This window comes from Lissotriton vulgaris, unplaced genomic scaffold (genome assembly GCF_964263255.1).
Source record: "Lissotriton vulgaris unplaced genomic scaffold, aLisVul1.2 SCAFFOLD_235, whole genome shotgun sequence".
NCBI lineage: Eukaryota > Metazoa > Chordata > Amphibia > Caudata > Salamandridae > Lissotriton > Lissotriton vulgaris.
In genome coordinates, this window is record NW_028253230.1 from 970848 (window position 1) to 1042936 (window position 72089).

At 43.2% G+C, this 72089-nt stretch overlaps 1 protein-coding gene across 1 annotated transcript; it reads right to left on the reverse strand.

Moving 5' to 3' along the window:
• Positions 1-44021: 44021 nt before the first annotated feature.
• Positions 44022-50604, reverse strand: LOC147661101 (olfactory receptor 51G2-like). The gene is made up of 2 exons (XM_086951335.1): positions 50320-50604; positions 44022-44672 (listed from the first exon to the last, which is right to left on the reverse strand). Exons 1-2 carry the CDS (start codon positions 50602-50604, stop codon positions 44022-44024), a joined length of 936 nt encoding a protein of 311 aa, XP_086807461.1.
• Between the last annotated feature and the right edge of the window lie 21485 nt (positions 50605-72089).

Below are 72089 nucleotides of genomic sequence, written 5' to 3' on the forward strand. Positions count from 1 at the left end.
GGAAACCGATGGGGATTTCACCCTTCCAGATGAATTGTGGGGAGAGACAATGGGCTTACAATGTGAGGAGATATGGTTAAGATCTTTTGCGCTCCTCTATAAAGTGGTGAAGCCATCATGGCTGAGGCGCAACCATCTGTTCACAGCACACCGGGCTTATATAACACCGCTGAGACTTTCCAAATTTCTCCCAGACAAGAAGTGTAATAAATGTAATTTACCAGGAGCTTCAGATATTCACATGTTCTTGGAATGACCCAACATCGGTCAGTTCTGGGAGGAAGTGCTGTCTACCTTAAATTCCATTATGAACACATCATTAGTAATTTCATTGCCACTAATCATCTTTGGAATGGAGGACAGTATTTCTGGCGAAGCAAGATCTTTTCTGTTTTATGCTATTCTGTTGGCTAGGAGGCAGATTTGCATACGGTGGGTGGAAAAATCTGCTCCAATATATTCGGACTGGCTCACGTCTTTATATGAAACATCAAAGGTGGACATGGCTAGAGCTTGCAATAACCGTAATCTGGCCTTTTGGGATCTGTTGATACAGTGGAGGTAGTGTTCCGGCTTTTTTTTTTTTTTTTCCCCGGGTCCTATGATTATGCCAACAACACTCCTTGGACCGGGTCTGGCCCCGATACGGTTTTTTGGTCCTTCAGGTTGAGACATACCTAGATGGAGTCAGCATAAGAATTTAAATTCCCCTTCTTCTTGGGACTTCTCTGCCACCAGTAAAATATCTCGGAGTCCAGTTCCAGAGATGGGTATCATTTTCTTGGTTCCCTCTCTTGGTTGGGGACACGCAAGGTGGTTGGCATTTCCTAAGCAGGGGGTAAGGCAAATGAGGACAAAAAAAAAAAAAAAAAAAAAAAAGATGCAGCACTGGGTTCTCTCCTGATAACAGGTGAGTAAATCAGAATTCGTTGTTCGGATGATTTTAGATGAATATTTTTAAGTTCCAAAACTCCACACTTAGAAGAATTTCCAAGTGAAACCAGTCAATGTTACCCTATAGAAGGAAATCCAAGTTACTGGTAAGTATTGTTAGAATTACTTTTCATGATTAGTACTGGGCTCAAAGATGAAGCACTAAGGTCTTTCCTGATAACAGGTGAGTAAATCGGAATTCGTCGTTCTGCTGATTTTATAGAAATATTTTAAAATTCCAAAACTCCAAGTGAAACCAGTCAATGTTACCCTATAGAAGGAAATTTACTTAGCATGTAAGTAGTGTTATTGTTAGCTTTTCTTACTCAGTGGTGGATCCTGGATCCAGCACTGCTGCATCTCCTGTAAACAATTGAAAGAGTGTGTTTAAGTCATACAGGCAATTTTTAAAGAATATTTTTAGTTTTTGAAAATAGACACTTTCGAAACTTTTCTGTTGAAAACCAGACAATGGATTCCTATGGAAGGAAATACAAGTTACCGGTGAGTATGGTTAGAACTACTTTTCATGGTCAGTGCTGGGCTAAAAGATGCAGCACAGGGTTCTCTCCTGATAACAGGTGAGTAAATGCTCACTTTGCCACTGGATTCAAGCAAGCCTGGCTGAAGACGGCTGTAATGCCAGAAACCGGTCCTAGGCAGCTTGAATCCGGTCCAGGGAAGGCATGGCTAGGCAGTTCGGGCTGGACTGTTCCCATGAGGTACAGGGTCATACTGAAATGCATATGGCCATGTCTGAACTGGGGTGGCAGAGTGGGCTAAAGAACGGTGATGGATTAAACCCCAATCTGTTGACTGGGTGTGAGTGTTTGATTGGTTCAGATGCTCCGTCCATCACCACCCCCTTTTATACCACTTTATAAAAGATGCAGCACTGGGTTCTCTCCTGATAACAGGTAAGTACATCGGAATTCGTAGTTTGGCTGATTTTAGAGGAATATTTGTACAATGGTGAAGGAATGGGGCAGGGCCTGGGGTGACATGTGTGCAAACACGCTGTGTGGCGCTTTTAAACTTGGGAAATTAATTCCTCTTCAATCCTGCGGTCCCCTGGGGGACAACTAGCCCACCAGGTACTTCCTGAATGCACCAGGGAGCTGCGTTGCAGAGAGGTGTTCAGAGTCCATGCCCCTTTTTACAACAATCTGCAAAAGAGCTCTGTGGCACTTCCTGGAGGTGCCTGGTGGGCTAGTTTGCCCCTGGGGGACCTCTGGATGGAAGAGGAATTAATTCTCCAACTTAAAACGCGCCACAGGGCGTGTTTGCACACATATCGCCTCAGGCCCGCCTCCTACCTTTACCACTGTGGAAACACGCCTGGGGCGTGTTTTTAGTTGGGGCATTAAGTCCCCTTGAATCCTGAGGTCCCTTGGTGGCCAACCAGGTACCTCCAGTATGCGCCAGGGAGCTGCATCGCAGAGAGGTGTTCAGAGGCTATGCCCCTTTTTACAACACTCTGCAACACAGCTTCGTGGCGCTTAGTGGAGGTACCTGGTGAGCTAATTGGCCCCCAGGGGACCTCTGGATTGAAGAGGAATTAATTCCCCAACTTACAACGCGCCACAGGGCTTGTATGCACCAATGTTCCCTCTAGTTTTTTTCCTCTGTGTGCAGCACTGCAACCATGGCTATGTGCACCAAGAACCAAACCGCATGTGTCTACAGCGCCAAATGGCACTCAAAATGTTTACTTTAAAAAGTGAAAAGATGGTGCATTTTCACACATACAGAGCCACAATAAAGGTTTTAAGGGCAGTTTGCAAATTGTTTGTATTGCCTGTATTTTCATTGTTGTGTCTCTGACTGCTGTTGTCTGTCTTCCCCGCTGCCTGTACGTGGTCCGTGCCCCTTTTTCTTCCCTCTGTTCCTCTCGCTGTCCCAGTGCTCTCTGCCCAGTCTTTCTTTCTGTACCCCTCGCTGCCCGTGTCTCTGCCCAGTTTTCCCTTCTGTTCCCCTCATTGCCCCGTGCCTCTCTGCCTATTCTGCCTTCTGTTCTTAGCTGCCCCTATATTTCTGTATTCTGTATTTTGCCTCTGTGCCATTAGTTTTTTGTGCCCGTCTGCCCTCTGTGCCACTCGTTTTTGTGCCCCTTTTGCCTTCTGTTCCACTTGTTTTTCCCTAATTTTTTTGTGCCTTTCTGCCCTCTGTTCCACTCGTTTTTGTGCCTTTCTGCCCTCTGTTCCACTTCGTTTTCTCCTCGTTTTTTTGTGCCCTTCTACTCTCTGTTCCACTCGTTTTTTGTGCCTTTCTGCCTTCTGTTCCACTTCATTTTCCCCTTGTTTTTTTCTGCCCTTCTGCTCTCTGCTTCACTCGTTTTTTGTGCTTTTCTGCCTTCTTTTCCACTCGTTTTTTGTGCCTTTCTGCCCTCTGTTACACTTCGTTTTCCCCTCGTTTTTGGTGCCCTCTGTTCCACTCGTATTTTGTGCCTTTCTGCCCTCTGTTCCACTTTGTTTTCGCCTAATTTTTTGTGACCTTCTGCCCTCTGTTCCACTCGTATTTTGTGCCTTTCTGCCCTCTGTTCCACTTTGTTTCCCCCTCGTTTTTTGTGCCCTTCTGCCCTCTGTTCCACTCGTTATTTATGCCTTTCTGCCCTTGGTTCCACTCATTTTTTGTGCCTTTCTGCCCTCTGTTCCATTCATTTTCCCCTCGTTTTTTGTGCCCTTCTGCCCTCTGTTCCACTCGTTTTTTGTGACTTTCTGCCCTCTGTTCTTTTTTCCTCTCATTTTTTGTGCCTTTCTGCCCTTTGTTCCTCTTTGTTTCCCTCTCATTTTTTGTGCCCTTCTGCCCTCTGTTCCACTCATTTTGTGTGCCTTTCTGCCCTCTGTTCCACTAGTTTTTTGTGCCTTTCTGACCTCTGTTCCAATTCGTTTTCCCCTCGTTTTTTGTGCCCTTCTGCCTTCTGTTCCACTAGGTTTTTGTGCCTTTCTGCCCTCTGTTCGACTTTGTTTTTCCCTCGTTTTTGGTGCCCTTCTGCCCTGTTTCACTCGTATTTTGTGCCTTTCTGCCCTCTGTTCCACTTTATTTTCCCCCAATTCTTTGTGCCCTTCTGCCCTCTGTTCCACTTGTAGTTTGTGCCTGTCTGCCCTCTGTTCCACTTCGTTTTCTCCTCGTTTTTTGTGCCCTTCTGCCCTCTGTTGCACTCGTTTTTTGTGCCTTTCTGCCCTCGGTTCCACTCGTTTTTTGTGCCTTTCTGCCCTCTGTTCCACTCATTTGTCCCTCGTTTTTTGTGCCCTTCTGCCCTCTGTTCCACTCGTTTTTTGTGCCTTTCTGCTGTCTGTTCCACTAGTTTTTTGTGCATTTCTGCCCTCTGTGTCACTCGTTTTTTAACTTGTTTTTGTGCCCCTTTTGCCTTCTGTTCCGCCTGTTTTCCCAACCGCTGTGGCCTTTTGTTTAAGTAATGCTATTAATCAGAGTCCCTTCACGGGCTCTGATTAACAGTAATCCTTAAACAAAAGGCCACAGTCTGCCCCACGCTTTACTAACAAAAGCGTAGTCAGTTTCCAAACACAGCGTGTGCTAAAGTACGCGCTGTGTATGGAAACTAAGTACGCTTTTTGTTAGTCTACTAGCCCCAGGAGTATTGATCCTACGTTCACTTGGGGCCACTTGTTGATTTACGGACGGCTTGTTCACGAGGTAAGTTCAAGTACTAGGCTAGGCACTGCCTCCTCTCTGTCTTGTAATAATAGCCATTAGTTTTCTTCCTCCTATTAGATTATTAAACTGACCTGCCTGACTAGGATGATATCACTTGGAGCACTTCTTGTGTCTTCATGCATTTTCCTATATTTGTCCACAGCTATCTGGACCGAAAGGGAATTTGGATTATTTGTTCCAGTGTTGTCACGCTTATTAAGATCTTAGTCTTTTCTTTAGGCTGAAGTAAGTTGTGAATGTTTTTTGACTCCTCTGTTCCGCCTGGTATTTGTACGTAGTTAGTATAATAAGTGGATCAAGACACCTGGTGGAGGCTATATTAGGGTGATGTCTGGCTCTATTTCTCTTGAGGTTTGGCTTTCTATCTTGGACACGTTGTTCTTATTTCCCTCTGAGCACAGTACTACTCATTATCTGGGGATCTGATATTCTATACTTATTCTCTGTTTCTTATATTAATGCCCACAGCCATATTTGGTTTAATTAATTTGTATTCTTGATGTGTAATTTTGATATCATTGTCCCCCACAGATTGCGTCTCAGAATATTTATCTGAGTACCCAGTGTAACCCCCCTAAAAACTATTTACCTGGATTGAAGTCTATATAATCTGAAAACAAGATAAAGACTGCTTAACTGGATTACACCTATTGTTTGCGCCCTGACGAAGGAATTCAGGACCAGGCATCCTGTCCGAAACGCGCATCAGCGTTTTTTGTGTGTTATATAAAAAAGAAATTTAAATAATTTTCGTTTTTTCTGTATATATTTTCTGTATGTGGTTATAGTGTGTTGAGTATACTTTTTGTTTAGTGTATGCTGTTGAGTTGGTTCTAATTGGTGAGACGGTGGTATTTGAATGGTGTGAGTGAGTGGTTTGCATGGATATGCTTGGTGGATGTAGATATTGGCCTGTTGGGTTACACTATGTTTTGATTTATACACGATGATAACTTATTTGTGATTTACCTAAGAATTGATGTATAATAATTAAAGAACTGATATATTTTTCTAAAATATTTGTCTTGTGTGGGGCAATAAATTTATTTCAATGATGTTTGGATAAACTACCAATGTTTAAAGCAATTATCTGAGAGGTTCTGTTCTCGTTTTGACGCTTTTGTTAGTAAAGCGCGGGGCAGACTGTGGCCTTTTGTTTAAGTATTGCTGTTAATCAGATCCCCTTCACAGGCTCCGATTAACAGCAATACTTAAACAAAAGGCCACACATAAGCATTCAATAGAGGAAAGAGTTACATTGGAGATCCTCAAAGTGCTGTTGTAGGAAGGGGACAGTGCCAACCTGTAAGGTCCTGAGGTTTATGAAAGATGTAGTAAGGCAAGACCCATAATGTCCACCACCCTTGTATTTTCCTGGCTAGAATGATGAGGGCCACACTTATCCCTCTTGAAGCCCATTGTACAGCACGCTCCTTGTCGAGAACTAAGGTGGTCTTAAAGCAATGTGTCTGTGAGCACCAGAAGCTGATGGAATTAACATATAACACACTAAACCTAGAGCTGCTTATGGACCCAGTCAGAAGAAGTGTCAAGCAAAGTTTTTGGGTTAAACATTACAATAATTTAATGACATTTAGGGCTGAGGTGAGGTGCAATAACATTGTTGCTAGGTTATACAAATGTGATAATATATATGAGTTAAGGTTATTACTTCCAGAGTTTTAATAAAAACACAAGCACAGCTCTTGGAACATCAGTGAAAGGGGCAAATGTAAAAGAAATGCAAACAACAGTGAAATATTAGCACTGCATTGAGTTTTGCCACCTAAGGTTTGATTAAGCTGCATTGGTTACCAGCTGATATGCATTATTTAGTTAAATTTCGAGATTGATCCCTGTGGGGAGACTAAAACCACCTAATTCATTTGTGTTGCAGTCCTGTCTATTTTTACCACTGTCTCAAGCTTAATGTGTTTTTAATTGTAGACTTAGCTCTGAATATTCACAAAAATTCATTGTGGAATATCCTTATCCATTTGGTAAAGTTGTTTTTATTAGTAAATTAAGGGTCCCCCTACTGGGAGGGGAACGCTCGAGAGCACAACCAAAAGGACCGTGGTCTTATTCCATCAATAAGTTCATCAAAAAAGTTTTTTGTGTGATTTCACATTTTAATCTTTCAACTTGAATATTTTCTTATATCCATATTCCTTTTGTTCTTAGTGTATCACATCAAAGTAGTGTTATGGCACACTCAATACATCCAAAATAATAATTCTCAACAAAGATCCCGATGCATTTCGGGCCTGAGCCCTTTCTCAAGGGAATACTCTAAAAATGAAAAACGGAATGAAGCCAGAATCAGTAATATGCTCACACTAAACATGTAATCATAAGCAAAATGTCTAACACGTATTAATACCAATGGAGACCGTGGTCATTCAAAGAGTGTGAAGAAACTGAAAAAAGTGGTGAAGTTTACAGAGTGAAAAAACGGAACTCAAGAATGTTACCGAGATCTAACACGACACCGAGTGCTTTCAGCATCCAGAATGGATAGAAAACCCGAAATGTGTTCAAAGACGTCCAAGCGTTCGTGTATACAGATTACTATCCCAAGAGACTCGAAAGGTACAAACATATGTGCACGGTTAGAAGAGCGGGAGGGAACCCCCTCGTGAGTTACTTACTCGGTGAATCAGATCAAAGTGCCTCGCGGGAAACCAGCGGGACGGCAGTGTAGTTAGTCAGCGTGCGCGTCAGGGTAAAATATCAAAATAATAAACAGCGAAGATGGTGAGTGGTGCGTGAGTATCAAGTGGCAATCAAAGAAGGACCAGAGTGTGATGAAAAAGAGTGAAGGGAATGGTCGCCATGTTGAACAGGGAAATAATCATGCAACATAACATGAACATGTAAACTGCTGAAATATTCAAACAATGAGTTGATGCAATGAATTACAAATAACATAAAAATTTGATGCGATCATTCAACCCGTTAGGAGCCATCGTGGCGAGAAATCGGATCCAGAAGTTTTCACGTTTCAATAAATTAGTCTTGTTATTCGGACTGAATTGGACTTGTTCCATAATCTGAAATTTAAGTTGGGACACTGTATGTCTGAATTCAGTAAAATGAGCAGCAACACTAGATTTTAAATTGTTGGTCCGGATGTTGCTTTTGTGTTCTAAAATCCTCGTACGGATTTTTCTCTCTGTGTGGCCCACATAGCATTTGCCGCAAGGACATTTAAGCAGGTAAATGACATTATTGGAATTACACGTGGCATTCACTTTAAGTCTGATAGAATATCCTTTCATAGGATGGCATATGGTATTTCCAGTGATGCAGTTGTTACAATTTGAACAATTGAAACATGGTCTCAGTCCCTTATATATCGTTACTTTATCTTCCTGATTAGGGTTACATAGGAGTTCCTTCAGGTTCCTCCCTCTGGTGTAGGCGAAAATGGGTGGTTGTTTGAAAAGACCCTTGAAGTCTGGTTCTAGTGTTAGGATTGACCAGTGTTTTCGGATGATGGATTGAAATCTGTTAGAAATGTTGGAATATTTGGATACCACGACCAACCGGTCTGATTGATCTTTAGTTTTGGGCTGTAGCAAAGCAGGCCTACTTGTTTTCTCGCATCTTGACAAGGCTAAGTCCAGTATCGGTGGAGGGTATCCTCTGTTTTTTAGTCGTTCAAGGGTATGTTTCATCTGTGTTTTGCACTGATTAGGATCAGAAACAATGCGTTTGATGCGCAATAATTGCGCGTAGGGTAAGTTGTTCTTCAAGCTAGGGCGGTGAAAACTCTTGTAGTGGAGGAAGGAGTTACGATCTGTGGGTTTCTGATATACTGTGGTGGACCATTCTCCTATGTTCCTATGAATTTCTACATCCAGGTAGTGTACTTGTTTTTCACTGTACTCCCAAGTGAATTGTATCCTCTGGTTAAATTGATTCCATGTGCCAAGGAAGGTGTTCAAAGACTCCGTGGTGCCCTCCCATAGGAGAAAAATGTCATCGATAAAGCGCAGATATAATCTGCCATGATCTTTCCAGCTTTTTTGCGTTAAAATGTGAGACTCCTCAAATTGCTTCATGTAGAGATTGGCATAGCAAGGAGCTGCCGAATTTCCCATGGCAGTGCCGTTGAGTTGTAAAATCCATTTATTTTTGACTGTGAAATAACTGTGGTAGAGTGTGAATATGGTTAGCTGCATGAGGAAAATTTTCAGGTCTGCATCGAGCTCTGATGCCGATAGGATGTTCTCTATAGCTTCAATACCTCCCTCATGGGGGATGGAGGTATACAGGGCACATACGTCCACCGTGCACATGATGAGCTGAGTATGTTTGAGATCGTTCAAGATAGGTTCAATTTTAAGAAGAAAATCTGTAGTGTCTTTGACGTGTGATCCTGTGGCCTGAACAAATGGTTGTAAATATCTGTCCAAGAATTTGCCTGCATTCTCATGCAGGGTGCCTCTGGTCGATACTATAGGTCGAAATGGAGGTTGTGTAGGATGCTTGTGCATCTTGGGAAGCATGTACAGAGTGGGTGGTTTGGGATTGGATGGAGTCAAAAATCTCTGAGTTTTGTCGTTGATGGTACCTTGATCAAAGGCGTTTTTGATGATAAGTGTCAAATCTTGTGTGTATTCTTTGGTGGGGTCTCCAGGTAGGAGATCATAAGTATCTTTGTCATTGATATGTAGATCCAATTGTTGGTCATAGAAGGAGGTGTCCATGATGACCAGGGCACCTCCCTTATCAGCATTTTGGAATGTGATGGATTTGTTGTTGGCCAATTTTTTTAGGATGTTTCTCTCTTTTCGGGTTAGGTTTCCTCGTTTTATATTAGATTGAAAAGGCAGCTTCAAGATGTCTTGTTTGATCAAATTCTCAAACGTATCTATAATTTTGTGACTTTGAGGTGCCAGAAATACACTGTGTGGTCTTAATCCTCTGAGCATGTCGTCATCGTCAATAGGTGTCGGTATGATGTTCGTGAAGTAATGTCTTAAACGGATATTGCGAACAAGTTTAAATGCACTTACTTCCATCTCAAGTGTATTAATGGCAGTGGTAGGGACAAAGGATTGACCCTTTTGTAGGGTATTGATTTCTTCATTAGTTAAGGTTGTAGAAGAGATATTGATAACAAGATTGTCCTGATGATTTAACGTCTGCCTTTGGGTTTCTTCTTCGTTTGAGGAGGTGTTTTTTCTGTGTCCTCTGCGGGTTTTTCCCCCCCGGGATCTTTTTGTTGGTCCAAACCTAATTCTAAAAAATGAACTGAGGGGTCGGTGGAGGTACTCGGAGTTTGTGGATCTGTACTTGTGGTTGTGCGTGTGGGTCAAGATCTGGTGTCGTCTTCAGAAGAGGATGTTTCTGTAGCTGATGTGGCATTGTAAGGTTTGTTGGAGCGTCGGCGGGCGTACACCTCTGCCCAGGTGTACACCTCGCCGAGCTTATAATCTATAGTATCCCTCTTGAACTTGCGCAATTTTCTCTCCTGCGTTTCACGGGTATGTTTATCCAGTTGGATATTGATATCTTCCAACATTTTGTTAAGATCTTCGGCAGTCATGGTGTCGGTCAGTTCCTTTTTAATATTTGATATCTCTCGTGTTAATTCCTCCAGAGATTTGGACAGTTCCTCTACGATCAATAAAATAAGATCGAGGGAACACTTATTCAGTATTGAATACCAACGTTCTACAAATTGTATATTGTTCTTGCAGAGAAGTGGTTTAAGTGGGACCCTCAGGCCCCGAGGGATCCGTTGTACCCGATGGTACCTTATCAGGGTGCTCGCATGTAGTTTCTGGTTTGACTCCTTTTTCAAAAGATAGAGTAGTTGTTTGAGGTTGCTTTCCGCGCTACGGGTGTTACCAGGCGCGGTGACTTCCTCTTGGATTAAATTATAAATTTTACTAGCATCTTCCGTAGTGTATGCAAATGTGGTTGCTTTTTGATCAGTCATTCCTGACACCGTATCAAAATTCATCTTCAGTCGCGTGCTGAGGTCCAGGGACAGATAATGTAGAAATTAAACGTGGAGAGGGAGCTCGCACAGCGTATTTATTCAAAATGGTAATACCAAAGTAATGGGTTGTAGGGTGCTTCAAGAGTGAAACGCTGTCTGGCCTAGCAGCGTAGAGTTAACAGTAAATTAAGGGTCCCGCTACTGGGAGGGGAACGCTCGAGAGCACAACCAAAAGGACCGTGGTCTTATTCCATCAATAAGTTCATCAAAAAAGTTTTTTGTGTGATTTCACATTTTAATCTTTCAACTTGAATATTTTCTTATATCCATATTCCTTTTGTTCTTAGTGTATCACATCAAAGTAGTGTTATGGCACACTCAATACATCCAAAATAATAATTCTCAACAAAGATCCCGATGCATTTCGGGCCTGAGCCCTTTCTCAAGGGAATACTCTAAAAATGAAAAACGGAATGAAGCCAGAATCAGTAATATGCTCACACTAAACATGTAATCATAAGCAAAATGTCTAACACGTATTAATACCAATGGAGACCGTGGTCATTCAAAGAGTGTGAAGAAACTGAAAAAAGTGGTGAAGTTTACAGAGTGAAAAAACGGAACTCAAGAATGTTACCGAGATCTAACACGACACCGAGTGCTTTCAGCATCCAGAATGGATAGAAAACCCGAAATGTGTTCAAAGACGTCCAAGCGTTCGTGTATACAGATTACTATCCCAAGAGACTCGAAAGGTACAAACATATGTGCACGGTTAGAAGAGCGGGAGGGAACCCCCTCGTGAGTTACTTACTCGGTGAATCAGATCAAAGTGCCTCGCGGGAAACCAGCGGGACGGCAGTGTAGTTAGTCAGCGTGCGCGTCAGGGTAAAATATCAAAATAATAAACAGCGAAGATGGTGAGTGGTGCGTGAGTATCAAGTGGCAATCAAAGAAGGACCAGAGTGTGATGAAAAAGAGTGAAGGGAATGGTCGCCATGTTGAACAGGGAAATAATCATGCAACATAACATGAACATGTAAACTGCTGAAATATTCAAACAATGAGTTGATGCAATGAATTACAAATAACATAAAAATTCGATGCGATCATTCAACCCGTTAGGAGCCATCGTGGCGAGAAATCGGATCCAGAAGTTTTCACGTTTCAATAAATTAGTCTTGTTATTCGAACTGAATTGGACTTGTTCCAAAATCTGAAATTTAAGTTGGGACACTGTATGTCTGAATTCAGTAAAATGAGCAGCAACACTAGATTTTAAATTGTTGGTCCGGATGTTGCTTTTGTGTTCTAAAATCCTCGTACGGATTTTTCTCTCTGTGTGGCCCACATAGCATTTGCCGCAAGGACATTTAAGCAGGTAAATGACATTATTGGAATTACACGTGGCATTCACTTTAAGTCTGATAGAATGTCCTTTCATAGGATGGCATATGGTATTTCCAGTGATGCAGTTGTTACAATTTGAACAATTGAAACATGGTCTCAGTCCCTTATATATCGTTACTTTATCTTCCTGATTAGGGTTACATAGGAGTTCCTTCAGGTTCCTCCCTCTGGTGTAGGCGAAAATGGGTGGTTGTTTGAAAAGACCCTTGAAGTCTGGTTCTAGTGTTAGGATTGACCAGTGTTTTCGGATGATGGATTGAAATCTGTTAGAAATGTTGGAATATTTGGATACCACGACCAACCGGTCTGATTGATCTTTAGTTTTGGGCTGTAGCAAAGCAGGCCTACTTGTTTTCTCGCATCTTGACAAGGCTAAGTCCAGTATCGGTGGAGGGTATCCTCTGTTTTTTAGTCGTTCAAGGGTATGTTTCATCTGTGTTTTGCACTGATTAGGATCAGAAACAATGCGTTTGATGCGCAATAATTGCGCGTAGGGTAAGTTGTTCTTCAAGCTAGGGCGGTGAAAACTCTTGTAGTGGAGGAAGGAGTTACGATCTGTGGGTTTCTGATATACTGTGGTGGACCATTCTCCTATGTTCCTATGAATTTCTACATCCAGGTAGTGTACTTGTTTTTCACTGTACTCCCAAGTGAATTGTATCCTCTGGTTAAATTGATTCCATGTGCCAAGGAAGGTGTTCAAAGACTCCGTGGTGCCCTCCCATAGGAGAAAAATGTCATCGATAAAGCGCAGATATAATCTGCCATGATCTTTCCAGCTTTTTTGCGTTAAAATGTGAGACTCCTCAAATTGCTTCATGTAGAGATTGGCATAGCAAGGAGCTGCCGAATTTCCCATGGCAGTGCCGTTGAGTTGTAAAATCCATTTATTTTTGACTGTGAAATAACTGTGGTAGAGTGTGAATATGGTTAGCTGCATGAGGAAAATTTTCAGGTCTGCATCGAGCTCTGATGCCGATAGGATGTTCTCTATAGCTTCAATACCTCCCTCATGGGGGATGGAGGTATACAGGGCACATACGTCCACTGTGCACATGATGAGCTGAGTATGTTTGAGATCGTTCAAGATAGGTTCAATTTTAAGAAGAAAATCTGTAGTGTCTTTGACGTGTGATCCTGTGGCCTGAACAAATGGTTGTAAATATCTGTCCAAGAATTTGCCTGCATTCTCATGCAGGCTGCCTCTGGTCGATACTATAGGTCGAAATGGAGGTTGTGTAGGATGCTTGTGCATCTTGGGAAGCATGTACAGAGTGGGTGGTTTGGGATTGGATGGAGTCAAAAATCTCTGAGTTTTGTCGTTGATGGTACCTTGATCAAAGGCGTTTTTGATGATAAGTGTCAAATCTTGTGTGTATTCTTTGGTGGGGTCTCCAGGTAGGAGATCATAAGTATCTTTGTCATTGATATGTAGATCCAATTGTTGGTCATAGAAGGAGGTGTCCATGATGACCAGGGCACCTCCCTTATCAGCATTTTGGAATGTGATGGATTTGTTGTTGGCCAATTTTTTTAGGATGTTTCTCTCTTTTCGGGTTAGGTTTCCTCGTTTTATATTAGATTGAAAAGGCAGCTTCAAGATGTCTTGTTTGATCAAATTCTCAAACGTATCTATAATTTTGTGACTTTGAGGTGCCAGAAATACACTGTGTGGTCTTAATCCTCTGAGCATGTCGTCATCGTCAATAGGTGTCGGTATGATGTTCGTGAAGTAATGTCTTAAACGGATATTGCGAACAAGTTTAAATGCACTTACTTCCATCTCAAGTGTATTAATGGCAGTGGTAGGGACAAAGGATTGACCCTTTTGTAGGGTATTGATTTCTTCATTAGTTAAGGTTGTAGAAGAGATATTGATAACAAGATTGTCCTGATGATTTAACGTCTGCCTTTGGGTTTCTTCTTCGTTTGAGGAGGTGTTTTTTCTGTGTCCTCTGCGGGTTTTTCCCCCCCGGGATCTTTTTGTTGGTCCAAACCTAATTCTAAAAAATGAACTGAGGGGTCGGTGGAGGTACTCGGAGTTTGTGGATCTGTACTTGTGGTTGTGCGTGTGGGTCGAGATCTGGTGTCGTCTTCAGAAGAGGATGTTTCTGTAGCTGATGTGGCATTGTAAGGTTTGTTGGAGCGTCGGCGGGCGTACACCTCTGCCCAGGTGTACACCTCGCCGAGCTTATAATCTATAGTATCCCTCTTGAACTTGCGCAATTTTCTCTCCTGCGTTTCACGGGTATGTTTATCCAGTTGGATATTGATATCTTCCAACATTTTGTTAAGATCTTCGGCAGTCATGGTGTCGGTCAGTTCCTTTTTAATATTTGATATCTCTCGTGTTAATTCCTCCAGAGATTTGGACAGTTCCTCTACGATCAATAAAATAAGATCGAGGGAACACTTATTCAGTATTGAATACCAACGTTCTACAAATTGTATATTGTTCTTGCAGAGAAGTGGTTTAAGTGGGACCCTCAGGCCCCGAGGGATCCGTTGTACCCGATGGTACCTTATCAGGGTGCTCGCATGTAGTTTCTGGTTTGACTCCGTAGTGTATGCAAATGTGGTTGCTTTTTGATCAGTCATTCCTGACACCGCTGCTAGGCCAGACAGCGTTTCACTCTTGAAGCACCCTACAACCCATTACTTTGGTATTACCATTTTGAATAAATACGCTGTGCGAGCTCCCTCTCCACGTTTAATTTCTACATTATCTGTCCCTGGACCTCAGCACGCGACTGAAGATGAATTTTGATACGGTGTCAGGAATGACTGATCAAAAAGCAACCACATTTGCATACACTACGGAAGATGCTAGTAAAATTTATAATTTAATCCAAGAGGAAGTCACCGCGCCTGGTAACACCCGTAGCGCGGAAAGCAACCTCAAACAACTACTCTATCTTTTGAAAAAGGAGTCAAACCAGAAACTACATGCGAGCACCCTGATAAGGTACCATCGGGTACAACGGATCCCTCGGGGCCTGAGGGTCCCACTTAAACCACTTCTCTGCAAGAACAATATACAATTTGTAGAACGTTGGTATTCAATACTGAATAAGTGTTCCCTCGATCTTATTTTATTGATCGTAGAGGAACTGTCCAAATCTCTGGAGGAATTAACACGAGAGATATCAAATATTAAAAAGGAACTGACCGACACCATGACTGCCGAAGATCTTAACAAAATGTTGGAAGATATCAATATCCAACTGGATAAACATACCCGTGAAACGCAGGAGAGAAAATTGCGCAAGTTCAAGAGGGATACTATAGATTATAAGCTCGGCGAGGTGTACACCTGGGCAGAGGTGTACGCCCGCCGACGCTCCAACAAACCTTACAATGCCACATCAGCTACAGAAACATCCTCTTCTGAAGACGACACCAGATCTCGACCCACACGCACAACCACAAGTACAGATCCACAAACTCCGAGTACCTCCACCGACCCCTCAGTTCATTTTTTAGAATTAGGTTTGGACCAACAAAAAGATCCCGGGGGGGAAAAACCCGCAGAGGACACAGAAAAAACACCTCCTCAAACGAAGAAGAAACCCAAAGGCAGACGTTAAATCATCAGGACAATCTTGTTATCAATATCTCTTCTACAACCTTAACTAATGAAGAAATCAATACCCTACAAAAGGGTCAATCCTTTGTCCCTACCACTGCCATTAATACACTTGAGATGGAAGTAAGTGCATTTAAACTTGTTCGCAATATCCGTTTAAGACATTACTTCACGAACATCATACCGACACCTATTGACGATGACGACATGCTCAGAGGATTAAGACCACACAGTGTATTTCTGGCACCTCAAAGTCACAAAATTATAGATACGTTTGAGAATTTGATCAAACAAGACATCTTGAAGCTGCCTTTTCAATCTAATATAAAACGAGGAAACCTAACCCGAAAAGAGAGAAACATCCTAAAAAAATTGGCCAACAACAAATCCATCACATTCCAAAATGCTGATAAGGGAGGTGCCCTGGTCATCATGGACACCTCCTTCTATGACCAACAATTGGATCTACATATCAATGACAAAGATACTTATGATCTCCTACCTGGAGACCCCACCAAAGAATACACACAAGATTTGACACTTATCATCAAAAACGCCTTTGATCAAGGTACCATCAACGACAAAACTCAGAGATTTTTGACTCCATCCAATCCCAAACCACCCACTCTGTACATGCTTCCCAAGATGCACAAGCATCCTACACAACCTCCATTTCGACCTATAGTATCGACCAGAGGCAGCCTGCATGAGAATGCAGGCAAATTCTTGGACAGATATTTACAACCATTTGTTCAGGCCACAGGATCACACGTCAAAGACACTACAGATTTTCTTCTTAAAATTGAACCTATCTTGAACGATCTCAAACATACTCAGCTCATCATGTGCACGGTGGACGTATGTGCCCTGTATACCTCCATCCCCCATGAGGGAGGTATTGAAGCTATAGAGAACATCCTATCGGCATCAGAGCTCGATGCAGACCTGAAAATTTTCCTCATGCAGCTAACCATATTCACACTCTACCACAGTTATTTCACAGTCAAAAATAAATGGATTTTACAACTCAACGGCACTGCCATGGGAAATTCGGCAGCTCCTTGCTATGCCAATCTCTACATGAAGCAATTTGAGGAGTCTCACATTTTAACGCAAAAAAGCTGGAAAGATCATGGCAGATTATATCTGCGCTTTATCGATGACATTTTTCCCCTATGGGAGGGCACCACGGAGTCTTTGAACACCTTCCTTGGCACATGGAATCAATTTAACCAGAGGATACAATTCACTTGGGAGTACAGTGAAAAACAAGTACACTACCTGGATGTAGAAATTCATAGGAACATAGGAGAATGGTCCACCACAGTATATCAGAAACCCACAGATCGTAACTCCTTCCTCCACTACAAGAGTTTTCACCGCCCTAGCTTGAAGAACAACTTACCCTACGCGCAATTATTGCGCATCAAACGCATTGTTTCTGATCCTAATCAGTGCAAAACACAGATGAAACATACCCTTGAACGACTAAAAAACAGAGGATACCCTCCACCGATACTGGACTTAGCCTTGTCAAGATGCGAGAAAACAAGTAGGCCTGCTTTGCTACAGCCCAAAACTAAAGATCAATCAGACCGGTTGGTCGTGGTATCCAAATATTCCAACATTTCTAACAGATTTCAATCCATCATCCGAAAACACTGGTCAATCCTAACACTAGAACCAGACTTCAAGGGTCTTTTCAAACAACCACCCATTTTCGCCTACACCAGAGGGAGGAACCTGAAGGAACTCCTATGTAACCCTAATCAGGAAGATAAAGTAACGATATATAAGGGACTGAGACCATGTTTCAATTGTTCAAATTGTAACAACTGCATCACTGGAAATACCATATGCCATCCTATGAAAGGACATTCTATCAGACTTAAAGTGAATGCCACGTGTAATTCCAATAATGTCATTTACCTGCTTAAATGTCCTTGCGGCAAATGCTATGTGGGCCACACAGAGAGAAAAATCCGTACGAGGATTTTAGAACACAAAAGCAACATCCGGACCAACAATTTAAAATCTAGTGTTGCTGCTCATTTTACTGAATTCAGACATACAGTGTCCCAACTTAAATTTCAGATTTTGGAACAAGTCCAATTCAGTCCGAATAACAAGACTAATTTATTGAAACGTGAAAACTTCTGGATCCGATTTCTCGCCACGATGGCTCCTAACGGGTTGAATGATCGCATCGAATTTTTATGTTATTTGTAATTCATTGCATCAACTCATTGTTTGAATATTTCAGCAGTTTACATGTTCATGTTATGTTGCATGATTATTTCCCTGTTCAACATGGCGACCATTCCCTTCACTCTTTTTCATCACACTCTGGTCCTTCTTTGATTGCCACTTGATACTCACGCACCACTCACCATCTTCGCTGTTTATTATTTTGATATTTTACCCTGACGCGCACGCTGACTAACTACACTGCCGTCCCGCTGGTTTCCCGCGAGGCACTTTGATCTGATTCACCGAGTAAGTAACTCACGAGGGGGTTCCCTCCCGCTCTTCTAACCGTGCACATATGTTTGTACCTTTCGAGTCTCTTGGGATAGTAATCTGTATACACGAACGCTTGGACGTCTTTGAACACATTTCGGGTTTTCTATCCATTCTGGATGCTGAAAGCACTCGCTGTCGTGTTAGATCTCGGTAACATTCTTGAGTTCCGTTTTTTCACTCTGTAAACTTCACCACTTTTTTCAGTTTCTTCACACTCTTTGAATGACCACGGTCTCCATTGGTATTAATACGTGTTAGACATTTTGCTTATGATTACATGTTTAGTGTGAGCATATTACTGATTCTGGCTTCATTCCGTTTTTCATTTTTAGAGTATTCCCTTGAGAAAGGGCTCAGGCCCGAAATGCATCGGGATCTTTGTTGAGAATTATTATTTTGGATGTATTGAGTGTGCCATAACACTACTTTGATGTGATACACTAAGAACAAAAGGAATATGGATATAAGAAAATATTCAAGTTGAAAGATTAAAATGTGAAATCACACAAAAAACTTTTTTGATGAACTTATTGATGGAATAAGACCACGGTCCTTTTGGTTGTGCTCTCGAGCGTTCCCCTCCCAGTAGGGGGACCCTTAATTTACTGTTAACTCTACGCTGCTAGGCCAGACAGCGTTTCACTCTTGAAGCACCCTACAACCCATTACTTTGGTATTACCATTTTGAATAAATACGCTGTGCGAGCTCCCTCTCCACGTTTAATTTCTACATTATCTGTCCCTGGACCTCAGCACGCGACTGAAGATGAATTTTGATACGGTGTCAGGAATGACTGATCAAAAAGCAACCACATTTGCATACACTACGGAAGATGCTAGTAAAATTTATAATTTAATCCAAGAGGAAGTCACCGCGCCTGGTAACACCCGTAGCGCGGAAAGCAACCTCAAACAACTACTCTATCTTTTGAAAAAGGAGTCAAACCAGAAACTACATGCGAGCACCCTGATAAGGTACCATCGGGTACAACGGATCCCTCGGGGCCTGAGGGTCCCACTTAAACCACTTCTCTGCAAGAACAATATACAATTTGTAGAACGTTGGTATTCAATACTGAATAAGTGTTCCCTCGATCTTATTTTATTGATCGTAGAGGAACTGTCCAAATCTCTGGAGGAATTAACACGAGAGATATCAAATATTAAAAAGGAACTGACCGACACCATGACTGCCGAAGATCTTAACAAAATGTTGGAAGATATCAATATCCAACTGGATAAACATACCCGTGAAACGCAGGAGAGAAAATTGCGCAAGTTCAAGAGGGATACTATAGATTATAAGCTCGGCGAGGTGTACACCTGGGCAGAGGTGTACGCCCGCCGACGCTCCAACAAACCTTACAATGCCACATCAGCTACAGAAACATCCTCTTCTGAAGACGACACCAGATCTCGACCCACACGCACAACCACAAGTACAGATCCACAAACTCCGAGTACCTCCACCGACCCCTCAGTTCATTTTTTAGAATTAGGTTTGGACCAACAAAAAGATCCCGGGGGGGAAAAACCCGCAGAGGACACAGAAAAAACACCTCCTCAAACGAAGAAGAAACCCAAAGGCAGACGTTAAATCATCAGGACAATCTTGTTATCAATATCTCTTCTACAACCTTAACTAATGAAGAAATCAATACCCTACAAAAGGGTCAATCCTTTGTCCCTACCACTGCCATTAATACACTTGAGATGGAAGTAAGTGCATTTAAACTTGTTCGCAATATCCGTTTAAGACATTACTTCACGAACATCATACCGACACCTATTGACGATGACGACATGCTCAGAGGATTAAGACCACACAGTGTATTTCTGGCACCTCAAAGTCACAAAATTATAGATACGTTTGAGAATTTGATCAAACAAGACATCTTGAAGCTGCCTTTTCAATCTAATATAAAACGAGGAAACCTAACCCGAAAAGAGAGAAACATCCTAAAAAAATTGGCCAACAACAAATCCATCACATTCCAAAATGCTGATAAGGGAGGTGCCCTGGTCATCATGGACACCTCCTTCTATGACCAACAATTGGATCTACATATCAATGACAAAGATACTTATGATCTCCTACCTGGAGACCCCACCAAAGAATACACACAAGATTTGACACTTATCATCAAAAACGCCTTTGATCAAGGTACCATCAACGACAAAACTCAGAGATTTTTGACTCCATCCAATCCCAAACCACCCACTCTGTACATGCTTCCCAAGATGCACAAGCATCCTACACAACCTCCATTTCGACCTATAGTATCGACCAGAGGCAGCCTGCATGAGAATGCAGGCAAATTCTTGGACAGATATTTACAACCATTTGTTCAGGCCACAGGATCACACGTCAAAGACACTACAGATTTTCTTCTTAAAATTGAACCTATCTTGAACGATCTCAAACATACTCAGCTCATCATGTGCACGGTGGACGTATGTGCCCTGTATACCTCCATCCCCCATGAGGGAGGTATTGAAGCTATAGAGAACATCCTATCGGCATCAGAGCTCGATGCAGACCTGAAAATTTTCCTCATGCAGCTAACCATATTCACACTCTACCACAGTTATTTCACAGTCAAAAATAAATGGATTTTACAACTCAACGGCACTGCCATGGGAAATTCGGCAGCTCCTTGCTATGCCAATCTCTACATGAAGCAATTTGAGGAGTCTCACATTTTAACGCAAAAAAGCTGGAAAGATCATGGCAGATTATATCTGCGCTTTATCGATGACATTTTTCTCCTATGGGAGGGCACCACGGAGTCTTTGAACACCTTCCTTGGCACATGGAATCAATTTAACCAGAGGATACAATTCACTTGGGAGTACAGTGAAAAACAAGTACACTACCTGGATGTAGAAATTCATAGGAACATAGGAGAATGGTCCACCACAGTATATCAGAAACCCACAGATCGTAACTCCTTCCTCCACTACAAGAGTTTTCACCGCCCTAGCTTGAAGAACAACTTACCCTACGCGCAATTATTGCGCATCAAACGCATTGTTTCTGATCCTAATCAGTGCAAAACACAGATGAAACATACCCTTGAACGACTAAAAAACAGAGGATACCCTCCACCGATACTGGACTTAGCCTTGTCAAGATGCGAGAAAACAAGTAGGCCTGCTTTGCTACAGCCCAAAACTAAAGATCAATCAGACCGGTTGGTCGTGGTATCCAAATATTCCAACATTTCTAACAGATTTCAATCCATCATCCGAAAACACTGGTCAATCCTAACACTAGAACCAGACTTCAAGGGTCTTTTCAAACAACCACCCATTTTCGCCTACACCAGAGGGAGGAACCTGAAGGAACTCCTATGTAACCCTAATCAGGAAGATAAAGTAACGATATATAAGGGACTGAGACCATGTTTCAATTGTTCAAATTGTAACAACTGCATCACTGGAAATACCATATGCCATCCTATGAAAGGACATTCTATCAGACTTAAAGTGAATGCCACGTGTAATTCCAATAATGTCATTTACCTGCTTAAATGTCCTTGCGGCAAATGCTATGTGGGCCACACAGAGAGAAAAATCCGTACGAGGATTTTAGAACACAAAAGCAACATCCGGACCAACAATTTAAAATCTAGTGTTGCTGCTCATTTTACTGAATTCAGACATACAGTGTCCCAACTTAAATTTCAGATTTTGGAACAAGTCCAATTCAGTCCGAATAACAAGACTAATTTATTGAAACGTGAAAACTTCTGGATCCGATTTCTCGCCACGATGGCTCCTAACGGGTTGAATGATCGCATCGAATTTTTATGTTATTTGTAATTCATTGCATCAACTCATTGTTTGAATATTTCAGCAGTTTACATGTTCATGTTATGTTGCATGATTATTTCCCTGTTCAACATGGCGACCATTCCCTTCACTCTTTTTCATCACACTCTGGTCCTTCTTTGATTGCCACTTGATACTCACGCACCACTCACCATCTTCGCTGTTTATTATTTTGATATTTTACCCTGACGCGCACGCTGACTAACTACACTGCCGTCCCGCTGGTTTCCCGCGAGGCACTTTGATCTGATTCACCGAGTAAGTAACTCACGAGGGGGTTCCCTCCCGCTCTTCTAACCGTGCACATATGTTTGTACCTTTCGAGTCTCTTGGGATAGTAATCTGTATACACGAACGCTTGGACGTCTTTGAACACATTTCGGGTTTTCTATCCATTCTGGATGCTGAAAGCACTCGCTGTCGTGTTAGATCTCGGTAACATTCTTGAGTTCCGTTTTTTCACTCTGTAAACTTCACCACTTTTTTCAGTTTCTTCACACTCTTTGAATGACCACGGTCTCCATTGGTATTAATACGTGTTAGACATTTTGCTTATGATTACATGTTTAGTGTGAGCATATTACTGATTCTGGCTTCATTCCGTTTTTCATTTTTAGAGTATTCCCTTGAGAAAGGGCTCAGGCCCGAAATGCATCGGGATCTTTGTTGAGAATTATTATTTTGGATGTATTGAGTGTGCCATAACACTACTTTGATGTGATACACTAAGAACAAAAGGAATATGGATATAAGAAAATATTCAAGTTGAAAGATTAAAATGTGAAATCACACAAAAAACTTTTTTGATGAACTTATTGATGGAATAAGACCACGGTCCTTTTGGTTGTGCTCTCGAGCGTTCCCCTCCCAGTAGGGGGACCCTTAATTTACTGTTAACTCTACGCTGCTAGGCCAGACAGCGTTTCACTCTTGAAGCACCCTACAACCCATTACTTTGGTATTACCATTTTGAATAAATACGCTGTGCGAGCTCCCTCTCCACGTTTAATTTCTACATTATCTGTCCCTGGACCTCAGCACGCGACTGAAGATGAATTTTGATACGGTGTCAGGAATGACTGATCAAAAAGCAACCACATTTGCATACACTACGGAAGATGCTAGTAAAATTTATAATTTAATCCAAGAGGAAGTCACCGCGCCTGGTAACACCCGTAGCGCGGAAAGCAACCTCAAACAACTACTCTATCTTTTGAAAAAGGAGTCAAACCAGAAACTACATGCGAGCACCCTGATAAGGTACCATTGGGTACAACGGATCCCTCGGGGCCTGAGGGTCCCACTTAAACCACTTCTCTGCAAGAACAATATACAATTTGTAGAACGTTGGTATTCAATACTGAATAAGTGTTCCCTCGATCTTATTTTATTGATCGTAGAGGAACTGTCCAAATCTCTGGAGGAATTAACACGAGAGATATCAAATATTAAAAAGGAACTGACCGACACCATGACTGCCGAAGATCTTAACAAAATGTTGGAAGATATCAATATCCAACTGGATAAACATACCCGTGAAACGCAGGAGAGAAAATTGCGCAAGTTCAAGAGGGATACTATAGATTATAAGCTCGGCGAGGTGTACACCTGGGCAGAGGTGTACGCCCGCCGACGCTCCAACAAACCTTACAATGCCACATCAGCTACAGAAACATCCTCTTCTGAAGACGACACCAGATCTCGACCCACACGCACAACCACAAGTACAGATCCACAAACTCCGAGTACCTCCACCGACCCCTCAGTTCATTTTTTAGAATTAGGTTTGGACCAACAAAAAGATCCCGGGGGGGAAAAACCCGCAGAGGACACAGAAAAAACACCTCCTCAAACGAAGAAGAAACCCAAAGGCAGACGTTAAATCATCAGGACAATCTTGTTATCAATATCTCTTCTACAACCTTAACTAATGAAGAAATCAATACCCTACAAAAGGGTCAATCCTTTGTCCCTACCACTGCCATTAATACACTTGAGATGGAAGTAAGTGCATTTAAACTTGTTCGCAATATCCGTTTAAGACATTACTTCACGAACATCATACCGACACCTATTGACGATGACGACATGCTCAGAGGATTAAGACCACACAGTGTATTTCTGGCACCTCAAAGTCACAAAATTATAGATACGTTTGAGAATTTGATCAAACAAGACATCTTGAAGCTGCCTTTTCAATCTAATATAAAACGAGGAAACCTAACCCGAAAAGAGAGAAACATCCTAAAAAAATTGGCCAACAACAAATCCATCACATTCCAAAATGCTGATAAGGGAGGTGCCCTGGTCATCATGGACACCTCCTTCTATGACCAACAATTGGATCTACATATCAATGACAAAGATACTTATGATCTCCTACCTGGAGACCCCACCAAAGAATACACACAAGATTTGACACTTATCATCAAAAACGCCTTTGATCAAGGTACCATCAACGACAAAACTCAGAGATTTTTGACTCCATCCAATCCCAAACCACCCACTCTGTACATGCTTCCCAAGATGCACAAGCATCCTACACAACCTCCATTTCGACCTATAGTATCGACCAGAGGCAGCCTGCATGAGAATGCAGGCAAATTCTTGGACAGATATTTACAACCATTTGTTCAGGCCACAGGATCACACGTCAAAGACACTACAGATTTTCTTCTTAAAATTGAACCTATCTTGAACGATCTCAAACATACTCAGCTCATCATGTGCACGGTGGACGTATGTGCCCTGTATACCTCCATCCCCCATGAGGGAGGTATTGAAGCTATAGAGAACATCCTATCGGCATCAGAGCTCGATGCAGACCTGAAAATTTTCCTCATGCAGCTAACCATATTCACACTCTACCACAGTTATTTCACAGTCAAAAATAAATGGATTTTACAACTCAACGGCACTGCCATGGGAAATTCGGCAGCTCCTTGCTATGCCAATCTCTACATGAAGCAATTTGAGGAGTCTCACATTTTAACGCAAAAAAGCTGGAAAGATCATGGCAGATTATATCTGCGCTTTATCGATGACATTTTTCTCCTATGGGAGGGCACCACGGAGTCTTTGAACACCTTCCTTGGCACATGGAATCAATTTAACCAGAGGATACAATTCACTTGGGAGTACAGTGAAAAACAAGTACACTACCTGGATGTAGAAATTCATAGGAACATAGGAGAATGGTCCACCACAGTATATCAGAAACCCACAGATCGTAACTCCTTCCTCCACTACAAGAGTTTTCACCGCCCTAGCTTGAAGAACAACTTACCCTACGCGCAATTATTGCGCATCAAACGCATTGTTTCTGATCCTAATCAGTGCAAAACACAGATGAAACATACCCTTGAACGACTAAAAAACAGAGGATACCCTCCACCGATACTGGACTTAGCCTTGTCAAGATGCGAGAAAACAAGTAGGCCTGCTTTGCTACAGCCCAAAACTAAAGATCAATCAGACCGGTTGGTCGTGGTATCCAAATATTCCAACATTTCTAACAGATTTCAATCCATCATCCGAAAACACTGGTCAATCCTAACACTAGAACCAGACTTCAAGGGTCTTTTCAAACAACCACCCATTTTCGCCTACACCAGAGGGAGGAACCTGAAGGAACTCCTATGTAACCCTAATCAGGAAGATAAAGTAACGATATATAAGGGACTGAGACCATGTTTCAATTGTTCAAATTGTAACAACTGCATCACTGGAAATACCATATGCCATCCTATGAAAGGACATTCTATCAGACTTAAAGTGAATGCCACGTGTAATTCCAATAATGTCATTTACCTGCTTAAATGTCCTTGCGGCAAATGCTATGTGGGCCACACAGAGAGAAAAATCCGTACGAGGATTTTAGAACACAAAAGCAACATCCGGACCAACAATTTAAAATCTAGTGTTGCTGCTCATTTTACTGAATTCAGACATACAGTGTCCCAACTTAAATTTCAGATTTTGGAACAAGTCCAATTCAGTCCGAATAACAAGACTAATTTATTGAAACGTGAAAACTTCTGGATCCGATTTCTCGCCACGATGGCTCCTAACGGGTTGAATGATCGCATCGAATTTTTATGTTATTTGTAATTCATTGCATCAACTCATTGTTTGAATATTTCAGCAGTTTACATGTTCATGTTATGTTGCATGATTATTTCCCTGTTCAACATGGCGACCATTCCCTTCACTCTTTTTCATCACACTCTGGTCCTTCTTTGATTGCCACTTGATACTCACGCACCACTCACCATCTTCGCTGTTTATTATTTTGATATTTTACCCTGACGCGCACGCTGACTAACTACACTGCCGTCCCGCTGGTTTCCCGCGAGGCACTTTGATCTGATTCACCGAGTAAGTAACTCACGAGGGGGTTCCCTCCCGCTCTTCTAACCGTGCACATATGTTTGTACCTTTCGAGTCTCTTGGGATAGTAATCTGTATACACGAACGCTTGGACGTCTTTGAACACATTTCGGGTTTTCTATCCATTCTGGATGCTGAAAGCACTCGCTGTCGTGTTAGATCTCGGTAACATTCTTGAGTTCCGTTTTTTCACTCTGTAAACTTCACCACTTTTTTCAGTTTCTTCACACTCTTTGAATGACCACGGTCTCCATTGGTATTAATACGTGTTAGACATTTTGCTTATGATTACATGTTTAGTGTGAGCATATTACTGATTCTGGCTTCATTCCGTTTTTCATTTTTAGAGTATTCCCTTGAGAAAGGGCTCAGGCCCGAAATGCATCGGGATCTTTGTTGAGAATTATTATTTTGGATGTATTGAGTGTGCCATAACACTACTTTGATGTGATACACTAAGAACAAAAGGAATATGGATATAAGAAAATATTCAAGTTGAAAGATTAAAATGTGAAATCACACAAAAAACTTTTTTGATGAACTTATTGATGGAATAAGACCACGGTCCTTTTGGTTGTGCTCTCGAGCGTTCCCCTCCCAGTAGGGGGACCCTTAATTTACTGTTAACTCTACGCTGCTAGGCCAGACAGCGTTTCACTCTTGAAGCACCCTACAACCCATTACTTTGGTATTACCATTTTGAATAAATACGCTGTGCGAGCTCCCTCTCCACGTTTAATTTCTACATTATCTGTCCCTGGACCTCAGCACGCGACTGAAGATGAATTTTGATACGGTGTCAGGAATGACTGATCAAAAAGCAACCACATTTGCATACACTACGGAAGATGCTAGTAAAATTTATAATTTAATCCAAGAGGAAGTCACCGCGCCTGGTAACACCCGTAGCGCGGAAAGCAACCTCAAACAACTACTCTATCTTTTGAAAAAGGAGTCAAACCAGAAACTACATGCGAGCACCCTGATAAGGTACCATCGGGTACAACGGATCCCTCGGGGCCTGAGGGTCCCACTTAAACCACTTCTCTGCAAGAACAATATACAATTTGTAGAACGTTGGTATTCAATACTGAATAAGTGTTCCCTCGATCTTATTTTATTGATCGTAGAGGAACTGTCCAAATCTCTGGAGGAATTAACACGAGAGATATCAAATATTAAAAAGGAACTGACCGACACCATGACTGCCGAAGATCTTAACAAAATGTTGGAAGATATCAATATCCAACTGGATAAACATACCCGTGAAACGCAGGAGAGAAAATTGCGCAAGTTCAAGAGGGATACTATAGATTATAAGCTCGGCGAGGTGTACACCTGGGCAGAGGTGTACGCCCGCCGACGCTCCAACAAACCTTACAATGCCACATCAGCTACAGAAACATCCTCTTCTGAAGACGACACCAGATCTCGACCCACACGCACAACCACAAGTACAGATCCACAAACTCCGAGTACCTCCACCGACCCCTCAGTTCATTTTTTAGAATTAGGTTTGGACCAACAAAAAGATCCCGGGGGGGAAAAACCCGCAGAGGACACAGAAAAAACACCTCCTCAAACGAAGAAGAAACCCAAAGGCAGACGTTAAATCATCAGGACAATCTTGTTATCAATATCTCTTCTACAACCTTAACTAATGAAGAAATCAATACCCTACAAAAGGGTCAATCCTTTGTCCCTACCACTGCCATTAATACACTTGAGATGGAAGTAAGTGCATTTAAACTTGTTCGCAATATCCGTTTAAGACATTACTTCACGAACATCATACCGACACCTATTGACGATGACGACATGCTCAGAGGATTAAGACCACACAGTGTATTTCTGGCACCTCAAAGTCACAAAATTATAGATACGTTTGAGAATTTGATCAAACAAGACATCTTGAAGCTGCCTTTTCAATCTAATATAAAACGAGGAAACCTAACCCGAAAAGAGAGAAACATCCTAAAAAAATTGGCCAACAACAAATCCATCACATTCCAAAATGCTGATAAGGGAGGTGCCCTGGTCATCATGGACACCTCCTTCTATGACCAACAATTGGATCTACATATCAATGACAAAGATACTTATGATCTCCTACCTGGAGACCCCACCAAAGAATACACACAAGATTTGACACTTATCATCAAAAACGCCTTTGATCAAGGTACCATCAACGACAAAACTCAGAGATTTTTGACTCCATCCAATCCCAAACCACCCACTCTGTACATGCTTCCCAAGATGCACAAGCATCCTACACAACCTCCATTTCGACCTATAGTATCGACCAGAGGCAGCCTGCATGAGAATGCAGGCAAATTCTTGGACAGATATTTACAACCATTTGTTCAGGCCACAGGATCACACGTCAAAGACACTACAGATTTTCTTCTTAAAATTGAACCTATCTTGAACGATCTCAAACATACTCAGCTCATCATGTGCACGGTGGACGTATGTGCCCTGTATACCTCCATCCCCCATGAGGGAGGTATTGAAGCTATAGAGAACATCCTATCGGCATCAGAGCTCGATGCAGACCTGAAAATTTTCCTCATGCAGCTAACCATATTCACACTCTACCACAGTTATTTCACAGTCAAAAATAAATGGATTTTACAACTCAACGGCACTGCCATGGGAAATTCGGCAGCTCCTTGCTATGCCAATCTCTACATGAAGCAATTTGAGGAGTCTCACATTTTAACGCAAAAAAGCTGGAAAGATCATGGCAGATTATATCTGCGCTTTATCGATGACATTTTTCTCCTATGGGAGGGCACCACGGAGTCTTTGAACACCTTCCTTGGCACATGGAATCAATTTAACCAGAGGATACAATTCACTTGGGAGTACAGTGAAAAACAAGTACACTACCTGGATGTAGAAATTCATAGGAACATAGGAGAATGGTCCACCACAGTATATCAGAAACCCACAGATCGTAACTCCTTCCTCCACTACAAGAGTTTTCACCGCCCTAGCTTGAAGAACAACTTACCCTACGCGCAATTATTGCGCATCAAACGCATTGTTTCTGATCCTAATCAGTGCAAAACACAGATGAAACATACCCTTGAACGACTAAAAAACAGAGGATACCCTCCACCGATACTGGACTTAGCCTTGTCAAGATGCGAGAAAACAAGTAGGCCTGCTTTGCTACAGCCCAAAACTAAAGATCAATCAGACCGGTTGGTCGTGGTATCCAAATATTCCAACATTTCTAACAGATTTCAATCCATCATCCGAAAACACTGGTCAATCCTAACACTAGAACCAGACTTCAAGGGTCTTTTCAAACAACCACCCATTTTCGCCTACACCAGAGGGAGGAACCTGAAGGAACTCCTATGTAACCCTAATCAGGAAGATAAAGTAACGATATATAAGGGACTGAGACCATGTTTCAATTGTTCAAATTGTAACAACTGCATCACTGGAAATACCATATGCCATCCTATGAAAGGACATTCTATCAGACTTAAAGTGAATGCCACGTGTAATTCCAATAATGTCATTTACCTGCTTAAATGTCCTTGCGGCAAATGCTATGTGGGCCACACAGAGAGAAAAATCCGTACGAGGATTTTAGAACACAAAAGCAACATCCGGACCAACAATTTAAAATCTAGTGTTGCTGCTCATTTTACTGAATTCAGACATACAGTGTCCCAACTTAAATTTCAGATTTTGGAACAAGTCCAATTCAGTCCGAATAACAAGACTAATTTATTGAAACGTGAAAACTTCTGGATCCGATTTCTCGCCACGATGGCTCCTAACGGGTTGAATGATCGCATCGAATTTTTATGTTATTTGTAATTCATTGCATCAACTCATTGTTTGAATATTTCAGCAGTTTACATGTTCATGTTATGTTGCATGATTATTTCCCTGTTCAACATGGCGACCATTCCCTTCACTCTTTTTCATCACACTCTGGTCCTTCTTTGATTGCCACTTGATACTCACGCACCACTCACCATCTTCGCTGTTTATTATTTTGATATTTTACCCTGACGCGCACGCTGACTAACTACACTGCCGTCCCGCTGGTTTCCCGCGAGGCACTTTGATCTGATTCACCGAGTAAGTAACTCACGAGGGGGTTCCCTCCCGCTCTTCTAACCGTGCACATATGTTTGTACCTTTCGAGTCTCTTGGGATAGTAATCTGTATACACGAACGCTTGGACGTCTTTGAACACATTTCGGGTTTTCTATCCATTCTGGATGCTGAAAGCACTCGCTGTCGTGTTAGATCTCGGTAACATTCTTGAGTTCCGTTTTTTCACTCTGTAAACTTCACCACTTTTTTCAGTTTCTTCACACTCTTTGAATGACCACGGTCTCCATTGGTATTAATACGTGTTAGACATTTTGCTTATGATTACATGTTTAGTGTGAGCATATTACTGATTCTGGCTTCATTCCGTTTTTCATTTTTAGAGTATTCCCTTCAGAAAGGGCTCAGGCCCGAAATGCATCGGGATCTTTGTTGAGAATTATTATTTTGGATGTATTGAGTGTGCCATAACACTACTTTGATGTGATACACTAAGAACAAAAGGAATATGGATATAAGAAAATATTCAAGTTGAAAGATTAAAATGTGAAATCACACAAAAAACTTTTTTGATGAACTTATTGATGGAATAAGACCACGGTCCTTTTGGTTGTGCTCTCGAGCGTTCCCCTCCCAGTAGGGGGACCCTTAATTTACTGTTAACTCTACGCTGCTAGGCCAGACAGCGTTTCACTCTTGAAGCACCCTACAACCCATTACTTTGGTATTACCATTTTGAATAAATACGCTGTGCGAGCTCCCTCTCCACGTTTAATTTCTACATTATCTGTCCCTGGACCTCAGCACGCGACTGAAGATGAATTTTGATACGGTGTCAGGAATGACTGATCAAAAAGCAACCACATTTGCATACACTACGGAAGATGCTAGTAAAATTTATAATTTAATCCAAGAGGAAGTCACCGCGCCTGGTAACACCCGTAGCGCGGAAAGCAACCTCAAACAACTACTCTATCTTTTGAAAAAGGAGTCAAACCAGAAACTACATGCGAGCACCCTGATAAGGTACCATCGGGTACAACGGATCCCTCGGGGCCTGAGGGTCCCACTTAAACCACTTCTCTGCAAGAACAATATACAATTTGTAGAACGTTGGTATTCAATACTGAATAAGTGTTCCCTCGATCTTATTTTATTGATCGTAGAGGAACTGTCCAAATCTCTGGAGGAATTAACACGAGAGATATCAAATATTAAAAAGGAACTGACCGACACCATGACTGCCGAAGATCTTAACAAAATGTTGGAAGATATCAATATCCAACTGGATAAACATACCCGTGAAACGCAGGAGAGAAAATTGCGCAAGTTCAAGAGGGATACTATAGATTATAAGCTCGGCGAGGTGTACACCTGGGCAGAGGTGTACGCCCGCCGACGCTCCAACAAACCTTACAATGCCACATCAGCTACAGAAACATCCTCTTCTGAAGACGACACCAGATCTCGACCCACACGCACAACCACAAGTACAGATCCACAAACTCCGAGTACCTCCACCGACCCCTCAGTTCATTTTTTAGAATTAGGTTTGGACCAACAAAAAGATCCCGGGGGGGAAAAACCCGCAGAGGACACAGAAAAAACACCTCCTCAAACGAAGAAGAAACCCAAAGGCAGACGTTAAATCATCAGGACAATCTTGTTATCAATATCTCTTCTACAACCTTAACTAATGAAGAAATCAATACCCTACAAAAGGGTCAATCCTTTGTCCCTACCACTGCCATTAATACACTTGAGATGGAAGTAAGTGCATTTAAACTTGTTCGCAATATCCGTTTAAGACATTACTTCACGAACATCATACCGACACCTATTGACGATGACGACATGCTCAGAGGATTAAGACCACACAGTGTATTTCTGGCACCTCAAAGTCACAAAATTATAGATACGTTTGAGAATTTGATCAAACAAGACATCTTGAAGCTGCCTTTTCAATCTAATATAAAACGAGGAAACCTAACCCGAAAAGAGAGAAACATCCTAAAAAAATTGGCCAACAACAAATCCATCACATTCCAAAATGCTGATAAGGGAGGTGCCCTGGTCATCATGGACACCTCCTTCTATGACCAACAATTGGATCTACATATCAATGACAAAGATACTTATGATCTCCTACCTGGAGACCCCACCAAAGAATACACACAAGATTTGACACTTATCATCAAAAACGCCTTTGATCAAGGTACCATCAACGACAAAACTCAGAGATTTTTGACTCCATCCAATCCCAAACCACCCACTCTGTACATGCTTCCCAAGATGCACAAGCATCCTACACAACCTCCATTTCGACCTATAGTATCGACCAGAGGCAGCCTGCATGAGAATGCAGGCAAATTCTTGGACAGATATTTACAACCATTTGTTCAGGCCACAGGATCACACGTCAAAGACACTACAGATTTTCTTCTTAAAATTGAACCTATCTTGAACGATCTCAAACATACTCAGCTCATCATGTGCACGGTGGACGTATGTGCCCTGTATACCTCCATCCCCCATGAGGGAGGTATTGAAGCTATAGAGAACATCCTATCGGCATCAGAGCTCGATGCAGACCTGAAAATTTTCCTCATGCAGCTAACCATATTCACACTCTACCACAGTTATTTCACAGTCAAAAATAAATGGATTTTACAACTCAACGGCACTGCCATGGGAAATTCGGCAGCTCCTTGCTATGCCAATCTCTACATGAAGCAATTTGAGGAGTCTCACATTTTAACGCAAAAAAGCTGGAAAGATCATGGCAGATTATATCTGCGCTTTATCGATGACATTTTTCTCCTATGGGAGGGCACCACGGAGTCTTTGAACACCTTCCTTGGCACATGGAATCAATTTAACCAGAGGATACAATTCACTTGGGAGTACAGTGAAAAACAAGTACACTACCTGGATGTAGAAATTCATAGGAACATAGGAGAATGGTCCACCACAGTATATCAGAAACCCACAGATCGTAACTCCTTCCTCCACTACAAGAGTTTTCACCGCCCTAGCTTGAAGAACAACTTACCCTACGCGCAATTATTGCGCATCAAACGCATTGTTTCTGATCCTAATCAGTGCAAAACACAGATGAAACATACCCTTGAACGACTAAAAAACAGAGGATACCCTCCACCGATACTGGACTTAGCCTTGTCAAGATGCGAGAAAACAAGTAGGCCTGCTTTGCTACAGCCCAAAACTAAAGATCAATCAGACCGGTTGGTCGTGGTATCCAAATATTCCAACATTTCTAACAGATTTCAATCCATCATCCGAAAACACTGGTCAATCCTAACACTAGAACCAGACTTCAAGGGTCTTTTCAAACAACCACCCATTTTCGCCTACACCAGAGGGAGGAACCTGAAGGAACTCCTATGTAACCCTAATCAGGAAGATAAAGTAACGATATATAAGGGACTGAGACCATGTTTCAATTGTTCAAATTGTAACAACTGCATCACTGGAAATACCATATGCCATCCTATGAAAGGACATTCTATCAGACTTAAAGTGAATGCCACGTGTAATTCCAATAATGTCATTTACCTGCTTAAATGTCCTTGCGGCAAATGCTATGTGGGCCACACAGAGAGAAAAATCCGTACGAGGATTTTAGAACACAAAAGCAACATCCGGACCAACAATTTAAAATCTAGTGTTGCTGCTCATTTTACTGAATTCAGACATACAGTGTCCCAACTTAAATTTCAGATTTTGGAACAAGTCCAATTCAGTCCGAATAACAAGACTAATTTATTGAAACGTGAAAACTTCTGGATCCGATTTCTCACCACGATGGCTCCTAACGGGTTGAATGATCGCATCGAATTTTTATGTTATTTGTAATTCATTGCATCAACTCATTGTTTGAATATTTCAGCAGTTTACATGTTCATGTTATGTTGCATGATTATTTCCCTGTTCAACATGGCGACCATTCCCTTCACTCTTTTTCATCACACTCTGGTCCTTCTTTGATTGCCACTTGATACTCACGCACCACTCACCATCTTCGCTGTTTATTATTTTGATATTTTACCCTGACGCGCACGCTGACTAACTACACTGCCGTCCCGCTGGTTTCCCGCGAGGCACTTTGATCTGATTCACCGAGTAAGTAACTCACGAGGGGGTTCCCTCCCGCTCTTCTAACCGTGCACATATGTTTGTACCTTTCGAGTCTCTTGGGATAGTAATCTGTATACACGAACGCTTGGACGTCTTTGAACACATTTCGGGTTTTCTATCCATTCTGGATGCTGAAAGCACTCGCTGTCGTGTTAGATCTCGGTAACATTCTTGAGTTCCGTTTTTTCACTCTGTAAACTTCACCACTTTTTTCAGTTTCTTCACACTCTTTGAATGACCACGGTCTCCATTGGTATTAATACGTGTTAGACATTTTGCTTATGATTACATGTTTAGTGTGAGCATATTACTGATTCTGGCTTCATTCCGTTTTTCATTTTTAGAGTATTCCCTTCAGAAAGGGCTCAGGCCCGAAATGCATCGGGATCTTTGTTGAGAATTATTATTTTGGATGTATTGAGTGTGCCATAACACTACTTTGATGTGATACACTAAGAACAAAAGGAATATGGATATAAGAAAATATTCAAGTTGAAAGATTAAAATGTGAAATCACACAAAAAACTTTTTTGATGAACTTATTGATGGAATAAGACCACGGTCCTTTTGGTTGTGCTCTCGAGCGTTCCCCTCCCAGTAGGGGGACCCTTAATTTACTGTTAACTCTACGCTGCTAGGCCAGACAGCGTTTCACTCTTGAAGCACCCTACAACCCATTACTTTGGTATTACCATTTTGAATAAATACGCTGTGCGAGCTCCCTCTCCACGTTTAAAGTTGTTTTTATGCCTTGTCGTTTTAAATTATTTTATAGCTTCTTGATGTCTTCAAATGTACATTTGTCCTATAAATCCCTTGGCAAGAACTAATAACTTTTTTGTATAGTTTTATTTACTTTTCCCGTTGCCACAAGAACCTAGCATTTTCAGATGTACCATTCAACAAAAATAACTACCTATAATTAATTGGAGAGTTTTCTCAGACCGCACAAAAACCTGCTTTCATGTCCTATCCACTTTCCACAATTGTCACAAGACTAATATGATATAAATATTGTGTAATTTTCCCAGGAATCCTCTGTATTTAAGTAGTCTTCAAATTCTTCTCATTTTAAACCATATTTACAGAATCAATTTGCATTATGATGTACAATCACTCTCAGTGTGTGCCTTTATTTCCTGGGATCAGAATCAAAAGGTGGCCCCACATGTAGTTGTGGACCCAGACTCCAAAAATGGTTACAAGAGAACCTGTGTTTTAGCTGCCAGCCGCATGAATCATTTAGTTTGCATTCTGTCCTTTTATTACAAGCAGACGGTGAGTACAAATATAAGTATTCATCTTTGACTTGATGGGGGGCATAAATGGCTGCAGCTGTCAGACTTAGTAAGAAGAAGTCAGAGCTGGAGGCATGCAGCATGAGTGTGGATGACAGCCCCATTGAGCCTCCTGTTGGCATGTTATTTGCTACTTGTACGATATGGGTCATTCTGTAAAAGGCACATTTTTAATTATCTCTTAAGGCACTAGTGCACACTTTTTAATTTTATGATGGGACTTTATTCACGTGTGAATGGTTACTAAAGAAACATCTCAAACTCGTCAATGATTAGAACAGACACAACAAATCACAAGCAGAATGTACAAGATGCTCAGTTGAGAAAACTCAATTGCTTTATATGTAACCCACTCAGAATTACCAACTGTAATTTCAATACGCGTTTGCCCTGATGAAACAATAGTACAGCAGTCGCAAAAAATGAGTTGGCATCTTCAGAAAATAGTCTTTTCAACTAAATAATTGAAATTAATGTTGTAAATTGCTGATTAGGAAAGAAGGTAATATAATACAAATACACCTGAATTACTTGATATTAAACAAGGATTAGTGGAGAGCAGTGATCTAAATATGCAGAAGAGCACACCAATACTGGTCCTAATCTGTCCTAGTTTCCCCTGTGCTATGCTTAGGCTTGCTGGGACAGCCTCCAAGGCCCCTTCGTTTGTGGTCTTTTAACACATAAAAAGGCAAATTACAGCCTCAGAAGCTAAGCAGAGTGTTTTTATGAGACTGTGTTTTCGGAAAGTGTATGTAACACTCATTTTTGTCTAGAAAACGGAATTTGTTGCAGTACATGAAAAGCAGTATTTAAGTGCCTTAGATTTTGGCCTACCTGCAGCAAACTGTGGATTGAGCCTGCCTGTATCCAAGGAGATTCTCTTCTTCAGGAGCCACTTACTGCACTCCCTGGCCATCAGCCAGGGTCTTCCTGATTAGCCCTCTAACTCTCAAGCAACCCTGAGCCCCCCACCTGCAGTATCCCTTAAGGTGTGTGCAAGGCACCCCAAGACAGCTACCCCACCTCATGTAGACCAAGCCTCTCTGTGCCTGAAAGAGCCCAGTGAACAAAGGCGAGAGAAGGTGGTAAGAATCAGACTTTGTGCTGTGTTTTTGAATCTTTAATACTGATGTATTTCTAAGTGTTTCTATTTGAATATAATGTCTTGTCCTGTGTGCAATTGGTACTGTTAAAAACTGTGGGTGTTTTTGCTTGTGACTGTTTGAATTGAACTCTACATACTCTACAATGTCATAGTCTTAGTGTAACTCATTTGGCCACACAGTATAACTCTGAGTCAAAAGTTAGATTTATTGCAAATTCCAAGCCAAGCTGATCCTTAATTATACCCACAATAGAACCTTTGAGAAGTCCATGTCACATGTCTCATTATTTTCCATCTTCAAACACTTAAATTGTCAACTACACTTGAGATTTCTTTCCTTTGGTCCACACATTAGAACATTCTTGGATTCCTCTAGTCTCCCTATTCCACATAAACAGTAGTCCTCCCTTTGTTTGTTGAGGCTTCTTGTTCTTGCCAAAAGTATTCTTCCAGGAAGGCCACTACCCCCTTCACACAATGTGCCTTCTCTATTCACTAGATTAGTTGACTGCACCTGCAGAGGAGAGAAAATGTTTTCATCCAAAGCAAACGTTGAAGATGAAGGGTAAAACCATGTAATATCCAAATGCTTAAGGCCTTTTGGTCAATTTAGTGTGGCAAGCATCTCAATGCATGTTTTGAATGTGTAAATACCGATGCATATATGGTTACGATATGGATATTGAGTACTTTTCAAATGAAAAAATGTCCAGTTATAAAATAAATGCTAATTATTAATGACATAAAGGTGTGAATATATAAGTATTAGCAATATTATTCAACCCACACAATTGCAGGTATATATGCAAACTACAATTCGTCAATACTGTAAGGGAAATGTTAATATGCACACTCATATAAATGTCAAGATTACATGGTGAATGCACATTGTGCAGCTGTTCAAGTGCCCTATATTACATTAATATTGTTAAGTCATGCGAATACATAAGGCCATACATAAACATATATGTAGCCCAGTCAAACTTAAAGGGTGGAGCCAAAATTATGCTGCTCCACACTTAAATTCATATCAGTGTGCCCAAAACAGCATCCTCCCATATCACCAACACACACCATAAAATGACAGTATGCATCTAAAAAGAACTAACATCACCCACCCAACAAAGTCATGATAAACTATCAGGTGAAAACCAGTATTCAGCAACATCATCCATTACTTTCAATTAATTCACATACATAGAAACCAGCCATGTAATTCCCAAGTCAAATGAGTTAATATTTGTGTAAATATTTTGACTAGTTGACCATTTACAACCTACAAACTTATAGCACACATAATTATCTACAACAAAACATCAAACAACGCGCTACTTACTACCACTCACAAACAGTGCATATTATGATCTGTAATGGAATCCTTGAAGCCATGTTGAAAAGGAACCAAAGCCAATTGGGGCTCTGAGGCCATATCAATGGCACAATGTGCACCATATAAATAGCACAACATAACTTGCCGGACAGGTGGGTTTTCATTTGTGGTGAAAGTAGATTTGCTGTATAAACAGCAAGACATGGATTGTAATTCACATTTATTTTCAGACCTGAATTTACATTCCTATAAGCAAAGTATAGTCTAATGTTCAAAGAGTCATGTGATAAATTGATTGTTGAACCTGATGTTCGAAACAGGTAAGTTACACGACGCAACATGGGCAAAAAGCTAACTTTTTTTTTTAAATTCATAGAATTATTGACACTAAACGTTTGAAGCACTTTTCTGCTTGATGATAGAAATAGTCATACTTAGTTTAGCAATGTTTTGTTCTGCTTATAATATGGAACTTATTGTTTAAGTTTGTACACATTTTAGCTTTTTATTTGTTTTAGCAGGTTTAATTTACGTGATGTCATCATTCAATGGTTATATAACCAGTAATGCACCTAATGTTGTATGATGCAATTTCCTGTGATTCCATTGTGGGTGGATTAAAATGCATATGATGTCACTTCCGCTACCTCTAACATTTTGGACGCTATCTCTAACATGAATTGACGTCCATGAAGCTATTTATTTGAAAAACATATCAACAACATTTCTGCAATGCCATTCCATTACCTAAAATGTTAGTAGATGCCACAAACTCACATAAAATTGCTACCTTGTACTGGGCGTGAGCTCGTAGTTCTTCTGGAACATTTACATTTTTTTTTGTACATTCATACAAGGGTTTCAATGTCAGTCTTGAAAGATGATCTGGAACTGCTATGATGTAAAGGGTCTGCTTTCAGCAGGTGGGGCGCTCTGCTGGATTTAAACATGGCACAAAGATTTCCTAGAGGAGGTCTCAGATGGCAGGGTGAGGCAAGGGGGAATCCTTATATTGCTTCACACTCTAAATAAACTTGGAGAAAAAGGAAATGCACAGAGGGGAATGCAATCATTTTTGGTAATGGAAATCCACATTGAAAGTATAGTTTTGATTTCTTTAAAGATGTTGACTTACTTGCATCACTTTTCAGCATGAGCTTGATTTTCACAGTCAGGGCTGATTCATTGTGAGCTGTTCCTGCTTCCATGTCAGGAGCTTGTTGGACTGCTCCTTCTTCTGATCTCACAGCCATCAGCATGTTCTCCAAACTGTGTGTGTCTCTCAACATGCGTCTTTTAAACAAGTCTGAAAGAACTCTGTTGATGATTCTGAGACTCAGTCACAGAATGTGCAATGTTTAATGAATGCATCAAGTTTATTTATTTTATTTTATTTTACCTTTCCTTTAAAAAGTTTTGTATAGCGCGAACATGACCCTAGTGGGTATCAGAGCGCTTTACATGAAGAGAGCTTGGGTATCAGCTGGACTGGTAAAATAGACACATGTGTGAAGGACAAACACACCAATTAAAGTAAATAGTGAGATAAGCTTGATCTAAAAAAATAGTCGGCAATTAGATGGTCAAGCATCATAAAGAGTAGTTAGTATGGTTACATTTCAATAAGCATAAATATGTTGTCTTAGGGTAAAAACCTATTCAGGAGAAAATATTTTGCTTCTTTTTTGAAGGAGGCGGTAGATGAGATTAGACTAACATCCGGTGACGGAGAATTCCATATCTTATGTGCAACAACTGGAAAGCTCTGGAGCCTGTTTTCTTTTTATGGGTTCAGTGTGGTTTCAGAAGCAGGGTGTGCACATTTCTGAAGGTCTGCAGCCCCCTCATTGTTCTAGCTTTTTGGCCACATATCTGGGGGTATAGAAATGTAGCACTTTATGAGTCACGCGAGCAATTCTTTTAGTTGAACTCTTGCCTTGTACAGCAGACAGTTCAGTGATTTTAGAGCCGGGGAGATGTGTGTATTTCTTTTTCTTCCAGAGACGAGTCTGGCGGCCGCTTTGAGGGAGTCTTTTAGAGGGGCCAACTTGTATCAAAGTAATCCACATAGTGTGCCACTATCATAATCCAGTTTGTGCAATACACGTGCTTGGACCACTTGTTTAAGGTCTTCATGTGGGAGGTAGGGTTTAACTTTCCACAGAATGATCAGCTGGTAATTCACTCCTTTGATGACTGTGCTAATGGTATCCTGCATATTCATATGCTTGTCTAATGTAATACACAATGATCTAGCAAAGTCTATGATGTGAGGAGAGCAGTTGAGGGCAGCAAGATGTTTCAACCAAAGATCGATCATGGGGATGTTTTTCGGTGGTGATATGAGAAGGAATTCGATTTTGTCAGCATTGAGTTTGAGATGGTTATCCGTGAGCCAGTGATGTGTATTTTGCAAGGTATAATTGAGGGATATAATGTCCTCTGAGGAGGTGATTTTGAGATACAGCTGATTGTCATCAGCATACATATGATAGTGGATGTTAGCGGATTTCGAGTTGTTTACCAGTGGTTCCAGGAATAGATTGAAGAGAATGGGTGAGATAGAAGATCCCTGTGGAACCCAAGAGTGATTGCATGGAGGTTAGACAGTGATTGGTTCATTTAGACTCTCTCGGATCTGTTTTGGAGGAATGAAGAAAACCATTGCAATACGACCCTGATAAGCCCATGCTTTGTTCCAGTAGTTTCAGTAGATTATTGTGTTTAACCATGTCAAAGGCAGCAGATAAACCAAGCAGTATCAGAAGGCATGATTCATTTTGATCCAGTATTACTAATATGTCATCCACGACATGAGTGAGTGCAGATTCAGTGCCATGACCTTGATGGAAACCTGATTGGTGTTGGTCAAGGAGTTGAAAGTTGTCTATGTGTTTGCAGAGTTGGATCTGGACACATTTTTCTTGGCGCTTCGCAAGAGTAGGGATGTTGGAGATGGGTCGGAAGTTATTAGGATCAGAGCAGTCTGCATTGTTTTTGTTTTTTTAAATTGGGGGTTTGCTTGTCCTGCTTTTAGACAATCTGGGATAGTGCCTTGACGTAGCAAGGCATTTATAATCTTAGACCATAGGGGGAGAATGAAGGTTTTGATATCTTTTGAATATAAATGGAGGTAGAGGGCAACTAAAATGAATAGATGGGGTTAATGATGAAAGAATGTTGTAAATGCCACTTTTGTTGATTGAAGTGAAGGTGTGCCAAGAGGCATTCTTTTAAGAGGGGTGCCCGGATGAATCACTCCCTTCAGTATACTGGGAGGTGTGAAAAACTGAGAGAGGCAGTCGGCAGTAGCTCATCCGCTCGTTGTAGTTGACTCTCAATCTTTGTGGGTTTTTCCATAAAGTTTGGGTGAATGCTGGTTCTGGTGCCTAACAGATTTGATATGTTGCATGACTGTTGCTCGACTATTTCAAATCGTTTTTGGGGTCTTTTTCTGGCTTGGTCAAGCTGTGCTCTAAAGAAATTAGCTTTCACTTACTTTATTCTTCTATTGTATGTGTTCCTCACTGATCTTAAGCATTTTAGAAGTTCTAAGGATAGAGAGTATCTCCAGGCTCTTTCTGCTGATCTTAGACTGTGTCTTTCAGTTATCAAGTTGTCATTGAAACAGGGTTTAGAGTTTTTATTAGATATATTTTATTGTTCAAGGGGAGTGACAGTATCCATGACTTCCAATATGGAAGTATTGTTGAAGTCTGTGAGGCCATTGACCTTGTTCAAGTTGGTCTGGTGAGTCAAGGTATTGTTGCAGAGGGTTGTTAACTCATTGTGGAATATATTACAAAGATTCCTTTTCAAATTTTTGTATTTTCTTTGGTTGCCCTCTCTTCTGAATCACCCTTAAATTGATGAGGAAGGTGATGTAATAATGGTCTGTCCAGTCACAGGGGCTAATGGACTCCAAGGGGATGTTGTCCGCCTTTGATATTATAAGGTCCAGCGTCTAACCCTTTTTGGCCTGTCACAAATTTGGGACAACTCATGGTTTGATAGGAAGGCCTTTAGGCTGTTCACTAACTGGTCATTCAGGTCATTCCAGTGTAGGTTAAAGTCTCCAAGGAAGATCTGGTGCCCTTGAAGATTGTCACTAGTTGTGATGATTTCCTTGATCTGTTCAATGAACAGTGAGTTATCGCCTGGAGGGTGATAGAAGGTGTGTATATTACAAATGGGTTTATTGTTGCAAGAGATATTGATGCAAAGATATTCACATGTAGTTAGAGTGATTGTTTCTGATTGGAATACGGAGAGGGTGTTGCGGTAGATGCATGCTATTCTCCCACCCGATTTCTTGGGTCTATCTAGTTCAATGATCTTGTGACTAGGGGGGACTTGTATGAGAATATTGGGATGAGATGAGCTGGTTAACCATGTTTCCGTATTTCGGCAAATTCATCCATTGTTCCACCAACCTGTTGACATGCTTGGCTGAAGATATACCTGTCATAGTCGGCTTTCGGAATTGGATTGAACTTGGCTTCTAACACTTTTTTTACCTTTTCATATGATTTTACATCAGTCAGTGAGATTATCTTTAGCACTCCTTTCACTCCATCGCCTGCAATGTTTTACAGGTACTTGATCATCTTCTTTAAATATTTTTCTCCCAGGACTTCTATGAGTTCAACGAATGCTTCAGTCCAAGCAGCCCACCTTGCAAGAAAATGTTCTGTGTCTTAGAAGTGCCAAAAGCGGGTGGTGGCTTCAGAAACACTGCTGCATTGCATTTCACACTCTCTTTTTCTGCCATTGAGAGTATGTGCTACTCAGACAGTGTTTGCAGTACTTTGCTGCCCGTAACTTCTGCAAACACATCCCTTGCACTTGCACTTGGCCCACAACGCCCGAGCCGAGGTCACAGAATGCGTCACTTATCTTTGATGGTGAGTACATTTCTTGTACCTGATCACTGCTATCATTATCTTTCTGATTTGTATGAGTAATTGCTCTGTATTTTTGAGATAGCACAGCGTCTCTGTTGACTGCTTCACTGGCGGTTTGGCAGGAGTTTTGAATGTGCTCCTATGCAGGGCCTTCACTTTATTCTTTGGGCATGGAGGAACTAGAGCAAGGCCTTAACTCTACTTATGCTGGTAACAGACAGCTTTGCATGAATCTCAGGCACATATGGCATGCACCAGCATTTTTTGCACCATTGCAAACTCCCAGGGAGAGCAGCCTCGTTTTCTTTGGGGGCCATATCCCACCTTACTCACCAGATGTAGCATATTTCCCACCCCTGGAGCATGCAGATGAAGTACAACACACAAGAGCTGTAGTTAAACACCTCTTTATTCCTCAGCATACAGTCACGCACTGTGCACTACATAATACTTTCAGGATAACCACACCCTGTCACTTCCCAGAATACTACACAGTTCCTATCTCAAGTCTGTTCAAGAACCACAAGAGTCCTCGTGCATATAATGCCCATATGCTACAGCTTTTTCCAAAAAGAGACATCGCTTAGGTGCATGTTTACCAAGCAGTGACTCACTACTTTGAAGATTTTACAAACAGGAAAGAAACTTGAGCAGCACTATTATATTAAGGACTAGTTTCCTATTATCATTTAAGCTTCCTTTTTATTGAGAATTTAGTTACGCACTAACATATGTATAGTATTGGTGGCATTCATATTCCTGTAAAGCTCTTAGATAATATAGAAGTTTTTAATTTCCTACTGTTTTGCCCAAAACGTTTTCATTCTTCTTCTATTTTGCCCGTAATATTTTAAGAATGGTCTTGCGGATCTGTGCTGTTTTCATGCTGTAAACTACTGGGTTCAGTGCAGGTGGTATGACAACGAAGACCCCACCCATCATGACAAGCAAAAGAGGTGAATCTTTCTGCCCATACCTGTGGGCCAATGCCAGACCAATTAGAGGGATATAAAACAGAAGGACAACACATAAGTGGCTCACACAAGTGTTGAGCCCCTTCAAGATTTCTCTTTGCCTTGCTTTGCTCTGGATTGTCTTTAGAATCATCACATATGAAAGCAGGATGAAAAGTGAGTCTAGAGGATATGTGGAGAGTACTACAGCCAAGCCATATTTATTGTTGATGGTGGTATCTGCACAAGCAAGCTTCATCACATCTGGGTGGTAGCAGAAGGCATGGGAGAGCATATCATTGCCACAGTATGGAAGCCTGTTTAGCAAAAAAGGCGTGGGTAACATGAGGAGCACCCCTCTGATAACAGCAACCAGCCCTATTTTTGAAATGATGGGGTGCAATATTGAGTTATATCGCAGAGGGATACATATAGCAACATAGCGGTCAAATGCCATGGCCACTAAAATGGCGGATTCCATTGCACACAGTGTCTGTATACAGAACAGCTGAGTGAAACAAGCTGTAGTGTATTGTATCTTGTATCTTGGTTACTGATAGTTCTATTCTCGTGCTAGCTATTCTATTAGTGTGCACATGCCTGTGCATGTGCTCAGAATGTATTTATGTATTGGTTTAAATGTGGAGTCGCCTTCTGATGCCAGGTGTCCGTTGTGGAGTCAGTTACCGCTTGGACTCCTGGCTGACGAGACGCTCCTCCTGTGATTGGAAACCTGCAATAAACTTATACTTGGAATTCATTCCTCTCTCAAGAGTTTCTTTAAAGACTTTCTGTCTTCTACATATTGGCGACGATCGGGATTTTGTTTCCATCACCGACCCCACGCAAAGGAATTTATTTTGGCTATTTTTTTTTACTTCGTCGAAATTGGATTGCTTTGGTGTTCTGACCCAACGATTCATGGAATTTATGTTTCGTGTGGATTAATTGGTCGAGTTTTTGTTGAGGAGGAGCGGATTTGTGACTGTTTTCTCGTCATTGCGTTTCATCGGAACGTGAATCGCAACTTGAAGATAACCGGCTGAATGCTAAAAGTCTCCTACAAAGCTTTAAACTTGTGGTTGAAGTTTAAGTCGTCCTGAAGCTACAAAATCTGATTTTTCAAGGTGTGCTTTTGAATTACGCGCTTACCGGCCTGTTTGGAACTCCGGCATCGCGTCTTGGAGCGTTGACAACGCGCCCTTCTCTTCGATCTTCCACTCGCACTTGCTGAGTCTTGGAACTCTGGGACATCAACGTACTCGTCACGACGCTCACGTCATGACGCTACGCACGGCGGACATCTTGGAGAAGTAAGATACCTCACCAGACACGTCACGACGCTCCCGTCACGACGTTACACACGGCGGACATATTAGTGAAGTCGGAAGCTTCAGCTGGTGATGTTGGAATTTTATCGGCGTTTGTAGCGTCTGACTTATCTTCGTGTGATCTCGGCGATTCACACGCCTTTCTTCAAGCGTTTACCTACCTGTTTTCGAAGCTGTATTTAAGCGGTATTCAAATGGTTATGTAAATATTAACGAAATTTTCTTTTGCAGCAAATTCGTTTTTTACAGGTCTCATGTTTATTTGTGTTAAAGTTTTCACGCATTTATAACGTGTTTGCATATTACCTGGGTACATATCTTACTATTGTCATTGTATATTTTGTTTTAACAATATGGCCTCGGTTAGGGAGGTCACACAACCCCCTCCTTTTCTTGAAAAACCTGGAAAGCCTACTTTGCTATGGTCTGAGTGGTTTGGCTTATTTGAGAATCACATTTTGGCGATTGATGCTTCTGACTATTCGCCTCCTAGGAAGTTTGCTCTTCTTTTTGGCAGTCTTGGGTTGGCTGCGCAACGCATTTTTAAGAGTTTGGTACCCATTCCCCCTCCTGCTGCCCATTCAGGGGATAGTGAATGGAATGTTTACATAGAGGCTATCGCCAGGTTGAAAAAGCAATTTGAAGAATCTCCTAACATCATGCTAGAGAGGCACAATTTTTATAAAAGAAGACAAAAGGAGGACGAAAAAATTGACGAATATATTTCTGCACTGAGAGTATTAGCTATCACCTGTGATTTTGGTCCTTTACTTGACAATTATATCCGCGATCAATTTGTGTTTAATTGTTCTTCTACTAAAGTAAAGGAAAGAATTCTTAGTTGCAAGAATCCCTCACTATCCGAGGTTATTGACCTTAGCCTAAGTATCGAAAGGTCGGTAACCTCTACTAAGGCAATGGCGTTGGATACTGTCACTAAGGTTAATTTTATTTCGGATGATGTGTCTGAAGATGGTGTATATGCTGTTACTAATAAAGAAGCTAAAGAAAAGTGGCAAACAAGTAGAGCTAGTGGTAATACAAATAAACAAAATTCTTGTTTTAGATGCGGGTCCAAATTCCACATTGGGAATTTTAAAGGGTGTCCTGCCATGAATAAACGTTGTGTTTTGTGTAAAAAAATAGGTCACTTTCAAAAGGTGTGCAGATTCCAGAAGAAATCTGTTAAAGTCAACTATGTGGATATGAATGATTGTTGTGACACCTTTGATAATCTAATGTTAATGGTTGAGTGTGATGATTCTGAACCTATTAAGGGACCTTTGTGTGAAGCTGTAATTGACAATATTAAATTACAGGTAATGGCTGATTCTGGAGCTCCCATTACTATACTTAGGGACTCTACATTTTTTGATAAATGGGGAAGGAATGTGAAGTTAAGTCAGTCGGATGTCAATTCTAAGGCTTTCGGGGAGAAAGATATTGACATGTTAGGTTTTTTCTTAACTAGTGTAGAGGTCCTGGGAAGGTCCATTATTACAAAAGTCTACGTGGCTATTAAAGGGAAAGATATCGTGGGTTGGAAAGACCTCGCCAAAATGGGTTTATATCTTGTCCCGGGAGATGAGAATCCAATTAAAGTACGTGACTTTCCCATTTGCTTTGTTGAGGAGGTAAAAATCGATAGAACTGAATTACTAAATGAATTTAAAGATGTGTTCAGTAATAAAATTGGTTTGGTGACTGGCGCAGAACACAAGATTAGACTCATTCCCGGGGCATCACCCGTTTTTCATAAGGTTCGCCCAGTTCCCCTTAGTGTCAGGGCAGAACTTAAAAAGATGTTGGAGGATCTTGTTAGAGACAAGATTATAGAACCTTCAGAATCCTCCCAATGGGTTGCGCCCATCGTCGTAGCACGCAAGAAAAATAATGAGATTAGGCTATGCGCGGACCTCAGGGGTCTCAATAAAAACATCAAAATCGATTGTCACCCTCTCCCCAAAATTCAGGAGCTGTTAGCGAATCTGGGTGGCGCTAGGTGGTTTTCTTTGCTGGACTTAAAATCCGCTTACCACCAGATTCCCTTGTCCAAGGATTCTCAAGAGTTAACAACCTTTGTGACCCCGTTTGGTGCTTTTAAGTTTCTGAGGCTCCCATTCGGGTTAGCTTCAGCAGCTAGTGTTTTCCAAAGGTTGATGGACTCTTTGTTCGGGGATCTGATGGGGGTTCAGGCATATTTGGATGACATTTTGGTCTTTGCTAAGACAATGGAGGAACACAATGTGCTACTTAAAAAGGTTTTGTCCATTCTTGGCAGTAGGGGCATGACAGTCAGGGAGGACAAATGCAAGTTTGGAGTGTCTGAGTTAGAGTATTTGGGCCATTCTATTTCAAAGTCAGGCATTAGACCTAAGTTTTCTGTCGTTAGGGCGTTAATGGAAGCCAAACCTCCATGTGATAAGGACACTTTACGTTCGTTTCTGGGCCTAGCCGAGTACTATGCCAGATTTGTCGAAGGGTACGCTCAGGTCGTGGAGCCTCTGAGACTGCTATTGAAGAAAGGTCAAAAGTTTGTGTGGTCAAAAGAGTTGGATGAGACTTTTGCTAAAATCAAGGACTTAATTGTCTCTGCACGTGCTCTCCAGGCGTTTAGAGATGATTCTATGTGCGTTATTGCAGTTGATGCAAGCATGAAAGGGCTTGGTGCAGTGTTGTGTCAACAGGTAGAAGGTAAAGAGCACACGGTAGCTTTTGCTTCTAGATCTTTGAAGGACTTTGAAAAGCACTACAGCACGATTGAAAGGGAGGCGTTGGCCTGTGTGTGGGCGGCCCAAAAGTTTAAAATGTATATCTGGGGCCGCAAGTTTATTATGCTATCTGATCACAAACCACTTTCGTTTATTTTCAGCAAAGTTTCTGGTACCAATAGTCTTTCGCCTAGGCTGACCAGATTGGTTTCTAAACTGCAGGAATTCAATTTTGAATTGAGGCACATCACAGGAGGTAAAAATTTCAGGGCAGATTGCTTGTCCAGGATGTTGATGGACAGGGATGATGAGGATGACTTGGTGGAAGAGGATGTGGAATGTGTCTCTTTGGTGGATGCTGTGGAGGAGTGGAGTTCAGCCATTTCTGAAAAGGATTGGAATGAAGCTAGTGAGTTGGATGGTGTTTTGTCACAGGCCTTGGAGTTTTCGGCTAAAACTTGGCCAGATGTTAGGAATCTGTCGGGGGACCTGAAGAATTTTGCTCAGGTGGCAGAGGAGCTCTCAGTCAAAGATGGGGTTTTGTTAAGGGGTGATAAGTTCGTTCCTCCCAGTGGTTTAAGGAACATGATTATCAAATTAGCACACGAGGGTCACCTTGGTGTGACCAAGACTTGTATGAGAATCAAAGCTCATTATTGGTGGCCAGGTATTGACTCACAGGTTAGAGCTATGGTGGACAGTTGTGAAGAATGTCTTTTGTCTGATAAGCATTGGAAGACTCACCAGGCCCCTTTACAACCTTCTCAATTTCCGGGGATGGCTTGGGAGAAGGTGGCTTTAGATTTCTCTGGCCCATATAAAGTTCTTCCGGAAGGGAAGAGGTACCTTATCCTAGCAATGGATTATTTTTCTAAATGGATGTATTATAGGTTTGTAGAGGCTCCAGATTCAAGTAATACCATTTCTTTCCTTGAGAGACTGTTCTTGTTGGAAGGGGCCCCTCGCACCTTGGTGACTGACAACGGGACCCATTTTGTCTCCGACAAGATGTGTAAATTTTTGAAATCACATGATGTGAAGCAATTGAAAGTGGCACTTTATTCGCCTTCATCGAATGGTCTGGTGGAGCGGGGCAATAAAGTTTTGAAAGAGGGAATTCAGACAGCCATAGCTTCTGGTGTGGATGTTTTTAAATTTTTGGAAAAGAAAATCTGGAACTATAACGTATCACCGCATTGTACAACTCAAGTGTCCCCTTTTCAATTGTTGCGGGGAAGGGAATTTCATTCTCCTTTGTTTCCGGCTTGGTTAAGGAAAGTGGAGGGTGTTCAAGTGTCTCCTGTTAGTGAGGATCTGGACCTTGCGGTCAAACGGAAACAGGCTGTTATGAAGGAAAATTTTGACAGGTCAAAGGGTGTAAAAGAGGTTCAAATGTTGGTGGGAGATTGGGTTATGATTAAGAAACCCTATAAGGTCGCAAAAGGCTTATCCATGTTTTCAAGTCCCGTCCAGATTCTTAAAGTCAGTAAGAATGCAGTTTTTCTGGGGGACAAGGGTTGGTGGAACGTTAGACAGCTGGCAAAGCTGACTGCAGATCAAGCTGCCCTTATCTCTAGGAGGAAAAATTTATCCATTCAAGAGGGTTGTGATTGGTCTCATTGGCTCCAGCCAAAAATGGTTCAAGTTTGTGATGAACTCCCCTCTGCTACACCTGTTATTTCTAATGTTTCCTCCCCTGTTCTTGATTCTGCAGTTTCCCCTGCAGTTCCGTCTTGCAGTCGTAGTGGTCGCATTAGAAGACCTCCTGCAAGATACAACGAGTTTATTTCCTTTTAGTTTTTGGTTTCTTTGTTTTTCTGGTTCTGTATAAGGGGGAAGGTAATGTAGTGTATTGTATCTTGTATCTTGGTTACTGATAGTTCTATTCTCGTGCTAGCTATTCTATTAGTGTGCACATGCCTGTGCATGTGCTCAGAATGTATTTATGTATTGGTTTAAATGTGGAGTCGCCTTCTGATGCCAGGTGTCCGTTGTGGAGTCAGTTACCGCTTGGACTCCTGGCTGACGAGACGCTCCTCCTGTGATTGGAAACCTGCAATAAACTTATACTTGGAATTCATTCCTCTCTCAAGAGTTTCTTTAAAGACTTTCTGTCTTCTACACAAGCATAGATGTGTATTCTTCTGTAGTCAAACCAGAATACGCTGAGCACTGTGGGTAAAGTAGAAAGAGCTAGGCTCAGATCTGTGGCAGCAAGCATAGACAGTAATAGGTACATGGGTTCTCTGAGATGGTTGTCCATTCTTATGATGAGCAAAATTGAGCCATTTCCCATAATAGAGAGAAGATACACAAGGCACAGTGAAATAGAAATGTAGCTGTTTGCAGCATCTGTCCCTGGAATGCCCATCAGAAGAAAGGATGTAAGATGAATATTGCTCATGTTGACAGATGCCATGATGGCCTTTGGTACAAATGAAGACTGATCTATGATTTAAAGTATTTAAAAGTACAGTTAGTCAAATAAATCTGTAGTTTCTATTAGTATATAAATACATTACCAATGTAGGGACAATGTGTTTGAACCTGGAACTCTTACTTTAAGTCCAGGAGGGTCCTATACAAGTCAGATTTTCAGGATGATCACAGCATGTGTATTTTAGCCTCAAGCTACATTCATTACATATAGATAGGTGTACTGTGGACATCCTAAAAATCTGGTATGCATTTAACCCCTTTGGAACTTCAAGGTCCTCATCTTCTCTAGCGTGTCTGCATTATATCTATTTTAGGCATCTTTACACAAGTGGTATCATCAGCAAAAATATATATGTGGGAATGTATACAGCCTATTTTAAGCAATCACATATGTTAGAATCACTATATATGGAATAAACTAATGACAGAACCTAACATTATCGGTTTGCCATTTTAAATACAGCTTTGACAAATGGTGCATACACATTGAGCATCTTCAGGCTTCACAATCTGTCATGTTCTTGAAAGCAGAGTGTTGTTATTAGTCCTATAATTGTTGAAAAGATAGACCTGTTGACATAAAAACAGAGAGATGAACAGATAAACAGGCTAGTAGATAGGCAAAAAATGCATTTATTTTATTTTACACCACACCAGATTCCACTGGTGTTATCCAGACATCAGAGACTAGTATACACCCAACTTATAACTGCAGTAATGAGATGTGTTGCTATGAGCACACAGGGATTTATGATATTAATTTCGTGGAATGTCCTGGAGATTAGAAGAGTGAGGATGATAGTATAAAGTCAATATGACTGGTTAAACACTGGGATTGGTGAGGATTGGTGAGGACAGTTAGAACTAGAAAACAACATGGACAGGCACTGCACCTTCCAAAGCTATTCAAAGAACATACACTAGTTTGTGACATACTACTTTAAAACACAAGAATGTAGTAGGAATATCTGTGCTTGAAGGTTAGTTGTCTTGTATCTGCTGCAATTGATAATTGTACAGGCCAGATTTGTTATGAGTATTCTTAAAGCACACTATCACCAGGCACACTATCACCTGTGATCGTATCCTAGCGCTGAGTGGGTATATATGCTTAGCCCTGCCTATGATTGGTCGATTAATTGAAAAGCTAGGTCTTCAGCTTCTTGCAGAATTTACTTAGAGAGAAGGAGGGTCTGATGTAGACTGGGTGGCTGTTTGTTGCTTTAGGATTTACATAAGAGAATGCCCAATCATCTGATCTGGTTCTTATATGCCGGGTATGTACACAAGTAAGAGTCCTGCAGAGTGGCGGTGTCTGGGTGGTTGATCGAGATGCACATTTTCAGGTAACTAATTTATGTAGTGCCTTGAATGTGTGTGTGAAGAGTTAGAATTGAGCGCATTTGTGTTTTAGAAGCCAGTGTATTTCCATGAGTTATGGTGTGATGTAAGTTCTGTGTGGATGGTTATGGGTGAATCTGTCTGCCAAGTTCTGAGTGAATGTGACAATAATGTGCGGTTCCAGTGAGCATCATTGTCCAGGGTGGCAGATTATAACCACTACAGTTACACATGTCAATGATCTATGAATCCTTTACATAAGTTACCCTTAAAGTGTGCCTCATAAGTCAAGGCATCCTATATACATATGTGTCATACTGCATATTAGGGAAAGTATGCCTCAGAGTGAACAATTACCCAAAGGCTCGATTCAGTGTGCAGATTAAGCTGCATTTTCTATGTACAGTCCTTGCTGTAAACCATCTCATTTTTACACCAGCCTCATTTTTACACCAGCCTAGGGATATCCAATAGAAATGAAAAGAGTTCATTTTTCACTTAGTTTCAAAAGTCTAATTTAATAGCGAAAATAGATTGGTGATATCTTTAGACAACCGCATACCCTGTTCTGTCTGAATTAAATTGCTTTAGAACCAGTTTGCCTTTCAGCCCAAATCTCGAGTCTCATAACGCATCATTGGTTGGCTGTTAACAACCTTGAGCCTGTTGGACAATGGTTTAGCCCCTGGGCCCAGGAATGAAAGGATATTTTCACCAAGTGGTCACTTAACAGGGTTTGATAGGGAGGGTAATAGGAACAGCTGGGAGAGCTGAAGTGAGAGGATTGTGGTGTAATATTTTGTACGGTTGTGTGACCTTATAATGTAATACACTCACAAATCCATTTTGGGTCCAGTCAGGGTCATTTGTAAAACCTCTAGTTCAACTCTGTGTATCTGTGACTTCAAGCAGCAAGTATTAAACAAAGGAACTAATGTAAAGCATTTAGAAGCACCAAACAGCGAAATAAGGTCATGCGACCTGAAGTAAACTAGATTTTCAAGTAAAATGTAAATCTCAGTTTCTTAGTCCAAAGCACAAACAAACATTGGTAACTGTAAAGTTTGCTAACATTTGAAAAGTTTGAAAGGATTGTGATCAGGTACCGCAGCTCGAGATGGGCAACCATTTCTAACTGGCAGAAGGTAAGGGGGGCCAATAAGGTGCATGTGGACAGTTAACTGGTCACCAAAGCAGTCTTAAGTTAAATTCCACACATTAAATAAAGACCACCTTAGACTTTATTGGAGTGGTCCTAATTCGGGGGAGGGAGGATGCTGAGGATGCTGAAAGATGCTCTGGGTGCTGTGCAGTCAACAGTTGTCTTCCTTGAGTTATCCCTCAGTCCACGAGTAAGGTGTGGGGACTTTGGCCACAGGGTCGGAGTCCCTCAAAGTCCTTTTTGAGCCAGTAGAAGCCCAGCTGCAGCTGGGCTCCAGGTCTTGGGATCAGTGGCTCCAGTAATATCCTTTGGTGAGGGCTAGTGTCCGACTTTGGAGACCAATCCACACTTTGATGACTCTGCTGAGTCCAGCAGACATGGGTGCAGCATTTGAGTCTGGGTTGGAGGTCTTCTTGGATTTACGTCGGCGGTCAGTGTCAATTCCTTCTGAGTGGCAACTGAAAGGCCCAGACAGACGGTTTCAGCTTTCATGGCCCTGGTACTGGAACAGAGAGTCAGCAGGCTGAGCCTCTGAGTCACAACCTCGGTCTGGGGCTCAGGAGCAACTTTTCCTTGAGCGAGGCATCATGGGCATAGTTCTCACTTTGCTACCCCAAGAAGCAGGAGGTGCAGCATGCTGGTGCAGCCTCTCTTGGCAGGTCCAGCGATCAACAGGGCAGTCCTTTCTCAAGTCCAGATGTGAAATGAGGCCCGGGGTGCCACATTTATGCCCAGAAAGTGACCTGGGGGGATGATGCAGTCACTAGCCAATGGACTTCCAGGATGAATCATGCCCTCTGATGACTTCTGGTTATGTGTGACATCTAGCAATCCTAGTGTGCACTATTATGCCCAATCTCAAGATGTCTGAACCCTGCTTTGGATGTCAGAAGCTTGATAGCCCACACTAGTGGTGTGGCTACCTGGGGGTTATACACCAACAGCAAAACTAGTCTGGCCCTTGCTTTCCCTTCACTGTTCCTGCCAACAGCCCTTCTACCTGAACAAAGAGGTAACCCTACATGAGTGTGATCGGCATTTGCCTTCCAAAGGTGGCTTCCCTTTTGAAGCTCATCTTTTGGGCCATTATTCTGTTTGGCTTCCTCCATGAGGTTGTGTAAATTCCATTCAGATGCAAGAAGCAGGCCTTGTTGATATTGCATGGTAAGGATGGTGAACTGTCAAAAGTTTGATGCATAATGTATTCAATCAAAAAGTGAGATATATTAGTCATTCCCAAAACATCTATGAGTGTATTCCTTTACAGATCAGCAGGATGACTTATGCATTTCTTTCTCTCTCATTTGGAAATTAAAAGTTTGAGGTCCAGTATTAGAGTTTTACAGACAGGGTACTCAATTGCAAAAACAATAGATTACTTGAGCAGCATAATTTAAGTTCCCCAGTTTCATTTAGAAATAGGAGAACTTTAAGTATTGTGTTAACTGAGCCCCTGTTGTATTTGTCTACAGAATACTTTGTTCAGTAACCAACAGAGTAGGAGCCATCAGAGGGACATCATTACACTGTCTGACCTATTTAGGGTGAATGGTGAAATGCTTTTTTTCATGCCTGTCACTGTCAAGAAAAATCTTTCAGTGAGGGATAGGAAAAAACCCCAAATAATTGCCACACCCTTGGAGAAAACTCCCAGGGTGTGGGGGCCTTTAAGTTTTATTTTTTTCTAAAACTACCAAACCTTCATGAGAGGAATAGGTCTGATTCACTGGAAAACTATATGGCCAAATGGTGAAATGTAATGCGGGATGCAATAAGTCAGCTGTCTTCTGATATCTAGAAGATGCTTGGGTCAATGAGCATGACGCTCAGTAGTCTTGCAAATGAAATAAATGCCATGACCAGAAGACGTATTCATGGCTTTACAGTGCATCAATACTGAAAATTGTGTGCCCACCCAACGCCCCATCTGCAATTGAGGTTCAGGTCAGGGGGGCATGGCTAGCCAGCCAACATGGCGGACTTGAGCTCGTAGTGCTCTGACTGAAAACCCCAGTAATCCGGCACAATCCTTCTTATAGTGTGCCATCCATGTCTGTAACCCATGGAATTTGCCAGCTGGGGTGCCGCGAAGTTCAAGGAACTCCTCATAGTGCGGTTTCTGCAGTGGAGGGCGAAGTTGTAGGTGGGAAAGAAATCGGGACCTACAGGTCTTAGAGGAGTGCACATTGTGGGTGAAACGGGAGCTGCAGCAAGCTTTCTGTGGTATCCTGTCCCGCTTCAGGGAGCGGGATTGCCTGCTGTGCCGACAAGGGAGGTGAGGAGCCTGGTGGTGTGGCCCGCGTACCGGGAGTGCGGCGAGGTGCAGCGTGTGGGCTGCCGCCTGTGGCAGAAAAGGGCCCTGAAACATCTGAGCAGGTGAGAGGAGTGGGCGCCCCCCGGGAAGCGCACTGGCCCACCCCCGGTGAAGAACTAAGCAGGAGCGGAGAGTCTGACCCGCCGGAAAGCCGTACGACCTTGCAGGTTCGGCCCAGGCCTGGAGGGGGGCCCACCAGGGAGTGTGAAATTGTGGAGGCGAGGGCAGTGGGGAAAGGCGTCTTCAGACCCGGCTGAGTGGAGCACAGACCTCCTGATGGCGCTTTACCAAGCGCGGGGACCATTAGTGTGCTGTGACAATGCGAGGCACCACAGATTGGAACTGATGGCGGCACGTGCCCGCACCCACACAAAGGAACTCTGAGACAGCCTCGCTGACCAAGCAGACAGCCCACACAATGGTGGAGGTGCTCAGAGGGGGCCATTTTGAAAAGCCAAGACTAAAGAGGAAATAGAGGCACAAACAAAGGGGACCGAGGGCCCACGCGCTTGAGGGAGCGCACTGGAGTTGAAGTGAATGGAGTCCTATGAGGTAACATTGGGTGAGGCCTACAAAGGCTGAATACACAAGAGGGCTGCATTCCCCAAGCTGCGTGCTGCGCTAAAAGCTGAGAGTGATGTTGAGACAAGAAGGCGGCAATCAGGGAAACCACTGCTAGCGCCCATGGGCTGTACCCGAAGCGAAGAATATCCGGCGGCCTCTGCAGGCGGGCGGCAAGATTTGGCCATGATTGGTGCTTGGGGGGCTGCTACCAATTGCTGCTAACTCGAGGGTGACATGCGCCCATGAGGGGACTCACCGGTAGGACAAAAGGCCTGGCCACGTAAGCTGTTAATGCAAGGCTGAACCACAGGGCACACACATTGCCCTCAGAACTATGATCTCGCAAACGCATTGCGGGCTGGTGCCACCCACCCTTCCACCGACCGAGCCTCACCCAACCCCTGCTGGCCATGGGACCCCAACTGCAGTGAAGCAGATCTTACCAGCATCTCCAGGATAGAGATGTGATGGACAATCTGGCAAGGACCATTGCCACTAGCAGATGTCAGTCTCTCCTGGCGCAACAGGCGGACCAACAGGCGTATATGTGCTCCTGGAGCTGCCTTCGCTAACCCCAGCTGCTGTTGTAACAGGGTGTATCCCACAGGCACCGCGCCCCGTAGTGGACTGACTCACGGGAGGTCTTGGTGCAGGGGAAGAATTTTGGCTGCCACTGCCCGGACGTGCAAACCACACAGCGTCCATGGAGCTGATACAGCAGGGAGCCTACCAGTTGCGGCCGTGATAGACGACATAATCAAGACACATAGTCTCAGTGGCACATGCCTATGTGACAGTATATCCCTAAACTGAGCCCCCAACGCGGTCGCATTGTTTGCTGAGGACCTTACCAAGCGCCAGCTGTGAATGCCCAGAGCGGAAAAGCTCATGATGGGCTGCATGCAGGCCAAAATGCAGCAGGGACCGCTGCAAGCTGGGGCCCTGGATTCCTAGCACATGAGGGATGAGAGCGAAATGGAGCCGGCATCCGCAGCACTGACAGCCAAAATGGATTCTGTCCTTGCGGCAATGTAGAAAATAGGGGCCGCATTTGATCATACCAGGACGTCCTTGAAAACGTGATAAGTTCACCTCTGACTTTACGCTTCTGCATACAGACCACCGCAAGCTAACTGACAAGGTTGTCGCTTAAGGTCAAGTGCTCAACGATGTCCAACCGGTCACTCAAAGCCATTCAGCTGCATTACAAGATATGATGGAGCGGATACATGCCCTAAAAGACAGGGCGGAAGACGCAGAAGGATGGTCACGTCGATACAACATTCGAGTAGTGGGATTGCCAGAAGAGGAAGAAGGCAGGCACCCTAAACAGTACACAGCAAACTGGTTGTGAGACCTTCTTCCGCAGGGAACACTATCGAAACAATTTGCGGTGGAAAGAGCTCATCGAGTGCCAGCCCAGAGGCCTCAGCCAGGAGCCAGGCAGCACCCGTTCCTGTTCAAACTCCTCAACTACAGGGACAGGGACACAGTGCTGCGGGAAACCTGGAAATTAGAAGAACTGACAGTAGGTGGCAGCCACGTCATGCTTTTCCCTGACTATACTGCCCTGGTGCAGCGCCGTAGACACAACTATACAGCGGTGAAGCCACAACTCTTAGAGCGGGAGTTCCCATACTCCCTGTTGTTCCCTGCCAGGCTGCAAGTGGTAGCGAAGGGTAAAACACACTTCTTTGACATGCCAGTGGAGACATGGGACTGGCAGGAAGAATCAGGGGCCCGGTGTAGGTAGGCAAATAGCGGTCGGAACCGGTCGAAATTCGGTAATTTCGGCCGTTACCGACCGGTATTTGGAAAATGAGATGTAGGGGCATGTTAAATTACAGAATGGGTAATTTTAAAGAATCTGTAATTTTTCCGATTCGGTAAAATACTGAATCGGTAAGATTACCGATTCTGTAATTTAACATGTAGGTAGCAGTGTAATCAGTGCTATAAGGGTTTAAGAATTCGTTATTTACCACCAACTAGAAGTTGAAAACCCTTCAAAAAGCATTTTTTTTGCTTTAAAAAATGTGCCATGTTGCAGACATACATGCCCTAAGGGCATGTATGTCAGCAACATGTGCACCCATGCACAATTGAGGGGTGCAACAGGGTGTCAAACTGACACCCTGTCCCCCTTGCGAATTCGGTAGTTTTACCGAATCGGTATTTACCGATTCGGTAATTGGCATTGATTCCTATGGGCTTCAAGGCCCATAGGAATCAATGGCAATTACCGAATCAGTAAATACCGATTCGGTAATTACCGAATCTTACCGATTCGGTAATTTAAAAATAGAAATTACCTACATCCCATTTAACTACTCTTAAATACTGAATCGGTATGATTCGGTATTTAACAGTAGGTAAATCGAGATTACCTACATCGGGCCCACGGTCTTTGGACAGGAAAGATCTGGTTGACGGCATGGCAACAGGCAGGAGAAATAGGCGCCGACCACGTTGCAGGGCAACCTGCGGAGCAACGGCCAGAACGGTGTCTCCAAGACCGGAGAGGATGAGAATGGAGCATCAAAACGTACTAGAAGCGGTCACGACTCTTGACACACCGAACACTCAAGCTTACTGAGAGCCTTCTATGCAGCACACGGTGGTGTCGAGTGGATCATCGACACCATCGACCGAACTCTCTGAAGAACTTTGCATGCCGGTGGTCACTCCGCAGACTGCGGATGGTGTCCTAGGATGAGAAGGCTGATATCATGAACACTGTAGATGACCGCGCACGCAAGTACAATATTGTGGGTTGCAATTTTTTGTTTATGATGTGGGGGGGCGGGGATGGAACAGCGGGGATGATCACGGCAGATTGCTTACTGTGCGCACACCCCACCAGGCCACAAACTGACCTAGTTCGAACCTATGCATGGTCACACGGTTTGGATGGACAACCGCGCGAAGTTCCCCCCACAAGTTATATTCTTCATATTTCACAAGTTGTTATGGTTACCACAGACCGGTTCACATGTATCTGGGCACCCCCGGTACTTAATAAGACACACCCCGCCCCTGGCCTCCCAGCAGACTGTACACCCTATAATGGCACGAGTTAATATAATCACATGGAACATACGCGAAATGCACACACCCTCATGTTGATATTCCATATTTGCTTATCTTCAAAGACACTCAGTCGGCCTCGCCTTATTACAGGAAACGCACCTAACACAGGTGGAACTAGACCGACTGCTCAGGGGCTGTGAGGGCAGGTGTATGGCACAGTGTACTCCGCTCATGCTAACGGCACACTCATTTGGATGAGAGCGGGCATCCCATATGTTAGCACAGACACACGAGTAGACCCGAAAGGCAGATACACCCTGGTGCGTGGAATACTTAATGGTCAGCACATAATGTTAGCCTTGATCTATGCCCCGAATGTCTATCAAGCGCCATTCCTGACAGGGCTGTCACCGCTGCTTAATCCGTACACTGGCCTTCCCTGGCTGCTAGGCGGCGACTTCAACTCAGTACTCGGTGTTCACATGGATAGATCCTTTCCCCCTCTTCGTGTCACATCAGCAAGGTCCAATGCACAGGCGCTCATGGACTGGCTTTCACACTGGACATTGGTGGATGTGTGACGGGTACTCCACCCAGCTCACTGTATTTACTCCTATTATTCTGCGACGCATGACCTACATGTCCGACTAGATAGGGAGGTGGGGTCTCAGTCTTTCCTGCCATTAGTTGAGACCTTGGAATATTTAGGTCTGACGCATTCTGATCATAACCCCTTGTGGATTCAAATCAGTTGGGAGTCTGATCGACCCCCTATTCCCGCTCTGCGCCTCCAGCCCAACATGCTAGAAGATCCAGAGTTCCGCTCGTCACTAGGGACAACTATCCTTACATATTTTAAACTTAATGAAGGTACAGCGAGTAGCACACTGGTGGAGTGGGATGCCCTCAAACAACACTCGGGGTCACTGCTTAGGCGCCACATGGAACATACAGTGGCAGCTGACAAAGGCTATTGCCTGTCTCAAATCCCAACTACTGCAATTCGAGCGAGAGGGAGGGGGTAGACATTCAAACCGCCTAGAGGATCTTCAGGCACAGGTAGCAGAGCTCCTAGAGCAGCTGCGGTGCCATAACTATGTAGCCCACACAGCCCGCACGCATGCTACAGCAGACAGGGCCGGTCCCTTGCTTGCCTGGCTGCTGGAGCAAGACAACGCTCGAGCTCCAATCTAGGCACTATGTACACTGGAGGGAGACTTTGTGTATACACAAAGAGAGATTCACAGGGTCATGGTGGATCACTATGCACAGCTGTATTGGTCAAAACGAGCTAGAGGGATTCCTGGAACATATCCAGTTGCCTATAGCTTCGGACGTGCACCAGGAGACACTTAATTGTCCTCTCACCCTGGAGGAGATAGGAGAGGCTTTCGCATCTCTGGCATCCAGGAGAACACCGGGGCCCGATGTCCTATCGGCTGAATTCTACAAGTCCTTGGTACCACAATTACATGCGCTTTACTCAAAAGCACTGAAGGAAAATATGCGCGAGGCGTACCTGGTGTTCCTGTTGAAGTCAGACCAAGATCCAATGAACTTGGGATCTTATAGACCACTGGCACTTCGTAATGCCGACTATAAAATACTTGCCAAAGTCCTGGGGGAGTGTTTGGCGCCAGTGGTTTCAGCCCTAATCCACAGCGATTCAGAAAAGGGGGTGGTGATGAACAGAGTGTCTGAATTTAGCAGACCACTCTTACCCAGTCTAAAGATCAGGGCTTGATCCATCACCGTTTTTTAGCTCACTGCACCATCCCAGCTCAGAACCTAATCCACAGCGAGCAAAACGGGTTTGTGCCTAAGTGGAGCATGTCCCTGAACCTGCGGAGGTTCTTTTGAGTGACGACGGGGTACCTGTTGAAGCTGTTGCAACGCTATGATCTGGGGTTGGAGTTCTTACAATTGTTAGGCCTCTTGTATAAAAACCCCACAGTAAGGGTAAGGTTGGGTCCCTACATATCTGAAGCTTTGCCAGCATGCAGGGGTACCAGGCAAGAGTGCCCACTATCTTCACTCCTGTTCACATTAGCAATCGAGCCTCTAGCGGCGGCCCTCCGTGTACTGATGGGAGAAGGTATACAGCTGTGGGACGCAACACACCATGTCTTGTTATATGCGTATAATCTGGTGTTCGTGAGAGACATTGCAAATATCCCGGCCCAGTTGACGCTCATCCTGCTGGATTTTGCCGCTGTTTCGGGACTACAGGTAAATGCCAGTAAAGCCTGTCTTTATGCATTCAGGGAGGGGAGACATGATCCGGGATACATCCTTAACAGGACGAGGGTAACGTGGAAAGGAGACACCTTTCGATACTTGGGAATATAGGTATACCGTCAACTGGTGGACCTTTTTGACGGAAATCTGGGTAGGACTGTTACGGCTATATAGTCGTAGATGCGGTTCTGGGGAACATTGCTGCTGACAGTCACGGGCAGGGTGGCATTGTCCAAAATGGTGATCCTCCCCAGGTTACTTTGCCAAACTGCCTTTATATATACTGGCGGCTTTTTTTGCCACATTTTCTAAGTTGCTCTAGGACTTCATCTGGGGGAGCAGCCGGCATAGGCTGTCACTAGCCAAATTATATCTATCCTCGGATCAGGGGGGCTGGCGGCGCCCTGCTTCGAGCACTACTACATAGCAGCACACCTGCAATGGGATTCCCGCTGGTTTGCAGATAAAGGTCAGGAAAACACAGTGACTGTGCTGCTCCCATACTCCCTGGAGCAGCTCCTCACACTATTTCATTCGGCTGTTAAACACGCTCCACCAACACCACTCCTCCTGATGGTGGCGTACAAACGCTATCGTAGAAGCCTATTTCTCACCAGAACTCTGATCCCTTATGCACCAGCGTTACCATTAGAAGGCTCCCCTAGCGGGATACGGACACTCACTTCTCTTGCCCTAGTGCATTGGCGAGATGCTGGCATACAGACTCTAGGAGATCTGTACCGAGATGGCTCGCTAGCACCGGACGACACACTAGGGAAGGGCGAAGGATTACCACTGGGGCAATTCCTTAAGCACCGCTCACTAGTTGCAACCCTGACTGCTAAATGGGTGGACATGTCCACAGAATCCAATATCAGCACCTTACCATACAATATCTCCATGTTATGGGGCAAGGTAGGCATTTGGTCCGCTCGTTCGCGGCGTCATTACGCACACACGCAGCGATCCCACTGGAACCTCTCCGGCACAAGTGGGAAGTTGATCTGGGGAGGCCATTAGAAGACAGGGAATGGGAGCAGGTATTGAAGGGACCCGTGCGCATCTCCAGGAATATGAGGCTCCAACAGATTCAGTTGTTCATAGTATATAGGGCATACCTTACGCCAGAGGCAATCAATAGGTATTTCCACCATGCGGATGCAGTGTGCCCCAGATGCACCGAACCTGGGTGGGTCTCGTCCACATGCTATTGAGCATACACAGAGTACACACGTACTGGTGCATGATCAGAGAACTGCTACATATTAGTACTGGTCGTAACCTGCCCTTTGAATGGAAGGTATATCTGTTGCACCAGTTCCGCAGAACCCCAGCCATGAAAGTAACATCCCGGTTTCTGGATATGGGAATAGTGGTTGCCAAACGATTGCTCACCAGAAGATGGAAGGCACAAGACCCACCTCACTTGCAAGCATTGGGACACTCACTCAATGCATGGGCTAGGGCAGAGGGGACCGCCATCAGAAGGAAGGAAACATTGGGATTGAGGAAGAAGCCAATAGCTTCTCAGTTGGAAGGTCTACTCCAGGCACTTCAGAGGGTTGAGGAGGAGTATACAGGATGACAACCTGAAGGGAAGAGACAAAGGTCCAGGGTAGATACTGGAGTCTATAGGCGGGTGTGACTGTGATGTTCCATGTTTGTGTTATTCAGCATCACCATCAGTGGAGAGAGTGATAGATGCTGTTGCAGGGGAATAACAGCCAATCTGTAATGCTGGGCTATGGTACTGGGAATGCCAAGATGGGAGGTGGGATGGGGGATAACGCAACTAGCGCCGGTCTGAGTTGGGATTGTTGGGTGTTAACTGTTTTTACTCTACTATGTCTGTTTGGAATTCCACAAGAAAACAACTGAAGGACTTTACATATTGGACTATCGAAACTATGTAGTCACCGAATATTGATGCATCCTATACACGAAATGAACTGAATGTTATCCTTGCATCTAATCTGGTGTGGCAGATGAGCCATGGATAGTTACGAGGCTCAACCTGCGTGTGATAAAAACATGTATCTATTTCTATTAAGTGCCACCATGCTGGAGAAGGTGACCACCGCGTTATTGAAGCGCTGAGCGTTAATTAGACTTGCGCTGTGGTGCGAATCGCGCTGCTCTTTTTAAAACCTGTTTGCTTTTTATTTTGCCTTAATTGCATTTTGCCTTTTAACCTGCTATCGCCGCTACCCCCCCCTGGCCCCTCACCGCATATAATTACAAATTCAAGCACCGCTGCTTAGCGGGTCCGGGCTCCTGGGTTTCCGCATCACGTGGTCTCTGACGTGACGCCGCCGCCATCTTGGGAAGGCTGGTTCCTTCACATCGGGGGTTAGCGCGCTAGCGCTTGTTACCGCCAGTCGCCTACATAAGGTGAGTTTGGACACGGGGTCTGCCTGGAGAAGGTGACCACCGCGTTATTGAAGCGCTGAGCGTTAATTAGACTTGCGCTGTGGTGCGAATCGCGCTGCTCTTTTTAAAACCTGTTTGCTTTTTATTCTGCCTTAATTGCATTTTGCCTTTTAACCTGCTATCGCCGCTACCCCCCCCCTGGCCCCTCACCGCATATAATTACAAATTCAAGCACCGCTGCTTAGCGGGTCCGGGCTCCTGGGTTTCCGCATCACGTGGTCTCTGACGTGACGCCGCCGCCATCTTGGGAAGGCTGGTTCCTTCACATCGGGGGTTAGCGCGCTAGCGCTTGTTACCGCCAGTCGCCTACATAAGGTGAGTTTGGACGCGGGGTCTGCCTGGAGAAGGTGACCACCGCGTTATTGAAGCGCTGAGCGTTAATTAGACTTGCGCTGTGGTGCGAATCGCGCTGCTCTTTTTAAAACCTGTTTGCTTTTTATTTTCCCTTAATTGCATTTTGCCTTTTAACCTGCTATCGCCGCTACCCCCCCCTGGCCCCTCACCGCATATAATTACAAATTCAAGCACCGCTGCTTAGCGGGTCCGGGCTCCTGGGTTTCCGCATCACGTGGTCTCTGACGTGACGCCGCCGCCATCTTGGGAAGGCTGGTTCCTTCACATCGGGGGTTAGCGCGCTAGCGCTTGTTACCGCCAGTCGCCTACATAATGCTCGCCCGTAGCGTAGCGGTCTAGCGTAGCGGTCACGCCTTCGCTACGCCTGAGTCTCGCCAGAGTCCTGCCCGTCTGCGCCCGTCAGCGCTAAGGCAGGGCTAGGGCAGGGGACTCTGGCCTGCTCACGATGATTTCTGCTGAGAACATCCACCTACTGCGGAGTCAGGTACTACCCTGCCGTCATGGCACACTGGATCCTCTTAGTGGGCCTTATCAGTGCCCCTCTTGCTTCTTTAAACTACCTCTATCGTTGCCCATTAGGAGTTTGCAAGCTAGGCCTGTAGCGGTCTGTGAACTGGATACGGCTGTAGTTTCGTCTACTCCATCTTCTCTCAAAATTTTTCATTTAAACGTCAGATCATTATCTTGCCACGCCCTTGAAGTTTTTACCTTGATAACGGACGAGGCCCCGGACATCTTTTTCTTTACGGAAACTTGGCTGCATGACCAGTCTATGGCGGTCATAAACCTAGCCTTGCCTGTGGGATATACTATGCACTCCCTTCCCCGTAACGCCAGAGGTGGAGGTATAGCAGTTGCGGTGAAATCATGCTACCCCTGCATTTGGAAACCCATCTCATTGCCAGGATGTGAGAGTGCCCTTTGTAACATCTCAGTTAATCCCCATTTTACGTTTACGGGACTTCTGATATACAGGCCCCCTGGTCCCGATGGTGCCTTTCGCCAAAGCCTCCCGGAGGTGATCTCCTCCCTAGCTCTGAAAACGGCGAATTTTACAATCTTAGGAGACCTTAACCTCCATATGGACGTTCCACTCTCCAACTCGGTACATACCCTATTGGAGGATCTGGAAGCGCTCCAAATGACTCAACTGGTTCAACTACGGACCCATACGGGTGGCCACATATTAGATCCCGTTTTAACGAACCTGGTAACCAATATTTCAGTGCAGCCTCCTAGACCAATGGCATGGACTGATCACCATTTGATTGAGATCCGTATCGCCACTACTTTTTCTTTCCCGGAAAAGAATATTCCAGCCAGTTTCAGACGTCCCTGGAGAAATTTGAATCTAGAGCATTTCCATCAGCTACTGATGAAATACCATCCTTCACCGCCCACTGAAGTCTCCCGGGGCTATGATACTTTCTGTGAATGGCTCAATCAATCTTTAGATAAACTCATTCCGGCCAAGTGGAGTAAGACCAGATCGAGTCCTTCAAGCCCTTGGTACGATGAATCTTTGAAAGCTCTTAAAGTCTCCTGCAAAAAAGCAGAACGCGCTTGGCATAAAGCGTATGATACTGACCTCAAGGCGGCCTATAGGGCTTGCACTAGAGTGTATCATCGGGCCATTTGCACTGCTAGGGCTGCTTTTTACGCTCAGGAGATAAAAAATAGTACAAACCCCTCTACGGTCATCTTCAGGGTATGTAAGGACCTTACCAGTAAGAGGACGGACACTGCTACTATTGAGCCCTCTTTGGCGCATTGCGAGGATTTAGCCTCGTTTTTTGTTGAAAAGGTGGAGGCCATCTACAGGTCATTTTCTCAGCTTCCCATCAGGGAGGAAATGCCTACATCTATGGCCCCAAAATCATTGCTAACCATCCCTAGTCCGACCTGGGATGAGTTTTTAGCTCTGACAACAAAAGTCAAATCCGGCTCTCCGGATGATCCTTTGCGACCCGCTCAATTCCGGGAACTTGCTGAATGTTGTTATCCTGCTCTTCATGATCTCATCAACATATCTTTCAGCTCCGGCAGTGTTCCCAAGGCCTGGAAACAGGCTATGGTCATTCCGATCCTTAAGAAACCTACCCTCGATCCGACCAAACCAGAACACTACCGGCCCATTTCCCTTCTTCCTTGGCCAGCCAAGCTAGCGGAAGCTCATGCTAACCGCATTCTATCTGCTTACCTGCAAGAAACGAATCTACTGGATATTTCCCAGAATGGATTCCGTGCAGGTCATAGCACCGAAACAGCTCTCTTGGCTGTGGTGGAACACATAAGGAAGATGTTGGATCAGGGTCAGACGGCGGCACTGATCCTTTTAGATCTCAGTGCCGCTTTCGACACGGTGTCCCATCAGATTTTATTACATCGTCTGATGGAGGCTGGAGTCGGAGAGACGGCACTCGAGTGGTTCCGCTCTTTTCTTAAGGATCGAGGTTTTAAAGTGTCCACCCCCCCTTTTGTTTCTGCGTCACGTCCTATTCTTCAGGGTGTTCCCCAAGGTTCGGCTCTTAGCCCCACTTTATTTAATTTGTATGTTCAGCCTTTGGCGGAGGTAGCCCACAGTTTTGGTCTTTCCTTAGTGTCATACGCCGATGACACGCAGCTGGCGGTGGCACTGAATGGAGACTCCAACATGGACGCCTCCACCTTCCAGTCAGCGTTAAAAGCTGTTTCTGGCTGGATGGCGGACAACCGATTACAGCTAAATGCCTCTAAGACCGAGGTCATTATTTTCGGTAAGGAAAGTGGTCTATGGGGAGATCAATGGTGGCCTACTGATCTTGGCCCTGTGCCTACCCCTGTGAGTGAAGTCAGAAACCTTGGGGTGTGGTTCGATGACAAGCTTTCATTTATTTCCCATACCAAACGCGTGGCTGGCGCATGTTTTGGTACTTTGCATGGTCTGAGACCCATTTTTAAATTTTTCGATGCTGAGACAAGACAGATTATGGTCCAGGCTCTGGTTCTTACCAGACTGGACTATGCCAACTCTCTGTTTTTGGGCTTAAATCAGGCCGAACTGTCCCGTCTTCAGAGGGTTCAGAACGCGGCGGCTAGGATGCTTGTCGGCCTCCCGAAATTTGTCTCAGCTCGCCAAACCATCCGCAATCTTCATTGGCTTCGGATTGAGCAAAGAGTTAAGTTTAAAGCCCTCTGCTTAACTTTTAAAATCCTCAACCTAGCCTCTCCCCCGATCCTTGCACAGACTATTCTGCACTATGCTCCTGCTAGAGCTCTCCGCTCTGCCGGACTAAACCTCGCCATAGTGCCTCGTTTTAAAAGGGCTAGAGTGGGTGGTCGCTCGTTTTCAGTGCTGGCGGCTGCTCTTTGGAATTCTCTTCCAGCTCCACTCCGCTCAATTTCAGATCTGCTTCTTTTTAGGAAGACCTTGAAGACTTTTCTCTTCTCCACAGTTTAGTTTGTCTCTTGTCTAGCCTTCTTAATCGTGTTGTGTTATTCAGATCTCCAAGCGCCGGGACGCCTCTTAGCTGCGGCATCCGTGCGCTATATAAAAAATAGATAACATAACATAACATAGAGAGTACACAGCTTATGATGCCTTTCATGTGTCTGTAAATTTCAATAAATTTCAATAAAACAGATTATATAAAAAAAATTGAGGTTCAGACCAGGAGTGAGAGAATAATCTCTCTCTCTCCCGCTCTCTCTCTCACTCTCTCTGAAGAGTGATGGGAGGGCTGGGCAATGTTGTCAGGGAAGCAGCTATATGAATTTTTGTCTGAATAAAAGGGGGATACATTCTGCTTTAATAAATTAAATATAGTTTTCATGTCTGAAATACATTTTTCCAAAATAAAAATTTTCAAGGAATAGTTAGTATCGTTTTTTTGTTGCATACCAATGATTGTTATATATTTTACATTTTTGACCAGCATTTTGTACATCCATGCCTGTTTAGCAATGAGCAGTATCTATATATGCTCATGTGTGTTTGGGGAAGGGGCTCATTTTGATTTCATGACTCCTTATATATCTATGATGTTTACATATGGAGATATTCTTAGCCAGCATGTGGTGAGAGATTCTGCTCTGTACCACATCTACTTGATGTGTTTGTTGCTTGAACATGAAATAAATTTGAAAAACAAGAGACAAGAGGAATTTGGCAAAACAGGAACAGTTCTTTTAATTAAACATTGCGGCCAGGAGATCAGTTACAGGCATAGGGTTGAGTACTGTCTCAATTTACCATCAATCTGAGACGTTCTTTTATACAATTCATTGTATGCCAAAAACAGTTCTGGTGATCCTTGTGTGGTACAGCATGTAGTTGCTGCCTTTGGATTCCTAAATTAATTGTTCAATGGATAATCCAGTTGGGCCTTGACCTTGTACGTACACAATGTAGCCAGTGGGTAATATGTCAAGATGTCTGGGGAGCATGTGTGTGTCCTGATTGGCTATATGTTCCAAACTTATGGCATCTGACTTTATCAGGATTTAAGAGCATGCATATCCCCTCCTGCCATGTGTGCTTTATTTGGGCCAATCTCCCTTGACCATTGTAGTGTTTCTGCACCTATCTATTGGATTGATCTGTGGTTTCCTGTCCATGCGTTTGTGTGCGGCTACCAGCCACCCCACTTGTGACCTGTCAATCAATAACCTTGGCCCTAGGTCTGAGAGCTTGCCTGACTGCATATTTGCAAGTCGGGGTTGATGTGAGGTTCACAATAGGCAAATTTGTTAATAAGGACACAGTTATGTTCACATAAATGTATGTATATTTTTTCATGTCATCATTGACTTTTTCCATATTAACATTCCCCCTCTAGTTGATTTGGAAATTACACTATCTCCCCCAAACCTCATGACAGTTACTCTATGGGGGGCATGTTGTTCTTTATGCTTACTTTCAACAACCATTACTTTTCTAGTAACTTACATTTTTCCCAGTTTGGTGACTGCATGTTTACAGCAGGAAATCCCCAATTGTATGGTTCCAAACTAAAACAAGAACACAACAAAAACTGTCAACAACGATGTGCATAAAACTGATATCCACTGGAGGAGTAAGGAGAACCAATGTGCACGTCCCTTCTCACGCATGTCCCTTTGTACATGGTGCAGAGCTTGAATGGCAAGAGTCAATGTTCCTGTAGTCCATATCATTCCCTGGGATAAACGTGCAGCAGGACGCACTGATCTTGACCTATACCCCTCCCTCCATCGCTGTCATTAAGTCTAACACATATCCGTTTTGCACCACCATGAGGCGGATTGCTCTCAGTTCTTTTTCGATTGAATGATGCCCAAGCTCAGTGCTGTTCATCTTTTTAAACATCTCTCACTTGCTTATCTACAACCAGTTGGTGATTCCCCTTGTCTGTAATGTAAAGAAAGGTATAGCCCCTCCTGCCGATACTTGGGTGTCTGTGAACAGATTGAATTCCGCTGGAATGTTCTTGTATTGAACCTTGTCAAAATGTTCTACAGTACATTTCTTATGAGCTTGATGAAGCAAAGTTGTCTTCTTCCTTAAAGGGTGCTAGTACCAGTCAAACAGTTCTTTGACCCGGGTTGAGGTATGAATGGTTACGAGGGAACAGAGTCTGGGCCATCCAGGGATGAGCTGAGCATGGGCAAACTCAACGCACTTCCAGAAATCCATCAGTGTGGAGTGGCCCCAGTACATATTTAAAATGTGCTGCAGTTCTCATTCGTAACCCGGTGAAGGCATTCCTTTACCTCTGAAATACAAGGAATACAGTGTAAGTTCCATGCAATTAGGTGTTGCCCCTTCCCCTCTGGTCAAGTGTTTGCACCCACCTCAGTATCCCAGATTTCCTGACATGGGTTAGTCATATTCTCATTCAATCCTCCCCCATGGCACTCATTCCCATTTTTATCCTCAAGCTGCATGGCCCTACCCTGAAATTCCATGTGGGGGGTCCACTTGCTGTTCAAGAAAACTTACCCAGATTTGGTTAGGGCCACCCTTGGTCCACAATTGGATGCAGGAGCGGACGGGGTTTTGCATTGATGTAGGGGTTTTGCTACCTCCATTAATCTCTTTTCTGGGAGTTGTCGGGGCCAAACGTATCCTCCTCTATGGGTCCCCTTCTGAGCATCCTGTTCCGCTCGGTTTGGATATCAATAGGCTCAGTGAAGAGGTATAATTCCTTTGGGTTGGTTTCCTCTTGGGATAAATAAAGTCTGTCTATGCCTACTGCATGCAGGATCAGGGAGCAGATGTAATATGACTTGGTGGATGTTTGGGAGCCCACTGCAGTCATGTGTTGATACCATGTGTTCTCTAATAGGGTGCTGTGTAGTGCATGTGGGATGCTAGTGTTGAGATTAGTGTAATTGTAAGTAACATGAAAGAGGTCCCTATGCAATCACTATGATCATTTTTTACCATTCTCAATTTCGCTAGGCAGCTTCTTGACAGTGAATAGGTGCAATAGCACCCATAATAGACAAATGTTACATAGAGGTACAATAATACATAACTTGTTATTGGTCATTGCAGGTCTTGGTAAAGCGCCCCAAAAGATGCCTGTGGTCCTCCGGTGATGGTGGTTTCCCATAATAGTTCAAACAAACGTTTGCGGTATCAGTTCAAGGTTTTTGCTTGTACACTCCTTGTTCGTACTGTGCTATTTGATATGGCATCTGCATGGTGGTGCACTCGTAGACTCTGTGGTTGACAATTCGGACAAGAACTCTTTGCTAATTCAGAAACATTACATGTGCGCCGTTATCAATATTTTCTGTGATTTTTTGGGGTTCTTGTATTTTCCCGAGAGGTGTGTTGGTGAGGCACACAAAGCCTGTTAGGGAATCTTTTGGGGAATTATTGGTCATCAGACAGGTTAATCACGTTTATGAGCTTCAGAGCCATCACCTCCTTCATACCTAACTGGATCCTTGGAGTGGTGTAAAATATTTATAGGGAGGTCTCGAGAACATAGGAATGGATCGCCTCATGTTTTAGTAAGGGCTCAATGGGTGCCACTAGCTTTTTATGAATGTGTCTCTCCTGGTGTGCGCATGGAGGTGCCATAGGTGTGAGTTGCATTTTTCATCCTACTTGTGTGCGCAACTGTGTGATGGGGGGTATGTTGATATTGAGTGATGTTAGTGAATGCATTGTGCTCTGATATAATGTGTATGTGTATCTTTCAGGTCTTGGGATGTGGTTTGCTACATGGCCCTCCCTATTGGCGACCGTCAGATATCTCAACACAACCCTTTCTCTAGAGATTCTTTTTGGGTTAACCCTGGGCTGCTTTTTTTGTTTTCTGCATTCTTTCCTAGGTCTCGTATGATCTACTAACACATTTGTTATGAGGCAGAGGGGGGTCGCAGTTTACTCCATGATCCTCATTTACCCCTGCTTATGCTCCATCAGACCACCCATTCTAGCAGACAGTCTGATGTATTTTTGTCTGTCCGGTGTTTGAAATACCTGTCACTTTCATACTGAATAAAAAAATAATAATCCCCACACTCTGATTGTTGGGGCAATTATTCTTTTTCAATAATTAACTCCCACTTTTGGAGTTTATTTTGAAGAAAAAAAAAATTGATGTGCAGCTGCCTGAAAGATGGTGGGCATGGACAAAATTGCAGTGTCTTCCGAGGGACCTTCATGGTGGGGATTTCTTTAAAGGCACAGAGATCCCAGTTGAGCCAATGGTGATCTCTAAATTTGGCGGTCTTCTCTCCATCAAGTGTGGTGCACGTAATTTCCTACGTCCACCCTGCTTGGCAGAGTAAGGACCGCCATACTCTAAATCATGTACTTAATATATTCCAAACCAACACTACTGTTTGAAACGTCACTCCAAGAATTAGTGTAATTTCGTTCACTATTTGTTGTACCTTATTTTATAATGAACTAGCGACCCGTCCCGACGTTGTCCGGGTATGAATTGCTGCCGGCCAGTAGTATATTGTTTTGTAGGATTTCGCTTTGATAGCATTTCTTATCTGTGACAGGCCTGTGAAATGCTCCGATTCACAGTGCACTGCTGATGCACTT

Coding starts and splice junctions, on each gene's coding strand:
- LOC147661101 (XM_086951335.1), bottom strand. CDS start 50,604: ATGGCATCTGTCAACATGAGCAATATTCATCTTACATCCTTTCTTCTG. Junction 44,673..50,319: donor TTGACTACAGAAGAATACAC/ATCTATGCTTGT, acceptor AAGATACAATAC/ACTACAGCTTGTTTCACTCA.